The sequence below is a fragment of the Dromiciops gliroides genome, chromosome 1 (assembly GCF_019393635.1).
Source record: "Dromiciops gliroides isolate mDroGli1 chromosome 1, mDroGli1.pri, whole genome shotgun sequence".
Lineage (NCBI taxonomy): Eukaryota > Metazoa > Chordata > Mammalia > Microbiotheria > Microbiotheriidae > Dromiciops > Dromiciops gliroides.
This window is the reverse complement of record NC_057861.1, coordinates 515,475,329-515,547,417: the sequence shown is the minus strand read 5'-3', so window position 1 is coordinate 515,547,417 and position 72,089 is coordinate 515,475,329. Positions and strand designations below refer to the sequence as shown.

Here is a 72,089-nt window from a genome sequence, read left to right as displayed (position 1 = left end):
GGGATAGTTTTCAACATTTGTTTTTATAGGATTTTTAGTTCCAAATTTTTCTCTCACCCTCCCTTTTCTCCCTCCTCCCTGAGATAGAAAGCAATCTGATATAGGCTATATATGTACAAACACATTAAACATATTTCTGCATTAGTCATATTGTGAAAGAAGAATCAGAGCACAAGGAAAAAACCTCCAAAAAAATAAGGAAAAGAAAAAGTATGTGCCCAAAAGTATGTGATGTTTAAAATCTAATGTGGGCCCTAACCTGCCCCCCAGTTTTGGGGGTGGGGAGAAACTGTCTAAAATTTACTGATAAATTCAGCAAGAGTTTAGGCTTTTACGTATTTATTAAAGTGTATTAGAAGTTAGTGAAGTTAGAGAAGTTGAAAAAGCCACCTTTATTTAGCTATCCGCACTTCTATAGAGAACACATGGATTAGATCTTTCTACTCTGTTCTGCCCCTGCCACCACATGCTGGTTCCTGAACAAAAAGAGCAAAATCCAGTGAGCCTCAGCTTCCTAGTTCCTGTCTCCCTCCCCAAAAGGGGAGGTCCTTCAAGCTGATTGGTTGAGGGTGGTCTCCTGTTGATGTCATAGTCCACAGCCTCTGAGAACAACACCCCACTCAGGGCCAGTCAGGTGTGGTCTCGATTTAATCATTCTTAAGTAGATTCTCAGTCAGTTTCTCAGTCTCATCCAATTCAATCAATTCCAAATCAATTTGGTATCTGCCAAATCCCATTATTTTATCCCAAGTAGAAACAGTATGGTTCAATCTGCATTCATAATCCACAGTTCTTTTTTTCTGGATGCTGAGAGCATTTTCTATCATGAGTTCTTTGAAATTGTTTTGGATCATTGTACTGCTGAAAAGAGCCAAGTCTATCACAGTTATTTATCACAAAATGTTGCTTTTACTGTGTACAGTGTTCTCCTGGTTCTACTCCTCTCAGTCAGCATCAGTTCATGTAAGTCCTTCCAGGTTTCTCTGACCTCCTCTTGCTCATCATTTCTTAGAGTACAATAATATTCCTTTACATTCATATACCACAACTTGTTTAGCCATTCCCCAATTGATGGGCATTCCCTTGTTTTCCAATTCTTTGCCACCACAAAGAGAGCTGCTATACACATTTTTGTACATGTGTGTCCTTTCCCCTCTTCTAGGATGTCTTTGGGATATAGACCTAGCAGTGGTACCACTGAGTCAAAGGGTATGAACAGTCCCATAGCCCTTTGGGCATAGTTCCAAATTGCTCTCCAGAAAGGTTGGATCAGTTCACAGATCTACCAACAATGCATTAGTATTCCAATTTTCCCAGAGCTTCTCCAACATTCATTATTTCCCTTTTTTGTCATATTAGCCAATCTGATAGGTATGAGGTGGTACCTCAGAGTTGTTTAAATTTTCATTTTTCTAATCAATAGTAATTTAGAGCATTTTTTCATATGGCAATAGATAGCTTTGATTTCTTTATCTGAAAACTGCCTGTTCATATCCTTTGACCATTTCTCAATTTGGGAGTGATTTACATTTTTATTAATTTGATTTACTTCCCTATATATGTTAGAAATCAGGCCTTTATCAGAAATACTGGCTGTAAAAATTGTTTCCCAGTTTTCTGCCTCCCTTATAATTTTGGCTGCATTGTTTCTGTTTGTATAAAACTTTTAAATTTAATGTAATCAAAGTCATCTGTCTTGCATTTCATAATATTCTCTATCTTTTGTTTGGATATAAATTGTTTTCCTCTCCATAGATCTGAGAGTTAAACGACTCCTTCTTCTCCTAATTTATCTATGGTATCATGCTTTATGTCTAAATCTTGTACCCATTTTGACCCTATTTTGGTATACAGTATAAGATGTTGGCCTATGCCTAGTTTCTGTCATACTATCTTCCAGTTTTCCCATCAGTTTTTGTCAAATACTGAGTTACTCTCCCAGAAGCTGGAGTCTTTGGGTTTATCAAACAGTAGAATACTATAGCCATTTACTACTCTGTCTCCTGTTCCTAATCTATTCTATCAATCCACCACTCTATTTCTTTCATTTTTTTTTTAGGCAATTGGGGTTAAGTGACTTGCCCAGGGTCACACAGCTAGTAATTGTTAAGTGTCTGAGGCCGGATTTGAACTCAGGTCCTCCTGAATCCAGGGCCAGTGCTCTATCCACTGTGCCACCTAGCTGCCCCTCACCACTCTATTTCTTAGCCAGTACCAAATAATTTTTTTGATGACTGCTGCTTTATAGCATAGCTTCAAATTTGGTACAGCTAGCCCACCTTCCAGTTAATTTTTTTCATTAGTTCCCTTGATTTTCTTGACTTTTTGTTCTTGTAGATGAATTTTGTTATTATTTTTTCTAGCTCTATAAAATTTTTTTAGGTAAACTGATTGGTATGACACTGAATAAGTAAATTAATTTAGGTAGAATTGTCATTTTCTATTATATTAGCTTGGCCTATCCATGAGCAATTGATATTTTTCCAATTATAAATATCTAATTTTATTTGTGTGAAAAGTGTTTTGTAATTATGTTCATAGAGTTCCTGGGTTTGTCTTGGCAGGTAGATGCCCAAGTATTTTGTATTATCTACCATTACTTTAAATGGAATTTCTCTTTCTATCTCTTGCTGTTGGACTTTGTTGGTCATGTATAGAAATGTTGATGATTTATGTGGATTTATTTTATATCCTGCAACCTTGCTAAAGTTGTTGATTGTTTCAAGTAGTTTTTTAGTTGATTCTTTAGGATTCTCTAAGTATACCATCATATCATCTGCAAAGAGTGAAAGTTTTGTTTCCTTCTTGTCTATTCTGATACCTTTAATTCCTTTTTCTTTTCTTATTGCTAAAGCTAACATTTCTAGTACAATATTAAATAATAGAGGTGATAATGGACATCCCTGTTTCACCCCTGATCTTATTGGGAATGCCTCTAACTTATCCCCATTATATATAATATTTGCTGATGGTTTTAGGTAGATACTGTGTATTTTATTTTTAAACTAGTTTTTTTTCTCACTTTTATTTTAACTCTTCTAGGAATTCTTGGTAGGCATGTGTCCTACCTGCATTTTTTCTTTTAAGGCTTTGATTGAAGATGTTTACAAATTGTTGTCTTCTTTTGATTTTGTGCTTTGAGCTTACTTGTCACCACAGAAACATTTTATGGTTGACTTCTTTTCTCATTTGCTCATTTTCCAATCCTATTTCTTCACTTTGGACTTTACGTTAGAGTTGGGCTTTGCTTAGTTATCTCCACAGGTTGAGTGGCTATCCTGAGTTCCAACAGTTCAATCTGGGGGCCTATAGTTTTTTGGTGTTTCTAAAATGATGTGATATGAGGTGAATTCTTGTCACTGCCTTCCTGCACTGTGCTCTGGTCCTTACCCAACTAGGACCCTTACTCTCTCATTACTGTGACTGTTCCTCTCCACCCTGGAATTTTGATCCCCCAGTGGGTAATAGACTATGAAGCTGTCATATGGCACTAGATCCTGTGCCCAGTGCTAGTTGCTTTATCATCCTCATGCTTTGGGCATGCCTGGTGCTCCTGTTGCTACCATAGATACCACCTCCAAGGCCCACAGTCAGTACTGTTTTCACTGCAACCTTGCCTGTTGTACTCCTAACCAGCCCCTATCTCAGTGTCTGCAGACTTCTCTAGGCTGTGCTGGATTGAATAATGACTCACTCTGACTTTTCATTGGCTTTTCTGCTCAGAATTCAATTTGGTGTTTTCTGTGGTCATTTTGTAAGAGAAGTTTTGGGGGAAGGTTCTAGTTGTGCCCTTTACTCTGTCATCTTAACTCCACATCATTGGACTTACCTGACCTTTAAGGAAATTTACCCAGCCTAAGTGACCTGGCCTTAGGCCACCAAGGAATCACATTAATGGCCTTGGCTTTAGTTCCTTGAAGCCATTAAGTCTTAAGGATGGATATACAGCTTTTTAAAGAAGACATAGCCTAGACTATGTGGCAGACTTAGTCGCTACCATGCTTAGTGACAGATTTTTGTGTGTGATGTTCATTGTATTTCAGTTTACATTTTTTGTAAAAGTCAATTAGATTTCTGCTTCCATTCAGTCAGCCAGTTAATCAGTCAAGTAGTATTATTCCTGCTGTCAAGGACTTCCCATACTAACTGAGAATATATAATTTAAATACATACAGATGTATACAGAAATAATGTCAATTAATCTCAGAAGATAGGTACTAGTAGATAGAGTAGAGGTAGGGACCAAGAAAGGTCTTTTGCAGAAAATAGGATTTGAGCTGAATCATTAAGGATCCTGAGGTAGAGGTGAAGAGAGAAGATTTCATGCATGGGAAACAGCTTGTGAAAAAGACAAGGAATAAGGAAATGAAGTGTTCTGTGTGAGCAGTAGTAAATACACAGGTATAACTAGATTGTAGATTGAATGGGGGGGGGGAGTAAAGTATAGGAAGACTGGAAACATAGGGAGCAGACAGATTATGAAGAGCTTTAAATGGCACATATATAATTTTATTTTAGATCCTGGAGGTAACAGGGAGCCACTGGAGTCCATTGATTGGGATGGGAAAGAGGTAACATAATCAGAGCTATGTTTTGTACTTTGGAAAGTAGTAAAAGATATATTGGAATGGTGAGAGACTTGAGTCAAGGAAACCATTTCAAGGGCTATTTCAATAGCACTGGTGAATGGTGATGAAAGCCTGAATAGTATAGGGTCTATGAGTTAAGAGAAGGGACATATACAAGATTTGTTGTAAATGTAGAAACAACAAGATTTGGTAACAGATTGAATATGTAAAGTAAGAGTGAGGAATTGAGAATGACACTGAGTTTGGGAAACTGGGTCACTGAACAGGTGATGGTGCCCTATAGAGTAATGGGGAAGTTGAAAGGAAAGGAAAGTTTAGGGGTAAAGATGAATTAGTTTTGACATCTTGAATTTCAGATGCTTAGAAGACATCCAGATGTTTGAAGTACAGTTGGTGATGAATGAATGTAATTCAAGAGAGTGATTAGCTTTGGATATATAAGTCTGGAAATCATCTGCAAAGAGATAATAATTGATCCCATGGTATCTGATATCATCAATGAAGATAGTATATTTTATTTTTGTCTTTTTTTTGGCAGGGCAATGAGGGTTAAGTGACTTGCCCAGGGTCACACAGCTAGTAAGTGTCAAGTGTCTGAGGCTGGATTTGAACTCAGGTCCTCCTGAATCCAGGGCCGGTGCTTTATCCACTGTGCCACCTAGCTGCCTCCCAATGAAGATAGTATAGAAGGAAAAGAGAAGTGGGTCTAGGACAGAGCCCCATGAGAGACACCAATGATTAATAGACATTATATGGATGAAGATCATGCAAAGAAAACTGAGAAGGAATAGTCAGGTAGGAAAAAAGCAGAAGGGAGAAATACCACAAAAACCTAGAAAGTGAGCATCCAGGAGGATAAGGTTATCAGCATTGTCACGGCTACCAAGAGGTCAAGAAAAATGAAGAATGTGAAAAGGCCATTAGATTTTACAACTATAAGGTAACTAGGAAGAGAGGTTTCATTTGAATGAGATCAGAACCCAGATTGCAAGTTTAGAAGCAAATAGATAACTTTCTCAAGTTCAGCTAAGAAAGGGAGAAGAAATAAGGGACAACAGCTAAGAGAAATCAAAAGAGGCTATTTTTAATTTTATTTTGGTTTATTTTTAAAGATGAGAGAGACATGGCTGTTTTGTAGGCACGGGGATAGTTAGGAATGAGGACACATAGCCACAACCACTAGAAAAACAGAATAGGTTACTTAAGGAAAAATAATAATGAAGTTGTCCCTGTGAGTACAATGCTGTCAAAATAACAGAATCTCAGGGGCAGCTAGGTGGCGCAGTGGATAGAGCACCAGCCCTGGATTCAGGAGTACCTGAGCTCAAATTCAGCCTCAGACACAACACTTACTAGCTGTGTGACCCTGGGCAAGTCACTTAACCCCAATTGCCTCACAAAAAAAAAAAAAGTTAAAAAATAACAGAATCTCTCAAGATAAGAAAATTCTAGTACCTCAAAGATAAAAATTCTTTGAATAGTTAATCCCTAGATTTGAGGGAATATAAAATATGGATTCTAACGTTAGCAAGAGAATGGATTATTCACTCAAAGAAGGCAGCATAAAAGACTAAACATCTACAAAAATAGATAACATTTGGACTGTTTTCCAAGCTGTGAAAAAGATGAAAACGAAAAGTTGTTTAGTCATACAAGAGATACTTTTGTCAAGGAAAAATAAAACCATAAATTAAAGACAACAGAAAGATATCTTCTCAGGGACAGCATGATACAAATTATTGCCAACTGGAAAGATAAATCTTATAAAAATCATTGATTTAATATTTTTTAAAAATAGAGAGAGATATGTGCCTCAGACCTGACTCCTCCACCCTGTGTTAGTGACAATATGACTAATTTATTCAAGATCATAATGGTCCCTAATATCATCCTTGGTGGGTTATTTTTCTTTGAATTCTACACACATAAACTAGCTTTCAAGTGCTTTATTTGATTGCCTTACCTAAGGCCATGCCTCCACTCAAACAAAGTAGTTGATTTAGTTAATTAATTTCAAGTCAGTCTTAAAAGTGCTTAGAATTTTGTATATATAGCACCCCCTTGGGGACACATGATGCAGTGGCCTTTCCTATCAGTTAAGAGAATTAGTTTAATTGGCTCCTGATTCAAAACTCTGGGGATATACGAAGTGAAAAATCCTAGCCTGTTGGGCCTTTCCTTTCTCGCCACACAATGTGACCTGAGTTCTAGAAGATTTGTAGGGGGTTGAGGTGACATGTCTTTCTCTACACAGGTCTTCCCATAAACACATGACTTCCTACACAAATCTGTGTCTGGAAGGTGGCCACCTCCTGTTTGTGTTTTCCTTCTATTGGTATAGGGTCTTGTGAGACCTCAAAAGGAGCTGACATATTCCTCTTCCTAGGCACCCAAGCCTCAGAGTGATTAGCTTTGGATATATAGGTCTGGAAATCATCTGCAAAGAGATGATAATTGATCCCATGGTATCTGATATCATCAATGAAGATAGTGTATTTTATTTTTGTCTTTTTTGGGGGCAGGGCAATGAGGGTTAAGTGACTTGCCCAGGGTCACACAGCTAGTAAGTGTCCACTACTGGAGGAGTTGTGGTAGAAATATCAATGCAGCTCCAGGCTGGCTGAGCAGCACAAAGTGGCCCACAGAGAAAGAAACCATCAGAAAGAAACATGAACCACTTGGCTTTTATTAAACTATACTTAGTGGAGATAAAATATAAAATACTGATTGAGTAATCTTGTTGCAAATGTCCCCAACAGAGTTTGTATGCTAGCTTCTCAACTGATTGTCATCATTCTATGATTTGTTATTGTTTAATGTTCCCTCTGTGTGAAATTAAAATTTTTTGTTCCAAACCTCATTCATGTTTGTACTCTGGCTACCTTCTTAAATCCCCTCTCTCTGCAGGACTCCGTAGGGTAGAGTCAAAGACAGATCTTTTCTTAAAAGATTCTGAGGTAGGGGTAGAATTGAAGTATTGGGAGTCTAGTTCCTTATTGACAAGGGAGGCAGCCTCAGAGCAAGGAACCCAGTGCAAACCACAAGAGGAGGGCTGGCAGGTTGTTAGGCCCTGTGGCTTCAACCTAGTGGTGTTTTGCCAACTATTGTGTGAGATATATGAAATTATGCTATTTGTGCCCAACCTGTGGTAGAGCTTTCTGAGCTCATATTTGTCTGATCAGTCACAGACACACACTGTACATTGGCATGGACATTGTGATATCATTTTGGTCCTCTTCAAGCATGAAGGACAACCAAACCAAACCAAATTGTTGATTCTCTAGGTCCCAGGGAGGATAGGGTCCAAGCTAGTAATTAAAAATAATCACTTTGATCTATCAGAAGACCTGATTCTGGAGGAAAAGTTGCATGGTTCAAGTTATGATCAGAGAAATTAAAACAAAGGCTGTGCTGTTTCAGAAGAGAATTCAGCAAATCCCAAAGTTGAGGTAGAAGAAGGGAACAAAGTTAATAGCAGTGTTTATTTATTTTATTTTATTTATTTTTTTGGTGGGGCAATGAGGGTTAAGTGACTTGCCCAGGGTCACACAGCTAGTGTCAAGTGTCTGAGGCTTAGATTTGAACTCAGGTCCTCCTGACTCCAGGGCCAGTGCTTTATCCACTGTGCCACCTAACTGCCCCCTAATAGCAGGGTTTTAAAGATAGAGTCAATATGGAATATGTCCATACAAATGTACCACAAATTCAAGCAGTAGATATTGGTGAGATGTTTCACTTCCTCATATGATAGTGCTGACAGCCTAGCCCCCTCCTTCATCTAATGCAACAGAGTTAACATTGTTAGCCTATCATGTTAGCCAATTACCCCTTTGATGCCCCATTGTTTTGACCACTGCCCTGACTTTGCCACTTGAATTTTCCATTTTTCAGCCAGTTGCATAGGTGCCTAAATATAGACAATTTCCACTGATGCCATTCTTTTTTTTTTTTTAGTGAGGCAATTTTTTAGTGAGGCAATTGCCCCTGTTTTTTTTTTTTTAAATGAGCAGGTTGAGAGTATCCTGTAGTGATTGAAAGATTAATGTAAAAATTGGGAGGGGCAGCTAGGTGGCACAGTGGTTAGAGCACTGGCCCTGGAGTTGGTAGGACCTGAGTTCAAATCCAGCCTCAGACACTTGATACTTACTTGCTGTGTGATCCTGGGCAAGTCACTTAATTTTGATTGCCTCAAACATTCAGGGCTATCTCTAGTTATCCTGATGTATATCTTGCCACTGGACACAGATGACTCTGAAGGAGAGAGTGAGGCTGGGGACTTTGCAGTTTTCCCTCACTTAAATTCACTTTATTACAAGTCATGACATCATCTCCTGATTCATGGTCTCTTTGAGAATGAAGGACAAACAACAACAATGTAAAAATGAGATCAAAGTCCATGCCTTAGCACAAAAAACTAGCCAAAGTTTGTAAAAACACACAGAGACAGAAGTTTTGATGCACTGAAACCAAATAACATTTGGGCTCTTTCTAATAGGTACTGAAGAAGATACCAATTACCTTAATTAAGATTGACTACCATTGCTGTCACTTCCTGGAAGGCTAGGTAGATTAGATTTCTCCCTTCCCCCATGGTTTTCCAGTACCCTTAAGGGAGTTGGGGATGTCTAGGCTCTCAGCAAATGGCTCTAGTGCTTTTTGATGATGTTCCTCAAAATGTACAAGGGATCCCTTGCACCCCAGTTCTAGCCACTAACAGTTGGATTCCATTTTTCAAAGAAAGATTTACTTCAAAAGGTATAACCACAAATATAAAAACTTGCCCTTAAACACATTGTAGGCATAATCTTCCTCCCCTCTTGTACCACCTTAGTTTTGGAGGAGGTAAAAGGGATTAGATTTATAGTTTAACTCATTTCATATAGAGCACAGTCCCAGGTCCAAGTCCCCAATCCCCTCCAGGCTCTAGTCCTGGACAACCTGGATCATTCAGGTTTCCCTGCCAGACTGGCTGGCTGTACCATCCCACCTGAATTTCTGGCTTCAAGATCACCAGTGGGTCCAGTTACCATAGGTACCTAAAACTCAAGACAAATAACACAGAACAGAAACAAGCAGTGCCCAGCCAATTTAAAGTAAAAGAGGGCAGAGGGGAAGGAAATCCTTATGCTCTCACCAGATCATTTCATGCTCACTTACTAGCTGTGTGACCCTGGGCAAATCACTTAACCCCAATTGCCTTAAACAACCAGGGTCATCTCCAGTCATCCTGATGTATATCTTGCCACTGGACCCAGATGACTCTGGAGGAGAAAGAGAGAGGTTGGTAACCTTGAACAGCCCTCCTCACTTAAATCCAATTCAGTTCAACTCATGACATCCCCTGATGTCATGTTTCTCTTCAAGAATGAAGGATAAACAACAAGAATGACTCGTGCTCCCTATGATTTGGGTGAACTATGATCTTCACCCTCTTGATGCCTCAGGAAGGAGTGTAGGAAAGATTGTGTGCCAGAAGGAACCACAGAAAGAGGGTGACTATCTGAGTCTCACTAGTTTTAAAGATGCATCATCTTGCTGTTATGCATCTAATCAAAAGAGACTATACCAACCCACAAGATAGGAGATAAAGGGCACTTCCATCATCCAAGCAAACTCCCTCAGGGGTGCCTCCTTGTTAAATGAAATGCACATGTTCCAAAGGCTCTATTACACTTATAATCACTTCCTCTGATAATTACAAAATAAACAAGTGATAGAAGAGATTCCCCTTTCCTCTTTCCCCTCCTAACTCCAAGTGAAGGTTGTTTATTTGGTAGTTAAGCCTGTATTTAGGCTTTCTATAGATAACATCTAAATTTTAGCATTTTCTAGGAAGGTTTGACTATAAAAGAGAGTGATAGCTATCTTGTCTTTCTTTTTTTTTTTTTTCGGGGCAGTGAGGGTTAAGTGACTTGCCCAGGGTCACACAGCTAGTTAGTGTCAAGTGTCTGAGGCCACATTTGAACTCAGGTTCTCCTGAATCCAGGGCTGGTGCTTTATCCACTGCACTACCTAGCTGCTCGAGAGATAGCTATTTTACCCTACTTTGGGGGGAGGAGGAACTAATAATTGTAAAGTCATCAGATGTTAATACAAATATATGTTTATATATACTTTTTTTTTGTGAGGCCACTGGGGTTAAGTGACTTGCCCACGGTCGCACAGCTAGTAAGTGTCAAGTGTCTGAGGCCAGATTTGAACTCAGGTCCTCCTGACTCCAGGGCCAGTGCTCTATCTACTGTGCCACCTAGTTGCCCCCTATATATACTTTTTTATCTTAAACAATGGAAGATTTTTTTATTTGTGGAAGTTGGAAGTTCCTTAGCTACTATGAGAAAATAATAGGTGTTTTTTTTTTTTTTGTAAGGGGTCCCCACTTGAGGGAGTCTTGCCTGATCTCTTTAAGGTCAGCCTAGAGTCGGTAAAGTTGGAGCTCAGACTCTGAATAGGGACAATAGAGATTAAAAAACCACACCTATCTAAAAGCTTTGTCCTCAGAGGGTCTGAGAAAGACAGACCCTGAGCAGCAGGGCACTGCTCATTTTGATATGGACTACCCTCAAGTCATGCCAATCAATGAACTTGAATGTTACTGGACAATTAGCTTCAGTCAAGGTGCAGTGACTCACCTCTACCTGAGAGAGGATAAAAATCCTTGGGGGGAGGGGGGGCTCTCTCTCCCTTCCCTCTCTCTCTCTTGGCCTGGGATGCTGGAGAGGGCAGCCACACATCCCCCCTGGGTCTCCTCTCTATCTATCCTAGCTAATGTAGGGTTTCTAAACTTTCAGAGCCATATGTTCTCTTTTTACTAACATTTAACATGCTTTAATAAATGCTTAATGCCAAAGACTGGTGTTATAGCCTCTAATTTATAAGTAGCAATATATTTGAAACTCCAGCTAAGTTCCCTATAACTTAGGACAGAGATTGGCACCCCCAATATATTTCAAACAACACACTACATTCAGTCAACTGCTGTAATAAATCTCCTCCTCCTCCTCCTCCTCCTCCTCTTCTTCTTCTTCTTCTTCTTCTTCTTCTTCTTCTTCTTCTTCTTCTTCTTCTTCTTCTTCTTCTTCTTCTTCTTCTTCTTCTTCTTCTTCTTCTTCTTCAAATATCTAGCCTTGTCCACCAGTCAGATAAGAAAATGTCAGTTTTTGTGCGTGAAAAATATTTCATGGAAGTTAATGATCTTTGAGTAACTGGCTTTGTGTTAGAGAACTGGATAAACACTTCATTGGCTCCTTCCCTATAGGATATTCCTGAGTTGTTAGTACACTAGAATCACTTTTAGGAATTAAAAAGAGGTTAGCATAGATGAGATCTTTATCTCTAGTGTCCTTCCTGCGGTTGGTGTTGTGAGGATGCACTTGAGCACTGAGGTTGTTCACAAAGGGAGAAACAAATAATGAACCCTTTCCTCTATGCTTTAGCTTTGTAGAGCCTGAACAAGACTTTGAATAAGAATTGGAGTTGTACACATACTGCTTTTACCTTCTCTTCAAAAGAAAACAACTATAAAGACTTAACAACTGTGATCAATGCAAAGATCAGTTATGACTCCAGATGAATGATGGTAAAACACATTTCCCACTTCTCAGCAGAAAGGTCATGGGCTTTAGCCTAAATATTTAGACTAAATATTTTCAGACAGCACCAATTATGCATTGTTTTGCTGAACTGTGCTTATTGTTCTATGTACATAGTACTTACTGTATTATGCTTATGTACAAGTGAGAGTTTATATTTATTTGGGGGTGGGAGAGAATTACAGGAGGAATGATAATGATAGCAAAAATAAAGGAAAGAAAAGAATATAGGTGAAATTTTTTTAAATGTACATTTAAATAAAAGCAGGAGGAAGTTCTAAAGGGGACAAAGACAAGCAGAGCAATGTTGGAACTACCACATTATATTGAATATATATCATTAACTATACTTTCATAGATTAATATACAATCATCTTTTTGTTCTTATTCCTATATGGAAATGTTCGTATTTGTTCATAAAAATAAAAAGAACATTTTAAAATAAAAAAGCTTTTTGTAAACAATAAAAAATTATTACAATAATAAAATTAAAGTATCTTGCTTCTGAGTCAGGAATATGAGAGAATATTCTTTCAAAGCACTGGTGAGCCCATGAGACTGCAGAGAATGACAATTTATAGAGAGAACAAAATAAAGTCCAAATGATCATACCGAACTGAGACAATGTCTTGCCAACTGAGTCCATGAGCTAACTTGAAGAGAATAGTTAAGGAATCATAGTTTTTCCACTTTTATAAGTCACAGGGGATACAGAACTGTTATTGTAGCTGACAGAATCATGCATTCCACAGTCCACTGACCCTATAGAATGGTGAAAACACAATGCTTTCCATCTGCCAAATCTTGTTGCTATCTCTGAGTCTTTATTGGGAATGACTCCAAGCAGTGCTATAGCCAAGAGACTGTTCTTTGAAGTCAAAGAATGCAAACTTCTTTCAGAGAAGATTGAGTGCTGGCTGCCGCATTTATTTTTTGTCATTTTAAAATACAATTTGCTAATGATTAACTCTAAGCACTATTATGTGTGTTTAGTTTAGTTTTTTTTTATCATAAGATATTCTATTCTTTTAAGGCCCTTTTAATATGGAGCAGTTTTGTGATGAAAAGGGCAGAAAAATATTTTTTATAAAATTATTTTGTCAAATAATTTTAGATAATTCTTTTATAGATGAACGTTTTGAAAACTAATGGGAACAAACAACCTTTGTTTTTAGTTAACACTGATAATATGTGTATGAAGAAATGAAGCTTTCAGATGGGATATGAGCAGTTTTAGACAGAAAATGAAATGTGGGGTAAATACACCATCTCAAATCCCTTTTTGAACAATATAATTATGTCTCATTTGTCTGGAAAGAGTTCAATGTTATAAAGAGAAAGGTCTTTTATTTATTTAAAAATGGAAAAAATATGAGCTCTATTACCCTAAGCTCCATTCTAACTAGACAATAGCATACAAGTGATTAAATAATCAATTATTCAATCAAACTGCCCTTTGGTCTATATAGCCCAGAGATAGGAGGTTTAGAGTGTTTCAGTTTTCTGACTTGAAGAGAATTTATACTAAGTGATGGTAAATTGAAAGTTTGTAAATGCTATGTTGGAGTAAGGAAGAGAAGAGGATTTGCTCAGTGAAAGATGAAATAAGGACTAATAATAGTCAAGTAGTGAACAGAGGAGCAGTTTACTGTTCTGCTGATATTCCTGAAATATACAAATAACATTAAAGCCTGCAATTCTGAGTTGTGTTACCCTAAGCCCATGAATTTTCTTCCCTCATGTGCTTTTCTAATAGGTTTCTTTACCTGTGTGGCCACTTTTTACCATAAACAATGGGTGTGTATATGATCCAGGTATATTAATAAATACAAATACACACATATGGATCTTATCTCCTTCCATGAATAATATATATGTTATAATTTATTTTATGCTTTGGTTTTTTTTATCTGTGAGGTTATTGTTTCTTTTAAGTAACTAGCAATGTTTAAAATCTAAAATTATATTACAGTGATTGGCTGGTTGTATAAATGCCATACATTGTATAGGTTTATTCTATTGTGTATGGTTGTATAGAGTTAAAAACACACACACACCACACTGCATGGAGGCTTTAAGAGTTAGAGGGGTAAGTAGGGGAAATGTACTTCCCTTCAACAGGGTTACCTCTCAGATCCTGACAGTTTAAATCTAACTGTGTGATGATGGTCTACCTCTGGTCACCCAGATCTGCTACTATGAGAGTAAGTTGTAGTGAGTGAGTCAATCCAGATCATTAGTGGGTGTTGACACACCTCGTACAAGGAAAGATATATTGTGTCATCATACCATCACCCTGATTACGTTGTGGGAACTATGTGTGTATGTTTGTAATCTGTACCAATGGACAACGCCACTTCTGCTGTTACATTAGTCTTTCCCTTTGGGGAATGTTATTTTACAAATATTAGCTAATTCCATTTTTTTTTAGTTTGAATAGAATTTTATTTTCCAAAATATATGTAAAAACAAATTTTAACATCAATTTAAAAAAAAATTGTTCCAACTTCTCTTCCTCCTCCATTCCCACCCACTAGAACTCAAGCATTTCAAAATAAGTTATACATGAGTAGTCATGGAAAACATTCCCACATTAGCTAGGTTGTGAGAGAAAACAGTCAAAAAACTCCCAAAACTTCAGACTAAGGAATTGTCAAAGAGAAAAAAAAAATTTTTTTTAAATGTGTTTCCAGTGACAGCTAGGTGGCACAGTGGACAGAGCACTGGCCCTGCAACCAGGAGCACCCGAGCCCAAATCCGGCCCCAGACACCCAACACCCACCAGCCGCATGACCCTGGGCAAGCCACTGAACCCCAAATGCCTAACCAAAAAAGAAAAAAAAAGAAAAGAAAAAAAATGTGTTTCCATCTATTTTCAGATACTATCACTTCTTTCTCTGTAGATGGGTTGCCATTTTCATAAGTCCTTCAGGGTTATATTGGACCATTGCCTTGCTGAAAATAACCACATGCTTCCCAGCAGATCATCTTACACTATTGCTGTTATTTTGTATACAGTGCATTTCACTCTGCTTCAGTTCATGTAGGTCTTTCCAGGTTTTTCTAATAGTATCCTGTTCATCTTAACCTAAATAAAGTACCTTAAACTTGACAAAGAATTTTCTTCATATTAGCCCAGCAAAGTCATCATAACTATTTCCCTCCATACTATTCCCTTCCCATGATATTTACTCTATTTTCTATCTATCTATTCCTCCTCAAAAGTGTTTTACTTCTGACTGTCCCCTCCCCCTACTCTGCACTCCCTTTTTTTTCACCCTTCCTTCCTTATCCTCTTCCCCTCATACTTTCCTTTAGGGTTAAATAGATTACTCCTCCCAACTGGGTGTGAATGTTATTCCCTCCATGAGCCAGCTCTGATGAGTTTAAGGTCTTTGAGCTAATTCTATGTTCCAAATTTTCTTCCTCCCTCTCTCTTCAACCCTCTTTATGAAATCAAGCAATTCAGTATGTCATACTTGTGCCATTACGCAGAACATCTTTACCTTCCTTGAAAGTATTTTGCTTTTTACTGCTCTCTCCCCAAATCTGTCCTTCCCTCCTTCCCCTCTCCCCCCCCCTTATCTCCCTCCCCTCCCTTAGGGCTAAAATATATTACTATACCCACTTAAGTATGTATGCTAGTCCTTCTTTGAGTCAATTCTGGTGATATTAAGGTTCACTCACTCCCCAATTCCTTCCCCCTCTTCCCCTCCCCTCCATAAGCTTTTTTCTTGTTTCCTTTATGTGAACAACCTCTTCCCAGACCATCTCTCCCCTTCCCCCTCCCCCAGTCTATTTCTCCTACACCTCAACCCTATTTTAAGGATGTCATTATGGGTTAGTTAGGTGGCACAGTGGACAATGCACCAGCCCTGGACCCAGGAGATCCCAAGCCCAGATCTGGCCCCAGACATAAGACACCCCACACAGAACAAAACATAACATCCCTTCGTATTCAGTTCAGACCTGTGTCCTTTATTAAATCCTTACTGATATAGTTCTTATGAGTTTGAAGTATTATCTTCCCATGTGGGAATATAAAGTTTGGTCTTTTAATATCTCTCATGAAGTCTTTTTCCTGTTTATCTTTTTATGCTTCTCCAGGGTCTTGTATTTGAAAGTCAAATTTTCTATTCAGTTCAGGTCTTTTCATAGCAAATGCCTGAAAGTCTTCTTTCTCCTTGAAGTTCCATGTTTGCCTCTGAAAGATGATGCTTAGTTTTGCTGGGTATGTAATTTTTGGCTGTAGTCCCAGTTCCTTTGCCCTCTGGAATATCATATTCCATGCCCTCCGGTCCTTTAATATAGAAGCTGCTAGATCTTGCTTTATCCTTATTGGAGCTCCATAGTATTTAAATTCCTTTTTTCTAGCTGCTTGCAATATTTTCTCCTTGACCTGGGAGTTCTGGAATTTGGCTATAATATTCCTGGAGGTTTTCCTTTTGGGATCTCTTTCAGGAGGTGATCGGTGGATTCTTTCAATTTCTATTTTAGCTTCTGCTTCTAGAATATCCGGGCAATTTTCCCTCACAATCTCTTGGAGGATGGTGTCTAAGCTCTTGTTTTGGTCATGGTTTTCAGGTAGTCCAATGATTTTCAAATTATCTCTCCTAGATTTATTTTCTAGGTCAGCTGTTTTTCCAAGGAGATATTTCACATTGCCCTCTATTTTTTCATTCAATTGGATTTGCTGTACTGTGTCTTGGTTTCTCATAAGATCACTAGCTTCCATTTGTTCAATCCTAATTCTTAGGCAATTATTTTCAGCAGACAGTTTTTTAATCTCCTTTTCCATTTGGCTTTTCAAACTGTTGACTTTTTTCTCATGACTCTCCTGCATCTCTCTCATTTCTCTTTGCATTCCTTCCTCTCTTTCTCTACATCTTCATTCTATCTCTCCTACTTTCTCTTCAAAGTCCCTTTTGAGAGCTTCCATGGCCGGAGACCAGTTCATATTTTTCTTGGAAGCTTTGGATGTTGGAGCTTTGACCCTATTATTATCTTCTTCTTCTGAGGATGTATTGTGGTCTACCTTTCCCCCAAAGAAGTTTTTGATGGTCTTCTGCTTTCTCTGCCTACTCATCCTGGCTTACTGTTTCTTGGCTTTTTACTCCTTAAAGTGTAGCGCTGCTTCCAGGACACACTGTTCGTGCTACAGTGGGGCCCAGGGGGTGATTAGGCTTCTTCTCAGCTTGCCTGGCTTGTGAGTAATCACAGCTGCTTTCTCTTTGACCCGGAAACAGAAGTCTGATTGAACTCTGATTCTCTATGGTCGGAAGCTTGGTGTGCTTTTACCCCTCCTCACTGGGCCACTACCACTCGATTCAGCCCACTAGTTCAGACCCAGGGAGCTTTGCCCCAACTCCAGTAGATACTGCCTCCACTTCACCCCGGCCTACCACCGAACCCCCTCACCAGTCCGTGACTGGAGCCTCAGAAGCTGCTGGTGCTGAAGACTCTTACATGCGCTGGAAGCAGTGTCCTTGCCTGGGTCCAGACTGTGCGCTGAGCTGTTCGGCCTGATCAGTAGGTGATCAGAATTGCGCTCTTTTGCGGAGAAATAGTCTCACTCTGTTCTTATGTGCATTAGGCTGTTCTGGGTTTTGATTTTTACCGCATTATTTGGGCGTGAATGGATGGGTTTATCTGGAGCTTGTGGGAGTCACAGCCTCTCCTCCACCATCTTGGCCTAATTCCATTTTTAAATTTAAAGTATATTATAAATCAGTTCTTAACCATTCCAAATAAGCAATTACATGCTTCCATTGATTTAAAAATGTGGTTTTTTGTAGGTGTGTTCTTACAAAAATAAATGTCTGGTGTTACTTTTTTGAAGGATGAATTGCTTCATGACCAAATTGTTCAACAATTTCTTCATCATTTCACTTGCTACAGAAAAGAAACCATAGATTTAGGGGTTGATGAGAAAAAGTGACTTACATTTCCTGATTTGCAGGGAATCAGGTTGGCTAGAGTCTTTTTACAGTGATTTTTCTCTATAGCAAAGAGCTCATTTCTGCCAGAAATACAAAGAACAGAGTCATGAAAACAAATCTCTTAAACTAAAGCAAGAGCAGGGTTTTTCCAGACTCTTCATTGTGGTGCTGTTTCTCTCACTGATATGGTTCATCAGTTTAAAAAGGAAAAATAGCTGGGATACAGAGTGATTCTGATAGCTCTAGCAATATAAGGAAAAACAGGTTTTCTGTATATGAACCTTGTGGCTTATATACTTTAGTAGAGATTTGGAGAGTATTTACTTTGCTTAGTCTACCATGCTGATTCCTCCCAAGGTTTTGTTATTCTGTAACCTTAGTAATAAATCTTTTCTTCTCCATATCTTTTCTTATAAACATTTCTATGTTGAAGGTAGACTTGGAAAGAAATCCTTGCTCACGTATCTATGACACTAACGCTTGGGAACCAGCCAAATGTTTTACTTTTCTACTTCATATGAATATGAAAATATAGTGAGTGTGGGTATTCCTGGTATACAGGTATTCAATTAACAGTTTCTAAAAATCTACTATCTCACTTGAGCCCCCTCTTCTCCCACATTTAATATATTTTACATCAGTGAAAATTCACCACTACCTCTAGAGATGTGGGTTCTTAGGTTATAGGAGAATTCTGTCCATAGGATTAGGATTAATCAAATAATCAGAGTAAATAACTTGGAGAAAGGCAGACTGGGCACGCAAAATTTTTTTTTTTGAAAATCTTACTAATGCCATTAAAAAAATTACAGCCAATTCTTAATATACTACCATCCCTCCTTATCCTCATCTTAATCTAGTATATCATAACTCCTCCACATCTTTATGGGATTCATGAATTTCTGTTACCAAAAATGCTTATTTTTCTTGTAGCCAAGTTTCTTATAATGGACCTCTCCAAACTTCATTATATTGGTTTTTAGATGATAGACCCACCTTGTTATGGGTTAGGATGCCCAATTTTCAAATGCTGAAAGGATTATCAGTCTTTTCTTTCCATTCTCCAATATCTCTAAACAGATGGTTATATGCCCAATATTATCTTTGCAATGCTAAAAAGTGAAAGATGAGCTCAACACATGGCGCATTTATATTCAAATGAGGTTTATTGTGGCTATGGCATAATTGGATGGATCTTGCATGAATATTGAATTAATCATTGTTTTCAAGACTTTTTCAGTTTTTTATTAAGTGTATTCTTCTAGGTCTATATAATTTTTGGTCTCACATCAGTTCTTGATGCATTAAGATAAGCCATAGGATGATCTTTGGAAACAATTTGAGACTGGGTTGCCCTCTCATACATTAAAACAAAAAGTCTTGCTTCTGATACCATAAGTAAAGTCTAATTCAGTCTATGCTTTGGAAAGTTTGGGGGTACTTATTCAACATGCAGGTAATCAAAGTTGTGTCTGGTCTTTTTCAATGATCATTTTTTGAAATACTTGACCCTTGACACACAGGACATCCTACACATTTAGGCTTCTCATGATTAGGATAAGGGAGGGACTATTAGAGAAGTGGATAGAGCAGCAGCTAGGTGGTGCAGTGGATAAAGCACTGGCCCTGGATTCAGGAGGACCTGATTTTAAATCTGGCCTCAGACATTTGACATTTACTAGTTGTGTGACCCTGGGCAAATCACTTAACCTTCATTGCCCTGCAAAAAAAAAAAGTAGGAGAGAGAAGTAGATAGAATAAGGAACAGGAGAGTGAGGGGAGAAGATAAGGTAATAAGGATAGAGTAAAAAGAGAGGGTGAGAAGGACAATAGTGAGTAAAAATAAGATGGAGGAAATTCACAAATAGTAATTATAACTTTGAATGTGAATGGGATGAACTCATCCACAAAACAGAAATGGCAAAATGGATCAAAAATCAGAATCCAACAATATGTTATTTACAAGAAACACTTTTGAGAATGAGCCATACATTGTTAAAATGGAGGGTTGGAGTAGACTTTATTATGCTTCAGCTGTTGCAAAAAAAAAAAAAAAGGCAGGTGTAGGCTTCTCAGAGAATGTTACTGACAGGAAAAACAACAACACAAAAATCATCAGTAATAAGTTATTATAATATATAATTATTTTAATATATAATATATGAATATTTTAATATAATGTATAAGTAGTATAAGTATTGCAGTTTATGACATTAAGTCAATATGCATCAAATAAAAAAAACTCATAACAAGAAAGCAAAGAAGTTACAACACACTATACAGTACAATACACCAAGAATTTCTTCTGTGAAGAACTGGATCTACTAAATAAATGGAACTAATCCCTAGGGTGGGATTAGTTCCATTTATTTAGTAGTCATTAGAGAAAACTATTGAAAAGATTATCATGGAGAGATGCATGAAAAATACAATGCAAAATTTCCATATAATTTCTGATCCCTCGTATCACTCACTCTATTGTTGGTATGCCTGCCTTCCTCTCACTCCCAGTACTATAACCCACTTACTGATTTCCAGTCAATGTGCCATCATGGTACTTTGGTGAATTATTCCCAGTATGTTCAAGTATCTTGAGGTTCTTGATCCTTCAGCTTGCCAGTTTCTTGCCAGGAAAATAGACAATGATCAATGCGTGCATAAAGGATAATAGGATCACTTTTATAAGTAGGGACAGACTTTCAAAGACACCATATAATTCAATATCCCATATTTTATAGATAAAATTTAGATCAGTGATTCAAATACAGGTCTTCTGGTTCCAAATCCAACACTTTTTCTACCACATCACACTGCAACCTAAGTTAAAATAAAAACTCATGAATTTCCAGTTAAATGTGTAAGGAAGATGCTTAGGGACTGGAAAGTTAGAGAAGAGACTGACAACTAAGTTGGATGACTGCATGGTGGGGTGTAGGGGATGCGGGGATGGGGGGCAGGGTGAGGGATATAGTTAAGTGAAGAAATCTTTTCCTTTCTTAAGTCCTTTGTGTTGACATGTATATCATAGACTAATACAAGTTGGCAATGAATGAATAAAGAGGAAAGGGAAAGGAATAGGCATGTATTAAGTATCAGGTGCTATGCTCTGTGCTTTAAAAATATTATATTGTTCCTCATATGGTGATTTGAATGAATGAATGGAAAAAACATTTATTAAACACTTATTATGTGTCAAATAACTATGTTGAGTGCTGGGAATATAAACACAGATCTCAGTCCTGGACCTCAAGGAGCTTACATTCCAATAGGAGGAGACAACATATGTAGGGGAATGGAGGATGGGAGAGGTATTTTGGTTTGGAAAGAGGATGATGAGTGGAACCATAAGAGAGAATTGTCTGTGCACTATACTAATAAAAACCACCAGACATACACACACAAAACATAAGTCCAAATAAGAGAAAATTTTTTTTTAGTTTTTAAAAAAATCATATGATAAAATTATGTGAGAATTCAAAATGTTAATAATGCAATGACAAAATGAAAAAAACCAAGAGGAATAATATGATAAGAAAAAATTATTGCAGCATGTCAATATCCAATTGAGCCAAGAACAAAGTGGTCTCTTAGTGGATGAGGGCAAAAGAAAATGCCTTAGCCTTCTCTGGGCCCCTTGATTCTATTTTGTTATACAAGCCAAGAGGCAAACTTTTATTGAGTTTTTGCCTAAACCTGTATGGGGGGAAGGGGGATTGGGAGAGAGGTTGTTGATTTCCATTTGATTCTAAGTCTCTATTTTCTGTGGGGAGAGTTCTACATATTCTATGACCTTTATAAGGACCGGCTTTTCCTGTGAAGACAAAAATATTTTCCCCCTTTTCCTTTTTTGTCTTTGGATTGGGAAATGCCTTTAAAAGCATCAAGACAGACAGTAATATATGAAAATTTTGTAAAATGATGTCTGCTTGTTAAAATTGTATAACACTGAATTTGGGAGTGAATGTAATAACTCCAACTGGCCAACCAGTACACAGGTTGGAATGACATGCTTGCTTTCTTTCTTCTCTGTGCTACGTTGGATACCAAGTTCTCTTATTGTGTTCTAACTGAATTATCATGTACCTGTATTCTAGGGATTCAAAATTTTATTGATTTTATTTGTTCTCATACCCATAACAGGTATGGATATCAATATATAAATATTCAATCATGTGGAGATTATCTCAAAGAAACTGGTCTAACCTATAAAGGAAACACACCTGACAACTGTCCAATTATAAGTATGGAACAAAAGAAAAAAAAAACCTGCCAATTTTTCTACAGTGGATCCTTGTAAATTCATAGGACTTCCAAATATATCTTAGATAAAACCCTCACAGTGCAGTAACGCCTCTGGAATACTTTCCCCAACTTGCACTTTCACTGGCAGATTGGGTTCTTAGAAGACAGCAACTGTCTCAGGTTCTAGGGGGTAACCTTAAGGGTATGCATGATCAACCTCTAAATATAATTAGCTCTTAGAAAAATCATTTACCAAAATGGTGTGGTAGGATCAATAACCTAAAAAGTTTTTCCTTTAAAAAGTATTGAAGGGGGTAGCAGTGAAGGGGTGACACAGTGGATAAAGCACCAGCCCTGGATTCAGGAGGACCTGAGTTCAAATCCAGCCTCAGACACTTGACACTTACTAGCTGTGTGACCCTAGGCAAGTCACTTAACCCTAATTGCCCTGCAAAAAACAAAACAAAACAAAAACAAACAAACAAAAAGTATTGAAAGCATCCTTGAGACTTAATTAGCACAGGGGGACAAAAACCCAGATAGCTGATATAGTTTCCTGGTGGCTTAGGTACAAAAAAACAGAACACCAGGAGTAAGTGAAAACTTCCTCAGGTTTCTGACTGGAAGACCATCATGAGTAAGACAGAGACAGGGAAGCTATGCCCAAGTGAACCATTGTTTTATCTTTGCTGAATATCCTGCTTATCCTGTGGCTAAGCAAACCCCTTTTGTTAATTGTCAGATGTTCTATGAGAATCTCATTCCATTCTAATTGGTCTGAGTCATGCCTGGTCTAATATTTGGCCACTGTTGTGGGATGATTACGTTGGAATAGCATTGCTGAAGTGAGGGAAGGGCAAAGTAAAGGAAAATAAGACTTTAAGGATCTCTGGGTTTCTGGTGGCTGTGGTGATGTTTCCAGCAGTGTTGACTACTTACTAGGAGGCATAACCCATTACTTTTTGGGGGATTAGGAAGCAAAGTCTGAGTGCTCTGTAAGTAGATACAAATAATGAATTTGCTGTGTCTTTAAGGTCTGTGCCCTGAATATGATAAATGCTATAAACTATAATTATTTGAATTTCTATTATTTTGGTATTTGTAGGTGACAGTGATCTTGAGGCCTGCACCTTGTGGTAGGACTGGGCTATTTCTTAAAAACTGAAATTTGAGGATTTTTCTTAAAACTGCTCAATGAATTGTTTGAGACATTTTATATGGCATTTGGGTAGCTAGTTTTTTTTTTTTTTTACTCTTCAGCGCAAGGAATTAAAGGAGACACTTGAAAGGAAAATGCTTGATCCTCTCCAGGAAATCAGAACTTTGCTGAACTAGAGATATGGACAAATATACCCAATGCACCCCAGCCAATTTGCAGAGGACAAGAGTAGGACTGCATCTGTTTATTAAGTTTAAATGGAGGGATAGATTATGCTCTTGCTCAAGAACTGTGAAATATATCTCTCCTTTCTATTTAGGACATCTAGGGAAGAATGAGCAAAAGGACCTTGAATAGTGGACCCCAGCACAAGCTCTTTGAGTACCCTACTCAACCTTGGCAGAAATTATGACTATTTGTAGATGGCAATTATAGCCCATGAACTGACCTAGAAATGTCTCTGGCATCTTCCTCTTTTTTTTTTCCTGTGTCTCTTTTTCTAAGCATTGGTAAACAAGCTGAACATTCCTAGCTTTGTCTGAAATGGGAAATTTGACCTTATTTCCTGTTTCTCTTGTATATAGCTAGCTATATATATATATTTGTTTGCATTATGTCCTCCTCCCCAATAGATTTTAAGGTCCTTGAGGGCAGGGACTGTCTTTTACCTCATTTGGTATCCCCAATACTTAGTGCATTATCTAACACATTTGTTGTTTAGTTATTTCAGTTATGTCTGACTCTTCATGACCCCATTTGGGGTTTTCTTGGCAAAGATACTGGAGTGGTTTACCATTTCCTTCTCCAGCTCATTTTACAAGTGAGGAACTGAGGCAAGCAGGGTTAAGTGACTTTCCCAGGGTCACATAGCTAGTAAGTGTCTGAGGCCAGATTTGAACTCACAGAGATGAGTCTTCCTGACTCCAGGCCCAGCACTCAATCCATTGCACCACCTATCTATCCCTGGCACATAGTAAGCACTTAATGTTTATTGACCAATTGATTGATTGATTGATTATAAGTTTGAAATTTCAAGAGCTCTTGAGTTCTTTAGTGGGAGTTTATTGGCAGCATGAGGAATTTCTTAAATTTGAGAGTATAAACATGGACAGGAAAAGTTATACACATTCTAGATATCCAGAAACATTTGGGATTGAGCTACCCTATGTATCCATTTCATGCTTTATAAACATGGTGGTCCAGTCAGAGCAGTGACACTCTGGTCTGTCACATTGCCCAGCTACCATTGATTCGGGTAGAAGACAGAACTCAAAACTTCCAGAAGTGCCTGGACACAAGAGGCTAGGGGTAGTTCTTGTTGAAGTACTTAGACCAGTAGAGGGTGACACAACTTGGGTTACAGTGGCAATAGTCAGTAGCATGGGCCTCAGCAGAGTGGGCACTGGCATGGGCAATTACCAAGTTTGATCTAGAATAACCCTTCGCTTACTATAATTTGGAATTGATGGAGACCTATATTTCTACCAATATAGCATCCAAATGGTCATTAGACCACTCATTCCCAGAGAAGGCTTGGAGGATCCCTCCAATACAGCTGTTAGGAAGAGGCTTGCTTTCTAGTTTTAGAGAGGAAATGAAATTGTCTCCCTTGCATGGAACAAGGAATGTGGTATCTCATTACAGGCCTCTAAAAGAACAACAATTTCATATTCCATCAGGTTCTAACTTTTGGACTGAGAACCGAGTGGATCAGTAGTATGGGAGATTCTTGGTACTGATTGTAGCACTGGGGCAGGTTGCATACCTAACTACAAATGACCTTGACCTGAGAGCTTTGGTCTCATATTCCACTATTGCCCGTGCTTGTCCAGGGAACTGAAAGATGGAACATTTGCATGTCTAATAAACTGTATGACTTTTTACCCTTTGAGTATCTGTATTTCTTCTTAGTACTTTATTCATGCTCTACTTACATGAAGATATGATATTACCCACCATGACCATTTAGATACAAGACTTGGTCCTTCCAAAAAAGGGAGGTAAAACTTGGGAAATTTTTGACATTCATTCTCTTCCATATTTGCTCACTCCTTCATGAAGCTGTTACATTGCTAGTTGTTGTTTTTCTGTTTTGTTTTCTTTCACTGTTTTTCTGTTTTAGTTTATCTTTTCTTTCTCCCGTGCTGACAGGCCAAGCTTCTCACATCCCTAAAGGTGATGTTGGCTCATTTTCCCTTAAAAACTATTGACTTACTCAGCACCAGAGGACTAAGACCCAGACAACTGACACAACTTTGTGGTGTCTCAGGGATAAAAAAAAAGTCAATATGCACAGGAAGTCAGCAGTTCCTCCCTCTGGCTTCTGATCAGAGGACCATCATGGGTCACAGAGACAGAGAAGTTTGAGCAAAATGAATCAATGCTGTATTCTTGCTGAATGTCCTCTTCCTGCTATGAATATGCTTTTTCTATTATGGGCAAGTAGGCTTCAGTGTTAACTGTCTAATGTTCTATTGTTCAGTCCTTTCAATTCTATCCAACTCTTCATGACCCAGTTTTTTTGTTTTTTCTTGGCAAAGATGCTGGAATGGCTTGCCATTTCCTTCTCCAGCTCATTTTATAGATGAGGAACTGAGGCTAACAAGGTAAAGTGACTTGCCCACTTGCCCAGGGTCACACAGCTAGTAAGTGTCCAAGGCCAGATTTGAACTCAAGAGGATGAGTCTTCCTGACTTCAGGCCCAGCACTCTATTCATTCTGCCATCTGGCTGCCCCATCTAATGTTTTATTAATCTTGATTCATTCCAGTCTTGAATCAGAACTATTTTTAGTAAATACTGTCTTACTACAAATTATATAATAAAAACAGTAGCTATAAAATCTTTCCCACATAAACATGAAGCAGAGCCTCCCATAAAGAAACAGTTTCTAGAGGATAAGTGGGCTTAACCTTAGAGTACAATGGTAGTGTGCCTCGTGTAGAAAACACTTATGTTAAGGCAGCTCACAACTCTTAAATCACAGGCCTAGAAGTCCTTACTCTCTTTATGTGGTTATTTCTGCAGCTCAACTCTTGGTTGCTGGAACTAGCTCTTTCTCTCTCTCTAGCCCAGAGCCAGCTCTCTTCTATGCTGCCAGGAATCATGTTTGTAGAAACTGATTCCAACTTTGGGTGATCATCATTCAGTATCTGTGTTTCTCTGGCAGAGATGTCTCTGCTACCTGCTGGATGCAACTATATGCCTCAAACATTTTCCAAATGACAAACTATAGAACTTTTGGGAGGGATGTCACTTACTGGTTGAGTTGATCTGCTTTAAAGTGACATAGATGACAGGGGAGAGAAGAAAAATACTTTCCTACTTTCCTCCCCTTCCCTCCATAACCCCTTCCCTATCTGCCCTCTTGAATAGGTAATGAAGTCTCTTCCACAACTGCCTAAACTCATGAATTCTCTGCAGCCCTTAGCTTTTTAAAGTCTTGCAAAGGCATGCCCAATTTTTGAAAAGGCCTGTTTTAAATTTCATCAGAGTTAGGAAGTAATACTTCATAAAAGAATCTTGGATGTGGTCCCAAATTTACAATTAGTTTAATACCTTCTGACCACATTTAAAAGCTTATCATCTGTGACTAAATCCTGTACCTAAATTAAGTGTTGTGTGTTGTGTGTGTGTGTATATATGTATGTATATGTTACATATATATCATACCCCTCTACTTTATATAACAACTAATATTTACATAGCAATTTACTTGAAATTGTCTTATTTGATCTTCCCAAGAATCTGTGAGCAGGTGTTATTAGTTCCATTTTACAGATGAGAAAAGCAGGCTTTAGAAAAATTAAGTGATTTGCCAGAACAATAAGTGGTAGAGGAAGGATTCAAATTCAAGTCTTCCTCAAGCCCAAACTAGTCATTTCTTTACTATACCATACTGTTTCTTGAAAACAAGAGATATACATAGAGGATTCTAACTCACAGATTCCCAGACTTTCTTGAGTCACAGTGTCCTTAGGGTCTCAAATTTTTTTTCATAGCCAAGGAATAACTAACAATTCCATTTATTAAATACTTAGATATAAACAATTTAACCAGCATTTATGTTCTGACAACATAGTAGACATTTGAAAAAATACATACAAATTGAAAGAAAAATGATATTTTTATTTCAGTCTGACATAATCGTTAATACTTATGTATAGGATGTGTGCACTTGTTGGGTTCTTCTCAGACCTTGAAATCAGGTTGGACACTGCCATCCTCATTTTCTAACTCACATTGATTTCTGCATAGTATTTGTTTTTGATCCCCAAAACAACTAAAAATCAACTTGGCAAAGATAAGAAGTCACAAACAAAAGAGTAAGTAAACAAAAACATATCTCAAATATTTGAGAATTTCATCAAAAGGAGTGTATTGAGATCTAATGGTGAAAATGGGAGACACTTTGAGATAGTAGTTCTCATAGGAACTGAAAGAATGACACATGTCAAGTAGTCAAAAATGTAAAATATCTCTCAGAGTTTGCTGTGGAACTAAAGTACACAGGTAGGGAACCATGATTCTAACCCTTCCAAATAAAAAATAACAAGTATTTAAAACAATCACAATTAAACTAAGACGATATAAAAACTCTGTGTTTTTATCATTGTGTTGCTTAAGTCTCTAAAGGTTCCAAAAGGAGTTGCAAAGAAAAAGAGAGGAGGAAAAGAAAAAAAAATAAAACCAATGTCCCCAAACAATAGGAATTATGGTAAGAGAGCAGCACAATCCAAAGTAAAACTCCTATCTTTTATGAAAGGGAAATCCAACTTCAAGTATATTTCTTTAGCTCTCCTCACTTTTGTTGCTAAACAACCTTGAGAAACTCATCTATAATTGGTGCCTCTGTTTAGTTTCCTCTTGCTCTCTTCTTCACTCTGCAATCTCTCTCAATATCATTATTCAATTGAAACTACTCTCTCCAAAGTTAGCAATGATCTCTTAATTGCCATATCTAATATCCTTTTCAAGGCTCTTTTGTGGACACTTTTCTTTCCTATAGTTTGCTTAGTGACCTCATCAGTTACCATGGATGTAATTATTATCTCTATGCAGATGATTCTCCAATCATCTCATCCAGTCCTGACTTCTATACTGATATCCATTCTTGCATCTCCATCAAACTAGATATCACATAGATTTCAACTCTGGGCAACTCTAAAACTCAAATCATTATCTTCCCTCCTCAACCCTTGCCCCCTTCCTAACTTTCCTGTTGATGGCATCACCATCTTCCTAGTCATCCTGGCTCACAACCTAGGTGTCAGCCTGTACTCCCCATTCTCATTCCCACATCCAATTCATTGACAAGTCCTTTTGAATCTACTTTCACATCTCTTGTATATGCACATTTCTCCTCTAATGCAGTCACATCACTGCAACAGGCCCTTCTCTTCTCACACCTAGGCTATTAGAGTAGGATAACGTGTTTTGTTGTTAGTCCTCTGGAATCCTGGTTGGTCATTACCCTAATAAGAGATCCTAAATTGTTTCCCTTTACCATATTGTTACCATTGTAGAAATTACTCTCTTACTTTTGTTTAATTTACTCTGCATGAGTTCCTATATATATTTCCCAGGTTTCTCTGAAACCATCACCTTCATCATTTCTTATAGCACAATAGCATTTCATCACATTTACATACCACCATTTCCCTATATGGGCACCCTCTTATATTTCCATTTTTTATCACCTCAAAAAGAGTTGCAAATATTTTTCTACATCTTTAGAGCTTGTTTTGCTTAGGACTATCTATCCTCCCTCGAATTATTCCTTCTCCCCCTTCCTTCCTTCATTGAATGAAATATCTTTCTATACCTAACTCTGTATGTGTGGGTGAATTCTTCCCTCCTTTGACCAGTTCAGATAACAGTGAAGTTCAAGTCTCTCCCACCCCCTACTCCTTGTTTGTATAGATGTCGACACTTGAATACCCTGATTATGTGAAATAATTTCCCCTACCTCTTTTTTCCCCTTCCTTCCTAGGGTATTCCGCTTTTTCCGTTCTTCTCTTAAGATCATCAAGATATAATAGAACCACTTATAGGCCTTATGTAATTAGACTCCCTTTGTGACCTCTGATTATGATAGGTTTACAAGGGACACGTGTATCATTTTCCCACTTCAGAACATAAGTAGTTTATTCTTGTTTATGGGACTTATAGGGAGCATAGTGGATAGAATGACAGGCCTGGAGTCAGGAAGACATCTTCCTGAGGTCGAATCTGACCTCAGGCACTTAATAGCTGTATGACCTGGGCAAGTCACTTAATCCCTGTTTGCCTCAATTTCCTCATCTGTAAAATGAACTGGACAAGGAAACGACAGACCATGTTAGTATCTTTGTCAAAGAAACCCCAAATGGAGTCATGAAAAGTCAGATGTGACTGAAACAATTGAACAACATAAACTACATCCTTGTTTAGTCTCTTATCATTGCTCATTCATGTTTACCTTGATGTGTTTCTCTTATCATTTCTGTTTAAACTTCAAGGTTTCTATGCAGGATGCATTTTTTGTATTTAAAAATGTAAAACCCCGCCAAAATGTAAAAACCATTCTTAGCTTATAGGCCATAGAAAAACAGATAGTGGGCCAGATTTGGCCCTTGGGTTGTGTTTTGTTGTTGTTATTGTTGTTGTTGTTGTTGTTTTGGGGGGGAGGGATCCTTGCTCTATTTCAATAAAGATCCATTTTCCCCCATATGACAATATTCCTTTTTGTTGGGTAAATTATTCTTGGCTATAAACCTATGTCCTTTGCCTTCTGGAAAATCACATTCCAACTTCTCCTTTTCCTCACATTGGTGGCTGCTAACTTGTGTGTATTCCTGATCATGACTCCTCAATACTTGAATTCTTCATTTCTGGCTACATGCAATATTTATTCTTTACACCAGAAATTCTAGATTTTGGCTATAATGTTCCTGGAACTTTCATTTTTGCATAGAAGTTTAGAAGTTCAAATATAGGAGGTGAGAGAAACACAAAAAAGTATAAATGATTGAGCAATCATAAGAGACTAAACAAGGATAAATTGCTTATATTCTAAGATGGGAGATGATGCATGTGTCTCCTCTGAACCCTATCATCATCAAAGGTTAAACTCCATTGAACTTGAGTTCAACCTACCCCATGTGATCACACTTGACTATTCTAAACCTAATTGACCTCCCTCTCCCCTCAAGTATTACAGCAGCAATTATTGTCCTACCTCAAAGATTCTTCCAGTTAATATTTTACTTTGATAATTAAATGTAGTAGATAGAAAGCTGGTCTCTAAGTCAGGAATTTGTTGTTCAGTCATTTCAGTCATGTCTAACTCTTTGTGACCCCATTTGGGGTTTTCTTGGCAAAAATACTGGAATGGTTTGCCATTTCTTTGTCCAGCTCATTTTACAGATGAGGAAACTGAGGAAGACAGAGTTAAGTGAATTTCCTAGGGTCACAAAGCTAGTAAATCTCTGAAACCAGATTTGAACTCAGCTCTTCCTGACTCCAGGGCTAACGCTCTATCCAGTTGCCCTGAAATACCTGGATGCCAAGTCCTGTCTCTGATGTTTACATTATGACATACTGTGTTAATTACAACTTCTCATTGCCCCAGGTCACTTGCTAAAACTAATTTGCAGAATATTTGTTTGCAGTATATTTTGGTAGAGGGAATTTCCTCATAAGACTTTCCCTATACCATTGAAATTATATTAGTGTCTATTCCAAACAATTTTTATCTTATATTTTCCTTTTTTAAAATAAATTTTATTGATGTCTTTTGTATTTTTAACAACTTTAGACTTTTCTCAGTATCCTTTTCTCCTTTTCCTCTGAGAGAGCCACTCCATATACAAATAATATTTTTAAAGAGGAAAATTTTAAAGGAAAAATTTAAATTTAAAGGAATTTAAAGGAAAATTTTTTTTACAATTGAAGAGGAAAAAAGGTAAAAATACATAAAAATGTTTAATACATCATAAAAATCTGAAAATATGTGCAATATGGGCAACTAGGTGGCACATTGGATAAAGCACTGGCCCTGGATTCAGGAGGACCTGAGTTCAAATCTGGCCTCAGACACAACACTTACTAGCTGTGTGACCCTTTTCAAGTCACTTGACCTCAATTGCCTCACCCCCTCCCAAATGTGCAATACACAATTCTTGTAGACTTCAAAGAGGTGGGGTATCTTCTTAATCTTCATTAGGGGCATTTGCTTGTTCTTTGTAATTTTGCAACATTCACTTTTAACTTTGTGTATGCTTGTTCATTTTGTTTATATTGTTTTAGTCATTATGTATATTGTTTTCTTGGCTCTGTTTACTTCACTGCATCATTTAATATCATTGTTTCCATGCTTCTTTGCATTCATCATCTTCATCATTTCTTATAGCATAGTAATATTCCATTAAATTAATGTAACACAATTGATTAGTCATTTCCCAATCAAGGACTATCTACTTTGTTTCTCATTATGTTTTATGACAAAAAGTACTGCAATAAGCATTTTAGTATATATGGAGACTTTCTTCTAACCAATGGCCTCTTTGGAGTATATGTCTAATAGTGGAATCTTTGGGTCAATGGCTATGGACATGTTTTTGTGATTTTATTTCAAAATTCCAAATTGTTTAAATGGTTATACTAATTCACATCTCCACTAACAATGTACAAGTGTTCCTATCTTCCTATAGTCTCTCCAACATTGACTATTTAGGTTTTTTGTTACTTTTGCCAGTTTGCAGAGTATGAGGTAAAACTTCAGGGATATTTTGATTTTCATTTCTCTTACTATGAGGTTTTTGTTGTTGTTGTTGTTTTTAGTGAGGCAATTGGGGGTAAGTGACTTGCCCAGGGTCACACAGCTAGTAAGTGTCAAGTGTCTGAGGCCATATTTGATCTCAGGTCCTCCTGACTCCAGGGCTGGTGCTCTCTCCACTGCACCACCTACCTGCCCCTACTATTAGTTATTTATAGCATTCTTTCATATATATGTGTGTATATATATAAATGTATATGTGTGTATACATATATACATATACATAAATTCACTAGAAACCTGTTCAATTCTGTATTTTTTCCTTTGTTTCTCTTTCTGTTAGATTTATTCAAAACAGAGAGAGGAAAATAAGATTCTCTTGCCACTATTGCATTACTATCTTTTTATAATTTAGATAATTTTTCCTTTATGAATTTCAATGCTAATGCATTTAGCATATATTCCTTATTGAAATTGTTTTATTATCTGTGTTTCCTTTCACATAATGTTGTTTTCTTATCTCTTTTATGTTTTGGATATTTTTACTTCATCTAATAGAATTCCTGCTCTTTTTATCCACCTGATACATAGTAAATTTTATTCAGGCCTTTCATTTTTCCTCTCCTTCCTTTCAAGTTGTTTTATTGTTTTTAAACTTTCTTTTTCTTTTCCTTTTTTCTTAAAAAATTTCCCCCTTATTTTCTTTATTATTTCTCCTCCCTTTTTATCTAGTTTAGACTTATATATATATATATATATATTTTATTCACAGCTTTTATATTTATTTCTTCTTTTTTCTATATATTTCTCATGGAATTAAAACTTCTGAAGGTTTTTTTGAGTGCCTTCTTCTAAACAGTTCCTATGTATTACCTCAAAAATCTTTCCCTTAACCTCCCTTTTTTCTGTTGTACCACACTTTATAGAAATACCAATTCCTGCAAGTGATAGAGAGGATAGAGATATTGCTCCAAGGCATTCTTCCCATGCCCATTGTGTGATTCTTTACTATTCTTTGTTCTACCTGTGATCACTTTCTTCCCATTTGCCATGAATCTCCTCTCTGCATTCATGCCCTCCCCCTCTTCTGGGTGCCAATTGCCCCCAGAAGCTCAGATTCTCCTGCTACTGAGGCCTCTCTAAGTACAAATTTTGTCCCTTTTAAAGCCCTCATCTACCTTTATTAAATATCTTTTTTCCTTCATGGGTATATTCTTCAGTAGGAGTCTTTCTCACTACCGAAATCAGATTTCCCCTTTTCTTTTCCCCCTGTGTCAATTTCTTCCTTTGCCTCTTCATGCTTTCCCCTACAGGCCCTCTACTTCGTGAAAGGCTAAACAACCTATTTTCCCTTCACTATTTACCACTGACTTGATTAGAGTACATCACATATTCTGCCTCTATCTTCTTACTCCCCTCTCTCCTTTAATATGTCCTCCCCTTCTGCAGTTTAGTGCCACAAAAATATTGATTCACTTGTAGGCAAGATGTTGTGAGGTCTAGTCCATGATATTTGAGGCCTATTCTTCCTCCAACACTTCTTTCTATTTAATTTCCATTTCCTCCCTTGTCTCCTCTGGACTTTTAGAGAAGAAATCTCTTAATGCTCTCTTTGTTGTGTTGTCATTGTTTTCTTGTTAACTCTCATTGGTGTCTTTCTCTTTTTAATTCTTTTATCTTTTTTTCTTCCCCTGGGATAATTTCTTTTGTTACTGGAACCTTCCTTGATTGCCGGATGTGCTTGTCTTAGAGGTGGAATTCTTTTAGGGACCCAGGAGAGTCCTCACTCACCAATCTAGGTTCTTGAAGCATGAAGCAGGACAGCTATGTGGTGCAGTAGATGAAACACCAGCCCTAGATTCAGGAGGACCTGAGTTCAAATTTGACCTCAGACACTTGACATTTACTAGCTCTGTGACCTTGGGCAAGTTATTTACCCTCATTGACCTGGAAAAAAAAAAGGAGTGAAGTAACTAGTTATTCCAGTCAGCCACGGTAGATTTCAAGAAGGAAGGCAATCTTTCCCGAGAATGACATGAATTTCTTTATACATTATACAAAATTTTAGAGCAGTATTGATAAACTAAACATTATTCAAAGTAACATTGTGTGAGGCAAAGAAAAGAAAGATGGTTATTTATAAAACACGTGGTTATAAAAAATAGTACTATATTTGTTGGAGAAAAATGTATATTCTTGGCTACAAGAGATAGATAAGGGACTTATCCTCTGAATATAGTTGGTCTCACTAAATCAAAGAAATCTGCCTGTTGGGCCAGACAGGGAGGAGAACTTTCTCAGGGCTTTGGAATCCTCCACCTTCAGCAGCAAAGTCTTTTGGTACCGATAAGAGGCAAGATTGAAACACTGAAGGTCACTAACTCCTGCAGCTGGTGTTAAGTTCACTTAGGGTCCTTACAGCAAATTCCTGATGCTGAGCAAGATGGAGTCAGGAGGCCTTGAAACAGAGCTGTTTAAGGCAGGGTGTGTGTGTGTGTGGGGGGGGGATAGTTTGTGTTACACAAACACATCATGGAAATTCATGGTATAATACCAAAGGGTTTTAGTAATGGATATAAAGGCAAGGGCAGTGAGAGACTACTCACTGGAAGCTGCCAATCTCAAGAAATTTGCTGGTCAGTCTCTGGGATTCATCTTGGGGGTGGGAGAATAATTTTGTACACTTTTCCCACACCTTTCTTGAATTTCTGTTGTCTAGGATCTTTGCAAAGCAAATAATTTGTTCAGGTCCTGTTTTCTCATGGAAATTCTTTAAATGCCTCTTTTTTTGGGGGGGGCATTCATCTTTTTTTCATTAATGCTGAGGACAGGTTTTCAGGGTATGTCACCTTAGATTGCATGTATATTGAGCTCTACTATGTGTCTTGTAGCATAGGATTTGGGGGAGGGGGCATTTTTTTGTTTTGTTTTCCTCTGGAGTTGATCTATGAATAATTCTGATTTGTACTTTGCTTTCTGTGTTCAGAAGTTCTGGGCAGTGTGTATGTGTGTGTGTTTGTGTGTGTGATGCTGTTCAAGTTTTTTGACTTATTACATTCTTCTGGGAGACCTTTAATCCTTAAGTTGTCACTGTGTAACATATCTTCAAGATTGGTTGTTGTTTAGGTAACTTGCACTGAATTGGATTTAAGTGAGGGAGGGCTGTGCCAGGTCACCAACCTCATTCCCTCCTCCAGAACTATCTGGGTCTAGTGGCAAGATATATACCAGGATGACTGGAGATGGCCCCAGTAGTTTAAGGCAATTTGAGTTAAATGACTTGCCCAGGGTCAAACAGCTAGTAACTGTCTGAGGTGAGATTTGAACTCAGGTCCTCTTGACTTCAGTGCCAGTGCTCAATCCACTGCACCACCTAGATGCTCCTTCAAAAACAATATGTTTTGCAATTCCAAATAACTAATGATGGAAAATGTTCTTCAGATCCAGAAAAAAGAACTGTGGATTCTGAATGCAGTTTGAACTATGCTGTTTCTACTTTTTAGTTGTTTTTTTCTTTTTTGGAGTTTTTCCCTGTGTTCTGATTCTTCTTTCACAGCATGACTAATGCAGAAATATGTTTAATGTGATTGTACATATATAACCTATATCAGATTTCTTTCTGTCTTGGAGAGAGGGGAGGAAAGGGAGGAAAGAAGGAAGGGAAAAATTTGGAACTAAAAATCTTGTGAAAACAAATGTTGAAAACTATCTTTACATGTAACTAGAAAATAATAAAATACTTTTATGATAAAAAATATTTAAAAAACCACAAAAAACCCAGTATGTTCTGTTTGTATATATAGCATGTTTTCTTTTAACATTATTGCTTTTTGCTTTTGTTCTTCCAGATTTTCCTTCACTTCTGTATACTTGCATTCCCAATCTGTTATCCTCTTTTAAGTTTCCTTAATGAAATTTGCCGTCTTGGATTAAGGTTTTTCTATTCTGCTGTGTATGACATAAATTTTGCTTCCACAATTCTTACTTGTCTATTAAACCTCTCAGGAACATCTTGTTATGGTTCCCTGTTGTGTTGGGAATAAAATGAACTATTGATTAGTTTTCCTTTGTCTCATAATATTTATTTATATGTATCAGGACTTCTTTAGATAATCTAGAGGCAGATTATCCCTTCTGTTTATATATGCTATTATATTCATACTCTGACTATAAGTTTTATCTGCTTATGATCAAGTATTTTAATTGATTTTTCTTTCTCTTGAGATCTTTGGTAATTTTACGGTTTTTTCCCCCTCTTATATTCCACTGTTGCTCACTTTCTAACTCTTTGATGGCAATTTCCCTGAGAGTTGGGCTTCAAAGTTGTCTCAGCCTCCTCCTACACTGGACAATTCACTTTTTTTTTTTTTTAGTGAGGCAATTGGGGTTAAGTGACTTGCCCAGGGTCACACAGCTATTTAAGTGTTAAGTGTCTGAGGCCGGATTTGAACTCAGGTACTCCTGACTCCAGGGCCAGTGCTCTATCCACTGCGCCACCTAGCTGCCCCAACAATTCACTTTTTACTAACCTCAGTCACTGCCCAAGAGGATTTTGGGGAGGATGGAATTGGTGCCAGTTGGGTGCCAGTCACTTTGCTTCAGGCCTACTAGACCCACACATATTCTGGTTGTCTTCCCCCAGTTCCCTCTATTCCTCAATTCTCTAGGTGAATACACAGCCAAACTGCGATTTCAGCCAGAATAAGCTTTTGTCTTTTGTTAGGGAAGAGGGTGGCGATCAGTTCTCTTACAAATATGTAGATCAACTTGTATATCTCCGACAGACTATGATGGCTGATGGTACAGAGAATATTTAGGGGTTAGGGATTAGCCTTCTTTGTTCTTGGTTCATTGGACTGTTACTTCATTAAGGGTATTGATATCTTAGACCATGAAAAGTGCTGAAATTGCTTTAACTTGTGTCATTTTGGCAAGTATTAAGAGGTTCTGAGGACCAGAGAAAATATCTAGTCCTCTACCTCAATGGTCATGTGACCCAGAAATTCCCTAAATTTCCTGTCCTGTATTTTTCAAAATTGTTTCAAGAACATCAGTTTTTCTCCAATAATATTATTGAAGGCAGAGACTCCATATCCTCTCTAATACTTTACATATAATAGGTACTCAATAAATAATAACCATTCATTGATTTTTGTGATTCATCTCACAGAAATTAGAAAAACAATTTTAATAATGAGCTAGATCAATAAGATACTTATAACTTAAAAACTAAAAAAGTCTCATATTAGGGGCAGCTAGGTGGCACAGTGGATAAAGCACCAGCCCTGGATTCAGGAGGACCTGAGTTCAAATCCAGCCTCAGACACTTGACACTTACTAGCTGTATGACCCTGGGTAGTTCACTTAATCCTCATTGCCCTGCCAAAAAAAAAAAAGTCTCATATACCTCACAGTGAACTTCTTTTTTTCACAAAAAATATATCTTTCTTAAAAGTTAATGGAGTCTATATTCAGAATGTACCTCATTATTGATATTTGTACCAAACCCTCATTTATCTGAATTGGTGTCTTTAGAAGCATAATACTACAAAGATTTCCTCCCACTGGCAGTGTTAGAGCTTCTGAAATATAGCAAATCCCCTATAATTTTCAAAGGGAAGCAAAGAGAATAAGATTAGAATCACACACACACAAAGACCCCAGCATACATAATGTTTAACTTAAATTAAAGATTGGGTTTAATCCTTCCTGATTACTATAATTTTAAGCAGACTATTTGATGTTTTCCTTTTATTAAGAGATCCTTATGTTAACAAACTGTTTTGTCATGATTTATCTTTCATATCTATAATTTTCCTCTCATGGTTCCATTACTGTCATAATAAAAACGATTTTGAAATCATGGTGAGGTGAATTTTTAGACTATGTTCTAAGCATTTACAGAACAAAAGTGTAAAAGGTAAAGAAATAATTAAATTTTCAACAAGCCAATTAGGAATACTGAGACTTTCCTAGAGCAATATTATTTCTAAATCTTGGCACTGTATTATCTGGTAAATGAATACATATTGTTGTGGTGATAAGCAACATGTCAAGTTTCGTTATCTTCTAAAGTACTCATCATTAGATCAAATGCAAATGAATCTGTGTAAATTATATTTGGGTACCATTGTCATCATTTCACTCTAGGATTTAGACACTCTATCAAAAGACCAGCAAACACATTGTTTTAATTACTCTGACTAAAAGAGCCAACAATTTTTTTAACTAAAAAAGGATTTTCTGAAAATTTTTCAAATGAAAAGCAAAAGTTTTCCAAGTTAAAAATAGTTTATATGTATAGACATAGCTTAAAGAAATCACTGGTGTCATCTTAAAATATAAAATTGATCCAAATTGTTTTTATGTAATAACCTTTTCCACATTGGTTATAACATAAAAACAATTTGGATCAATTTTATATTTTAACCTTCCAAGGATACAAATTGCAACCTACTTATGCTTGTCCATTATTTACAATCTTGTTTATATGTTCCCATGAATTTACTGAGAGATATTATCTTGTAGCAGATAAAGACTTTACCTTAAAGCCAAGAAGATCTGGGTTCAAATCCTGCCTCTGACACATATTGAATGTGTCATTCTAGAAAACTTATTTAACTTTTCAGTACTTTAGGTCAGGGGTATCAAACATTCAGAGTTGGCCCATAACACTTCTGAGTACTGCCTGAAATGTAATTGGGAAATATTTGATGAAATAAATAAAATGCAATTGTTGCTGTTCAGTCATGTCCTACTCTTCATGACCCGATTTGGGATTTTCTTAGCAAAGATACTGGAGTGCTTTGTTATTTCCTTGTTCAGCTCATTTTACAGATGAGTAAACTGACACAAACAGAGTTAAGTAACTTTCCCAGGGTGACACAGCTAGTAAGTATCTGAGGTCAGATTTGAACTCAGGTCTTCCTGACTCCAGACCTGGTGCTCTTTCTACTACACCACCTAGCTGCCTCCCCCCACTAATGCAATAGAATATAGATAATGTTGTGGTGATAAGCAACATGTCAAGCGTAGTTATCTTCTAAAGGATCTTTAAATACAGTTTAGTAACATCTTCCCTCCCCTCTCCTACTCCCCATTTCTATTTGAATGTGATGTCACTGATAGAAGGAATTCTGACCTTCTTTGCAGTGTATAATCTTATAGAATTGCCTAGGGCTCTCAGGGTCACATAGACAAGAGTTTTCCAGACCAGCTCTCTACACACTTTGCTGTGATTGCCTCTTTTCCTCCTACAGAAATTTGAATACTGTTACAATATCTTTAAGTGAGAAGAACAAAACTCACTAGAATCTTGGGTAGTGACAATTTTTACCTTGAGAAATTTAGCTCTAATAAGTTAGAGATCTGCCTGAATACTGAGAGTATTGAAGAGGACCAAGTCAAACTCATTTCTGGGGAGTCTTAGAAAGTTAACTGTCTTTAGCTTCCACTTGCCCAATTCTACTTTTTAAAGGGACTATTTTCTTCAGTGAGCTTTTGTACCTACTTTTCATATGGCCAATTATACTTTTTTGTTGTTGTTGAGGCAATTGGGGTTAAGTGACTTACTTGCCTAGGTCATACAACTAGTAAGTGGCTGAAGCCAGATTTGAACTCAGGTCCTCCTGACTCCAGGGCCAGTGCTTTATCCACTGCACCACCTAGCTGCCCCTGCTAATTCTACTTTTTGTGAATTTTAAATGTCTTTTTCCATTTGGCATATGCTGTTTTAAAAAATGTTATTTTCTTCCATATTTTTGATACCTCCTTTACCAAGCTGTTGACTATTTTTTCCATGGCTTTCTTGTATCACTTGCATTTCTTTTCCCAATTTTTCCTTTACCTCTCTTATTTGGTTTAAAAAAATTTTTTTGAACTCTTCCATGGCCTAAGACTAATTCACATTTTTGTTTTAAGTTTTGTATGTAGCAGTTTTGACTTTGTTGTCTTCTGAGTTTGTGTTTTGGTCTTTTCTGTCCCCATAATAACTTTCTATGGTTAGGATCTTTCTGTTAGTTTATTCATTTTTTCAGCCTATTTCTTAACTTTTAACTTGATTTTAAAGTTGGTTTCTGCTCTCAGGGGGCACTATGCCAAGCTTTAGGGTTTTTTTGTGAAGCTATTTTCAGAGATAGTTTTGGGAGTCTGTAAGCTTTCACTTCTTCCCAGGTAGTATGATTTAAGGAAAGAAGTGTTTGCTAATCTCTTGGCTTATGCTCTGATTTGTGAGAGACTACAAGTACTCTTTTCTGCAACAGTGTTTCCACACCCCTGCAGGCACAAGTTCTGGTGTGCTTGTGCTCCTCCTCCCCCTAAAACTGCAACCCTAATCTGAGTATGGGCAATGCAACAAGGTCCTGTACCCAGTGCCAACAAAGGGATACTTGTAATCTCTTTTTGACTGTTTTTCTGACCCCCTTACTATCTGTAGGCTGAGGGCTCTGGAAGCAGTCTCTGTTGCTGCTGAGTTGGTTGCCCCTAGGGCTTGTTCCTGGTTTGCTGGGATGCCATCTGTGCTGGCATAGCCTGCGCTCCATTCTCGCCCCGGTGTGATAAACCTCTCCTGCCACCCTTCTAAGCTGTATTTGGCTGGAAAATTGCTTCACCCCCATACTTTTGTGGGTTCTGTCACTCCAGAATTTGTTTTTAGGCATCACTTAATGTTTTTATATGAGAATTTAGGTGAGCTCAGATGAGTCTCTGTTTTTTCTCTGTCATCTTGGCTCTACCTGCCCTCTCCCCCCTGCCTCACCATTAACCATCTTGCTGAATGAATTTGAGAGATGTAATGATTGGAATGATGCCATCTGCTGGAGACTTACTGTAGAAAAGCTCCGTCATGAGGTGAAGGTCTTTGAGGGCAAGACCATGTGTCTTTCCTTTGGCGTCAGGAAGTGATATTTGCTTGTAGGAGGAAGAAGGGGGGAGCCTGTCGCTCTGACTGGTCTCTTTCCTGAGGACACTGGTGGAGAAGGGAGCTAGAAATGCATTCTCCCTTTAATAGATAGATGAATGTAGGCCTTTCTCTCTCTCTTTACCAAATTCTTATTCTCCTTAATAAATGCTTACAAGCCCAACTCTTGCTAAAGCTTATAATTTATTGGCGACCACTCATTAGATATTTTAGACAGACTAGCTAGAATTTTACCTTTAACAGAGAGAATAAGAAAGTTGACCATCCAGGGCAGCTAGGTGACACAGTGGATAGAGTACCGGCCCTGGAGTCAGGAGGACTGAGTTCAAATCAGACCTCAGACACTTGATACTTACTAGCTGTGTGGCCTTGGGCAAGTCACTTATCCCCAATTGTCTCTCTCACATACACACACACACACACACACACACACACACACAAAAGAAAGTTGATCATCATCTTCAAGAGAATCTGGAGATACATTTTGAGAGGACTGATTTTAATTTATTCTGTGGAGAAGATACTCTATAGAAAAAAAGCTCTCCTGAATAAAGACTTAAATGCTATAACGAAAGAACTGAATTGTTGGAGTTTAGTGTCTATGTTTTAGAGGTAGCAGCTGCAGCCTATGGTTAGACATGACCCTGATTGTGACCTCTCTCTCTCTGTCTCTCTCTGTCTCTCTCTCTCTCTTATAAAAATATGCATATACATATGTATAAATTTATTAATAAATTATATATATAATAATATTAATGTTCTCTTAGTCTGTTAGATCAGACAGATAGGAGAGAGAGCTTACTAGAAAAGAAGCTACTCTGATTTATATGAAATGGAGTAGGGGCTTGAAAATAATTAATAGTTGTTTATGGATCTGTAGAGGTTTATAAGGTAATATAAGAACATATTCCTGGATTGCCTTTGAATCCAATATAAGAGAATTAATAAGGAAACAAGTATGTTGAGTTGTATGGGTCATTTGTTTGTTCTTAAGAGCATTTGAGAGGTGTTGCAACTCACACTGACCCTAATCACTAAGGGATTGTTATAGGTTGGTTAGCGAAAACTGTTTTAAATGTCTAGTGTAGAGGACTTCCGGGGTGAAGCCAAGATGGTGGAGGAAAGGCAGTGAGCTCTCAAACTCATGACACAATCCCTCCAAAAACATCCAAATAAAGAGATAGGACAATTCCTAGAGCAGCAAAATCCATAGAAGAATGTGCTGAAATCATCTTTCAACCAAGGACAGCTTAGAAGGTCAGAAGGAGGGAGCTGCTGTGTTGAGACAGGAGTGGAGCCCAACCCCACAGTCACCCTGACACAGATCCAGTCCCAGGAAGGCCCCACCAGAGAAAGAGACCCCCAGAGCCTCTGAATCACCTGCAGTGCCAGTGTCATCTGGAACTAAACTCACAGTCTTGTGAGAGGGCTGAGCCCTTGGCAGGGGGGAGGTTACAGGGGTCTATGCTGGTGCTAAGGCAGAACTTGAATTTTACACCCCTGCTGGGAACCAGGGGGTAGGCTCGAGTAGCAGTGGCCCAGGTGGGGGAGGTACACAGGCTCATCAGAGCTAACAACCACAACACACAAAGTTGGTTGATTAGCAAGTTGGTCTGGGGTCATCTAAGGACCAGGGAACAGGCCAGGCGAGTAAAGAACCTGCTCTTCCATAGGAAAAAAAAAATGTGCAATGTAGCACTAAACTTTTCTACACTTTCATTCAACAGTTTCTGGTTAGTGATATAGAAATAAGCTATTAATTTGTTTTAAACTTTTTTTTTAGCATGAACTTAATTACTTTTAACAAACATAAATATTTCAATATACAAATAACAGAAAAAGAGGATTGTCTGAACTTCAGTTATGTGTAGTTTGCTTTTTAAAAATAATGTATATAACATATAGCCTGATAAGAAATCTCCCCTGCTTTTGTATGTTTGTATATCATTGATATATGTATATTGATATAATGATATATGGTATTGCTACATATTGATATATGTATCATTGATGATTTTTTCATTCTTTTCCTAATTTTTTTGTATTAATATCATTACTCGTGATTTCCTTCCAACATCTGCCCCCAGGATATGATTGGCTGGTGCTTCTCATTGCCCTTTCCCTCTTCTGCTGCTCGAAGAGCTGGCCCACCACCATGAATGACATTGTAACCATCAGAACCAGGAAGTTCATGACAAACAGACTTCTTCAGCATAAACAGATGGTTATAGATGTCCTTCATCATGGAAAGGCCACAGTGTCCAAGACTAAAATTTGAGAAAGACTGGCCAAGATGTACAAGACAAGCCCAGATGTCATTTTTTTCTTCGGATTCAGAATCCATTTTGGTGGTGGCAAAACAACAGGCTTTGACATGATTTGTGATTCCCTTGACTATGCAAAGAAAAATGAACCAAAGCACAGACTTGCAAGGCATGGCCTATATGAGAAGAAAAAGACATCAAGAAAGCACCTAAAGGAAGGCCAGAATAGAATGAAGAAAGTCAGGGGTACTGCAAAGGCAAATGTTGGCGCTGGCAAAAGGTGAGCTGGAAATTTCATGACAGAAGGAATTGTGATAAAATAATGGGATTTGGCAGACACCCAGGGGCCCCACCTGAAGATTGATTTGGAATTGATTGAATTGGGTGAGACTGAGAAACTGACTGAGAAACTACTAAAGATTGATAAAATCAAGACCATGCCTGGCCGACCCTGAGTGGTGTATTGTTCTCAGAGGCTGTGGACTAGACATCAACAGGAGACCACCCTCAACCAATCAGCTTGAAGGACCTCCCCTTTTGGGGAGGGAGACAGGAAGTAGGAAGGTGAGGGTGGCTCACTGGATTGGCCTCTTTTTTGTTTGGAACTTCGGCTTGGTGGCAGAGAGAGAGAAAAAGAGGGTCCTTCTTTTGATCTGGGACCTTGGTGTGGTGGCAGAATGTCATGTGGGCTGCTAGGGCTATCCTGCATAGATCTAAGCTAGGGTTTTCCATTCTATAAGAGATCTCTTCTCATCCTCTCTCTCTTCACTAACTTCTAATATACTTTAATAAATACTTAAAAGCCTAAACTTTTACTGAATTTATCAGTAACCTTAGCCAGTTTCTCCCAAAAAACTCGGGGAGGGGAGGTAAGGACCACATTAGATTTTAAACATCACAGAATAAAAGGCACTATGGAGGATGTTTATCCATGAAGATATGGATTTTTCATCAGAACACAAATAAATTATGTAAAAACTTAAAAACAAAAAACAAACAAAAAAATCTGCCCCCAAACAGAAGACTTCTTTTCTAACAAATAAGTATAGTCAAGCAAAACAAATTCATCTATTGGCCAGGCCTGAGCATGTGTGTCCCATTTGCCATTCTACATTACATCTTAGTCAAAAAGAAAGAATCATGCTTCATCATTGGTCTTCTGAAATCATGAGTGGTCATTGTATTGATCAGAATTCTTAAACCCTTTTGAGGTTGTTTTCCTTAACATTACTGTAGTCATTGTAAAAATTGTTCTAGTTTTTCTTACTTCATTCTGCATCAGTTCATTTAAGAGTATTAGCTATGTTGCCATAAAAATGAAAAAAAACAGATGCTGAAGCAGCTATGATTCCAGAGTCCACCAGTTGGTGACAGCTTTGGAACTGGTACACCTGGGACTATTTGGTAAGAATTTCTAGGAAAGAGGAGGTGGAGAAAATTAGTTTGAGTGTGAAATCAAGTTCAGAGTTTGTGCTTCTCCATCTTAGGACCATGTGAGCAAAGGTTGAGCAGGAGCCAAATGTCCAAATACTTACTTCTCTACATTTCTCCCCTGAGATTCAAACAGGCTGCTTGTGAGTAGCTGGTTAAACAGAAACAGGACCTTAAAAAAACCATGGAGACAATGATCTTGATGGTTGGTACACTCATCCAAGTGCCCCTTAGAGACAATTCCTTTCTCCCTTGCCTCTGATCCAGGGAAGGAAACAAAGGTCATTAATTGCCCAACTCCTCTAAGTTTTACCCCTAGCTCCATCAAGGAGATGAAGTTAAAAGTATAAGATGTTTATTTCTGCTCCTGTAGATAGCACCACCATCACTGGCTACTTATACCCAAAGTAATGTCTACTTTTACTTTGCTTACTGTCCTTTCATTACTATCATTTTATTCTCCTTTATTTTGAAGGAAAATCTGATGGTCACTAACTTTTTTTGATGATCAATGCTAGCAAAGGTAGAATTTTTTGTGGATCTAATTGTAACAGGGGTATGAGGAGTGTAACATGCCGTGTTAGCTTAAAGTCCCAGGGAGATAGAAAAGATAGAGTGATTCCATCCAGAAGTCACCAACACATTGGAGGAACATAGAGAGTATTCCTAAAACTCTGGTGACAAAGGCAAGCCAAGGATCTAAAAGAAGTGATTCTTTACCATGTATATCTTACCTATGACTCCCTTTGGAGTCTATACTGGTATTTATCTTTCTTTTTTTTTTTTTGTGGGGCAATCAGGGTTAACTAACTTGCTCAGGGTCACACAGCTTGTAAGTGTCAAGTGTCAAGTGTCTGAGGTCGCATTTGAAATCAGGTCCTCCTAAATCCAGGGCCGGAGCTTTATCCACTGCACCACCTAGCTGCCTCTATACTGATATTTATATGTGTTTTCTAGCTACCACAACCACCATCCCTGTTCCCAGTAATAATTTACCTGGCCCCAACAAAATACTTATATATCTAAGTGGGGCTGTAGATGAGATTTTCCCTAAACTTTATGTGCCTCTGTGGGTTCAGCCTTCATTTGACTCCTATTAATCTGAAACATATGGGAATTTCATTTTCTTGCATTTATCATCTGTGAGAAAGCCTCAACAATTACTCATCTCCTTATATTTCTCTGAAATTAATATCTGCATAATTCCTTATGGCATATTTAATTCATATACTATTAATTTGTTTTGTAAATATTTTCTTGATTTACATTCTTTTCTATCCCAACCCTTTCCTCCAATTGAGAACATGAGAAAAACAAACCCATTACAAACAAATTAATCAAAAGAAATGACTATGTTGGCCACATCCAAAAACATTGTTTTCCTTATTCTGCATTGAGTCCTTTACTTCTCTATCAGGAGGAGGATAGTATGTTTCATCATTAGCTCTCTGAAATTTTGGTTGGTCATTACTCTGGTAAAAGTTAATAACAGTATTCCATCATACACACATCCATTTAAGCATGTTTATAGGCTCTTTCTCAGATTCCCATTCTTTGCCACCTCAAAAAGTTAAAAATATTTTTGTATATCCTTAGTTTGTTTTGTTTAGGACTTATCATTCCCTGAGTCTATCCTCCTTCTAATTCCCCTTCCCCCTTTCTTCCCTTTCCATTCTATTTTTCTGAGTAAAATGTGTATATGTATGTATATTCTTCCTTCTAGTTCAGCTTAGAGAGAGGTTCAAATATCAGCCATTCCCTCCCACCTCCTCCTCCTTGTTTGTATAGATATGTACGTGTACACTCTGATAATGTAAGATAATTTCCCCTAATCTTTCTTTTCCTTCTCCTCCTCTCTCCTAGTGCCTTCCCCTTCCAGCCTCTCTATTCTTTTCTTAAGATATTCCAAACATGATAGAACCAACAACTTCTAGATCTTATATAATTATATTCCCTTGATAAATCTTGATGATGATTACAAGGTTCAGAGAAGACACATGTATCATCTCCCCATGTATGAATATAAGCAATTTATCTCTGTTTAGCCCTTTATTATCATTCATTTATGTTTACCTTTTAATGATTCTCCTCACTCTTGTGTTTGAACTTCAGTTTCTTTGCAGCTCTGGTCTTTTCATCAGGAATGCTTGGAAGTCTTCTATTTCATCTAAGATCTGTTTTCCCCTTGCAGTATTATACTCAGTTTTGCTGGTTAAGTTATTCTTGGCAGAAAGGCCATATTCTTTTTTTTTTTTTTTTTTTTTGCAGGGCAATTGGGGTTAAGTGACTTGCCCAGGGTCACACAGCTAGTAAGTGTTAAGTGTCTGAGGCTGGGTTTGAACTCAGGTACTCCTGAATCCAGGGCCGTTGCTCTATCCACTGCGCCACCTAGCTGCCCCAAGGCCATATTCTTTACCTTTTAGAATATTGAATTTCAAGTTCTCCATTGTTTTAGTGTTATGAATCATGTGTGATCCCAAACTGGCTTTTTGGTACTTGAATTCTTGCTTTCTGGCTGCCTCTATTATTTTTTTGACCTGCAAAGTCTGGATTTTGGCTATGACTTTCTTGAGAGTTTTAATTTTGGGGGTTTCTTTCAGGTGATTACCAGTGAATTTTTTTATATTTCCACTTTGACATCTGGTTCTAAGAGATGTAGGCAGTTTTCTTTCAAACTTCTTGAAATAGGATATCTAGGCTCTTCTTTTCTTTTGGTCATGGTGTTCATTGAACCTAGTGATCTATAATATTTTTCTCCTTAATCTATTTTCCAGGTTAGTTATTTTTGCTATGTGATACTTTATATTTTATTCCATTTTCCTGCCTTTTGACTTTGTTTTTTAACATATCTGGTTCCCTCATGACAGTGTATTTGGTTTATTCCCATTTTCAGAGAGTTTGGTCTTAAACAAAGTTTTGTTATTTTGCCAGGCTATAATTCCCTTCCAATTCTTTCCTCCATACTCCCATTTCTTTTCCAATTATTTCTTTAAAGGAATCTTATTCCATTTATAAAAACATTTTAATTAAAAAAAATTCTTGCTTCATCTCCTCTAGGAATTCTAGTTTGTTTTGTGACAAGCTCAGTACTTTTACTGTGGCATTGTGTATAGGTGTGTTAAAGTCATTCTCTCTTTCTGTATTTGTATATTGAGTATCCTTGCCCATTATAGTGTGGTTCTTATTTTTTTGTTTATCCTTTCTTCCAACCTACCTCCTGATTTTTGACTTGATGCCAAGGCTAGGCTCTGCCACACTTCTGGGGAGAAGGCATGCACTGGTCCAATTTTTGCTTTCTTGGGATAATGAGTGTCATGTTATTCTAAGATGGCAGGGACAGGCCAGGGACTTGCAGACTTTCAGTGCTTTCAAAAGGGTCTTATACAAAATCTGATTGTTGCTTCCATGGTTTGAGCTCTGGAAGTTCATTATCTGGATTTGGGTCTGTGCAAGAGTAAACTGCTGCTAGACTCCACTTTCAATCAGCCACCTCTAATCAATAAGAAAGCTTTATTGGTTCAAAGTTCAGAGGAATTGTAGGTTGCCCTTTTTCTGGGTTTCCTACATTGGTTATTCTTCCACAGGCTATGCCTTACACCTGAAATATGAGTCACACCACTGCTACTGCAGCTGCCGGCTTCTGAACTTCCTTCTTTCTCTGTATCCTATTCAGTTCCCCTTTTCACTCTGCCCTGGATCTGCAACTCAGAACTGGGTAGTAGGTGACAAAGCTTCCAGATTGTACCCAACCCCACTGCAGTGCCCTCATGTGAGTCTGGGAATGCCCCAAATAGATTTGAGATATTTTTTTTGTGTTGGTGCACAACCTCTCCCTGGGTACTGAAGTGTTCCTCACAGCATGATCCTACCTCAACCGTAAATTCAGTGTCTGAAGATCTTTCTGTCTCCCTATATCTACCTGGGTCACACAAAGAACTCACTGTGACTATTTCTGGATTTTTCTATCAGAATTTGGTCTGGTGAATTTTATAGATAAGTTTGGAGGACCTGTGGGTGGGAGCTCAGCTGCATTGCTTCCTTTTACTCCTGCATCTCCCTTGCTCTCTGAACTGCTATTTTGTTTATCCCTTCCCCATGTTATCTTCAATGTTATGTAGGCAAATTGTCTATTTTATCTTTTATGATAATCTGTAACCCTTGTCGTGTCAAGAACTTTTCCCCATCCATATTTGTGGAAGAAATCTTTTCCTTCTCTATATTATTTAAAAAAACAAACAAACAAACATGAATTAATGTTTTGTCAAAAGCTTTTTCTGCATCTATTGATATGTGATTTTGTTGTTCTTATAATTAATATGGTAGTTTTCCTAATATTAAACCTACCCTAAATTTCTGGTATAAATCCAATGCCGCCCTAAGATATAATCTTGTGATATCTTGATGTAATCTCATTGCTAATATTTCACTTACAATTTTTGCATCTGTATTCATTAAGGATATTAATCTATAGTTTTCTTTGTTTTAATTCTTTAATTCAGTATCATGGAAATATTTGCATCAAGAAAGGAATTTGATAGGGCCCCATCGTTTCCTATTTTTTTCAGCTAATGTACAATTGGAATTGTCTTTGAAATGTTTAATAGAATTCACTTTTAAGTCAATCTGGTCCTGGGTTATTTTCCTATGAGCACTCATTTATGACTTGTTCAATTTCTTTTTCTGAGATTTGGAAGACTGATCTTTTTTGTTCTATTAACCTGGACACTTTATATTTTAAAAGATATTCATCCATTTTATTTGGCTTATCAGTTTCCTTGTCATATAACTGGGCAAAATATTTTCTAATAATTTCCTTTATTTCTTCTTCATTTGGTGTGAATTTCCTCCCCCCCCCCATTTTTGATACTAGTAATTTGGTTTTCCTCTTTTAAAAAACATAAAGTTAGGATTTGTTTATTTTTTATTTCTCCCCAAAATAGTTTCTAGTTTTATTTATTAATTTAATGGGTTTTTTCTTTCCATTAAAAAAAATCTCTTTGATTGTTAGAATTTCTACTTTGGTGTTTAATTGGCATTTTTAATTTGTTAATTTTCTATGGGTTTTTAAAGTTCTATACTCAAGATTCATTCATGTGTTCTTTTTTATTGATCAAAGCATTTAGAGATATAAATTTTCCCTAAGGACTTTCTTGTTAATTTTTTATTAGATTTATCTAGGTTTGAAAGGTATATACTGAAGTCTCTCATTGTTATAGTTTTACTGTGTATCCCTGTAACTCCTTCAATGTTTCCTTGAAATATTTAGATGCTACCCCATTTAGTAGATATATTTTAGTATTAATATTAATCCATGGTCTTTGGTAACTTTCAGCAACTATAATTTTCCTGTTTATCTCTTTTAATTGTCTAATTTTATGGTCACTCTCTCTAAGATCATGATTGCTACTCCTATCTTTTACTTTAGCTGAAGCATAATAGAATTTGCTTGTGAGTCTTTTGCATTTGAAGTGAACTTCCCATAAACATAATCTTAGAATCTACTTTCAGGCTCAGCTATCTATGGATGAGTTCATTCCATCCACATTCTTGTAATCATTTAATGTGTATTTCCCTCCATCCAATCCTCTAGTATTTTCTTTCTCAGTTTCCAAGTCTCTCTTTATAAAGAAGAGAGTGGTAAATGAGGTGTTGTTGTTTGTCCTTTGAAGAGGACCTTGATATCTGGAAGGTATTGTCATTACTTGCAAATGAATTGGATTTAAGTGAGGTAGGGCTGGGCAAAGTCATTGGCCTCACTCTTTCCTCTGGAGCCATCTGGGTCCAGTGGGAGCAGCTGGTTGGCTCAGTGGATAAAGCACTGGCCCTGGATTCAGGAAGACCTGAGTTCAAATCCAGACTCAGACACTTGACTCTTAGCTAGCTATGTGACCCTTGGCAAGTCACTTAACCCTCATTGCCCCACCCCAAAAATAAATATAATAAAAATTTAAAAAGATATAGAAATAGAGATTATCTATCTATCTATCTATCTATCTATCTATCTATCTATCTATCTATCTATCTATCTATCTATCTATCTATCTATCTGATGTGAGATAGAATTAGGGTCAAATTGATCATAAGTCCTCCTAAAAGAATTACAAGACTCAGTGACTCAGTTTCTCAAGTTTTATTACAATGTTGTGAGTAAGCACAGGGAGAGAACCAGAAAAGTGGAAAGGTATCTCTTGAATAGGGAAAGGAAAGACAGTTATATTTATAGTATGTATAAATTGATTATCAGTCTCATTATAATAATCTCCGCCTTAGGGAAGTACAGGGGAGGGCTTATCCTAATTTGGAGTTCCTGGGGTCCTAAGCCAGTCCCCGAGGAAGGTACCTTTTTCAGTGGAGGTGTGTTTTGGGGGTTTACATGTCATAAGGTGAATCTGGGGACAAATTTGGCCTTTTTTGTATGTGTCTCTTTCTGATTCCCATGGCTAGTTTCAAAATATCCTCCTTTTTCATTTATTTCTATACTAAGCTTCTATAGCCTGTCAATTCCTTTATTGTTATAGTCTTAGGCCTTCATGGCCTAGCTCCCTCTGTTCCATTATGGGCACTGATTTCTGTGGGTAAGAGAACGTAGCATCCTGACTTGTAAGTTATCTATTAATTGGGGTCTAACTCCCTTTTGGAGCTAATATCTAAATTAAAGCTTGGGTCTTAGGTTTTTCTATTAACCCCTTTTTTGCCTCCTACATCATTCTATATTCTACATCATTTGTAACTAGTGTTGCAAATGCAAGGACCAAAACACAAAACACAAATAATTTACAAACAGACCAAGGGGCAACAGGGACCCTAATACAGAATAAATCTAAGAGTTCCATAAAAAAAACTAGATGAAGCAAGCAGTTGTGAACAGTTTCAGCCATCCAGGTAACCTCTGTATGGCAGCTCAACCTTCAGGACGTGTTCTGAACCATATAGACTCTGCCTCAGTCCAGGACTACATTTGCCAGAGAGTTTGAGCACTCTTCCAATTCTTGTAACCCTAATGCAGTAGAAACAGAAATTTATTCTATTACCGATGTTAAATTTGTAAGCATAGCTTCATGTTCAAGTTACCCAAGAAAAGGAATAGTGAGGGCAGCAGTTTTCCAGACCCATCAAAGAAAATTATCCCAGGTTCCTCTTCTGACTCTAGTATAAGAAGAGGCAGTAGCAGTCTTACTCTATAATCCAAATAGCCAAAGGTAACCTATGGGCTTAAGCAGTTGGTATTTAACACTAAAGATTTATAATCTCCTCCTTGTTATAGGAAGGGGAAATACCTTTGGGGCACAATAGGGTGCAAGGGGACCAGGGCTAGGGTTGACCAGTGAATGGACCTGGTAACTAATCTAGCAGCAAGGTCTGCTCTGTGATTCCCTTGCACTATGGAGTTGGTAGCTTGATGCCCTTGGCAGTACATAACAGAGATCTGACTGGGCAGATTTATGATAAAACCTAAAATGCATAACTGTGTTCCCTAGTTACTATCCTCCCTCTCATCAGAATGGGGAGGAATTTTACTTTCTTCTAAACCAAAAAAATACCCAGTTAATTTAACCTTATCATAATACCATATAAACATTAGCAAGCAGATGACAAACCTGAATATTAATATACCTTGTTGTTTGACATATCAAGTGACCACACATTTAAACTGAAAACAGTAAGATCATACATACTTACATTGTGGTCATTTCTTCTACTGACTACTTGCTCTGATTATAGAAATCTGCTATAAAAGAAAGAGCAGGGACATGATTATAAGGCCAGGATAAAACATCCTTAGCTCTGTTTGATTTCAATTAAAAGTTACAAGTGACCACCAGTCATATAGTAATAGCCAAATTCAGGGATAGCTAGGTGGAGACACTTTTCCTGTTCAGTAGGACCACAATGAGCCAAAAGGAGCCTACCTCAGATTGAGTATGAAATCGTCCTCTTGGCTTTTTCCCAGATATCTCCACCTGTAAGCAGCACATTCCCTCTTGTGGCATTGATTTGTGGCATTCTCTCCAGTACTTGGATTATTGGCTTAACCATCCAAACAATTATACCTGAATTCAAAACTCAAAACAATATAAATTACTGTCCCCAAATATTTTATCTAAATTAGCAAACCTCTACTCTCATGAAATTGCAACGAGCAAAAAAAGATTTACCAGCACACACACACACACACACACACACACACACACACACACGTTGCTTTCCTTCATTCTCAGGTTTAAACTTTATCGTGGTGTAAAGATCAATCATTAGAAATTACTTCTATATAATAAGCAACCTTATAAATCCTCAGCAAAACCATTCCTTGTAACAAGCTCTTTTCTGGCAAGTTTACAAATTTTAAAAAAGTCTAGAAGGTCTTTTTCTGTGTAATGATTTACCAGCTTCCAATGCTTTCCTCTGTCTTAGAGGAAACAACTACTATGCCTGTTTTTGTTAAGACCATCAATTGCTTTTCCAATTTTAACACAAATACACTAATTGAAAAGTAACTTTAAAACTTCAACAGTACTCTTTGGTTTCTTCCAGAATTCACAAACCTTGAAATGGCAAGTGAGCACTTAAAGTGGCAGTGTACCTTAAATATACTCCTTTTGTTCCCTCCAAGATTCCAAATTCTTTGAACCATCAGTACAAAATGGCACAATTTTCTTTCTATTTTCTTTTACCACTTATTTAAAATACTCTGGACAGTTTCTTAAGATTTTATAAACATTCTCTCACTCACCACTCTAGCACTGTGCAGCCAGCCAGCCAGCACCTGGGCGGAGGGGGGGGGGGGAAGTGGCAGTGCAACCACAAGTCATGATTGACTTATTTCTTTGAAGCTTACACATTACAAATAGTTACTGATTTTTAACCATTCCACTACAAAAGATTTCAAACTAGCAGCATTTTCAAATCAGCTTTTATAATGTTCATCTAAGGCTATGAATGCCTAGCAAAGAGGTTACATTCCAATTCCAAATTCAAACTCTTAAGTAGACACACACCTGTAAAGATATTCAGAAGTAAAAGACTTCTCTTCCCCCACCTTCAGAGCCTGGCCATTGCTCTGAAAGACTACAGGGGTACAACAAAAAATTCCCCACAGATTGTACAACACAATTCCAACATTTGACAGACATAAATGCACAAGACAACAAGTAGCTGCCTAAGATAAGCAAACAAACAGTCATAAGATATTACTTCTTCCTGACCAGCCCACTCTGGTCAGGGTTAATCAGGAGGTCTGTTACCTTAAATCTTTCCCTTGCAAATAAGCCATTTGTTTCTTTTTACCCAAGTCCAATTTTTTTCCCATTTTCCAAATTTGTAAGGATACACCCAGGGTCATGAAGAATGCTTTCTTTCCCTGTCCCTTTAAGGTGGGTTGGGCTAAGACTGCATCTGAGAAAAATCCTACCTCAGACCTTGGAGGCCCTCCCAACATGACTGAGGTTTCTGAGGCTACAGAGGAGAAAAACACAATGCATACTCCATCCTGGGGAACTCAAGAGCTGAATGAAGGGGTTGCTGTGGCCAGACAGCATTGCAATAAAACACCACCCGTTTTCTTTTTCAGGTCAGTGCTATCAGACTTGTCTTAATTTATCAAAACGCACTTCAAACTACCCTAACTTCTTGACCCATCTGTAATGTCCTGGAGGTTACCAACACCGCACCTGCATCCACATGGGTGTCCACTAATTAACCGCAAAGAACCCAATCTAGGGAGTCCCCCAGACTCCTGGGTCTTGCCAACAGGGCAATTCCCTTTTTCCCTTCTCAGAAAAAAGGCAAAATCCCTCAGTGTAAATCACTTGATCCTGGATCAACAATAAATACCCCCATTCCATTTGGAGAACCGGCCTCCCAAATGAGCTAAAACCCGAGTACAGGAGTTAAAAGCAAATCCCAAACTTACCTTAGCAAAGTCTCACCCCACTGCTTTCAAAAAAAGAAAAAGAGTTTGAGTCTGGGACTAAAATTTCCTCACACATTGGGTGCCAAATGATGTGGGATGGAATTAGGGGTCAAAGTGATCGTGAGTTGTCCCAAAAGAATTACAAGACTCAGTGACTCAGTTTCCCAAGTTTTATTGCAATACTGTGAGTGATGTAGGAGGCAAAAAAATCCCCTAAGACCCAAGCTTTAATTTAGATATTAGCTCCAAAAGGGAGTTAGACCCCAATTAATAGATAACTTACAAGTCAGGATGTTAGGCTCTCTTACCCACAGAAATCAGTGCCCATAATGGAACAGAGGGAGCTAGGCCATGAAAGCCTAAGACTATAACAGTAAAGGAATTGACAGGCTATAGAAGCTTAGTATAGAAATAAATGAAAAAGGAAGATATTTTGAAACTAGCCATGGGAATCAGAAAGAGACACATGCAAAAAAGGCCAAATTTGTCCCCAGATTCACCTTATGACATGTAAACCCCCAAAACACATCTCCACTGAAAAAGGTACCTTCCTCGGTGGTTGGCTTAGGACCCCAGGAACTCCAAATTAGGATAAGCCCTCCCCTGTACCTCCCTAAGGTGGAGATTATTATAATGAGACTGATAATCAGTTTATCCATACTATAAATATAACTGTCTTTCCTTTCCTATTGCAGAGATACTTTTCCACTATTCTGGTTCTCTCCCTGTGGTCACCCACAGTATTGCAATAAAACTTGAGAAACTGAGTCACTGAGTCTTGTAATTCTTTGGAGATGACTCACAATCAATTTGACCCCAAATTCTATCCCACATAAGATGAACTAAGATCTGAGTTCTTATCAATAGTAACCAGAGGGTTATCAACAAACAATATCAACAGAAGCTTAGGAAAGCAGTAACCAAGAACCATTAATCATTAATAGCTATTAATCATTCTGGATGACAGGAAACATAAACATACCTAGAAACCAGACCTTAAAACAAAAGATATCCTCAAAAGAGAGACCCTTGGGGTCTGACAAGTCTAAACATGTTTTAGGAACATGTGCAGAACGACAAAATGTGTCCTTAAGTTCACTATAAAAACACACCCCTAGTGAAAAAGGTACACACCTCGGGGAATGTCCTAAGATCCCAAGAATTCCAAAATAGGATATGAACCTCCCACAAGGAGGAGACTAAGATAATGATGAAATAACCTAAGTTTTTGACTATAAATATAACCGTTTCCATTTCCCTAACCAAGATACCCTTCTCCTTGGTGTTCTCCCTGTGGCCATGCAGTCTTTTAATAAAACTTAATAAACTTTAATAAAACTTAAAATGGAGTCACTGAGTCATGTAATTCTTTGGGACCCCTCACAATCCATTCTTACATCAAAAGCACTATATAAATGTTAATGCTTATTATTATTATTTCATCAGGAGTGATTGAAATTCTTCTATGACATTAAAGAACCATTTTTTCTTGACTATAGGATTGTACTAAATTTTGCTAAGTAAATTATTCTTGGTTGTAAGCCTGTATCTTTTGCCTTCTGTAATATCATGTTCTAAGATTTCTACTTCATGGAAGTGGTGGCTGCTAAATCTTGTGTGATCCTGACTTTGGTTCCTTTGTACTTGAAATTTTGCTTTCTGGCTGCTCACAGTACTTTTCTCTTATCTCAAAGCTCTAGGTTTTGGTTATAATTGGGGGTTTCTTTCATCTGCTCAATGGATTTTTTTTCTTTACTTTGCCCTCTGATTCTGAGATCCAGGCAATTTTCTTTTATGATTTCTTAAAATATAATGTTTAGGCTATTTGGTGGGAGAAGGTCTTGACTCTCAAGTCATTCAATGATTCTTTTTTTTTGCGCAGGGCAATGGGGGTTAAGTGACCTGCCCAGGGTCATACAGCTAGTAAGTGTCAAGTGTCTGAGGCCGGATTTGAACTCAGGTACTCCTGAATCCAGGGCCGGTGCTTTATCCACTGCGCCACCTAGCCGCCCCCGTTTCAATGATTCTTAATGTATCTCTTATTGGTTAGTTGCTGTAACGATAGTAATGACGCCACCTGCTGGAGAGCTACTGTAGGAAAGCTCTGCCATGAGGAGAAGGCGTCTGAGGGCAAGCCATGTGGTTTTTCTTCAGTGTCAGGAAGTGACATTTGCTTGTTGGAGGAAGAAGGGGGCGAGGCTTGTTCTCTCGCTCTCTTTCATCAGGACTCATGGAGAGTGGAACAGAACTGTAGCTCCCTGAGATAGATAGATGAATCTAGGCCTTTCTCTCTATCTTCACCAAATTCTTATTCTCCTTAATAAATGCTTAAAAGTCTAAACTCCTGCTAAAGCTTATAATTTATTGTCGACCACTCATTAGATATTTTAGACAGTATAGCTAGAATTTTACCCCCTTAAATTGCTTTGATATTTTATACTTTCCACTCTTATTTTCAGTCTTGTCATTTTCTTTTAACATTTCATCTCATGGAATCATTAACTTCTATTTTGTCCTTTGTAATTTTCAAGGAGTATGCTGATTGGATAATGTTTTGTACCTCTTGTGCCAAGCTTCTTATTCTTTTTTCCAATTCCAGATTTTCATTTCTTTTCCATTTCTCCCCCTTCACTATAATTTATTTTCCAATTATTTCCCAAACTCTCATTTATAAAATCATTTAAGCTCTTAAAAACAAAAACAAAAACAAAAAACCCACCTTCTAGCTTCATCTCTTCTAAAACTTTAAGTTGAACTTCTGAGTAAGCTATGGGGTATATTTTTTTTTTTTAGTGAGGCAATTGGGGTTAAGTGACTTGCTCAGAGTCACACAGGTAGTAAGTGTTAAGTGTCTGAGGCCAGATTTGAACTCAGGTACTCCTGACTCCAGAGCTGGTGCTCTATCCACTGCGCCACCTAGCTGCCTCGCTATGGGGTATTTTTTGAGGCTTTGCTTGTAATGTTTTGGAGTCATTCTATTCTACTGGGTTTTTGTCTTGAGTACACTTTTCATTATAATAGCTCTTTATGATGAAATCTTTTATTTGCTTGCTCTCATATCCTTGCTTCCTGACTTCAGACTTGATGTTAGGACGCAATTCTGAATACTTCTGGAAGGAATATCTGTACCATGCTTTATTTTGTTTCCCAATCAGAACTTGGCCTACTCTGTTTTATAGATCTTTGTGGGGTAATTGTGTGGTATAGCTGAATTGCACTATTCCTTTTTACTCCTATTTTTGTGCTTCATCAAGAATGTTGCCCTAAAGAACGTAAAAATTTCACAAACAAGTGTAGAAAAGCAGAAAAATTAAAGGTACTCCTTTCAGAACACAATACAATTAAAATTACATTCAATGTAAAGGGCTTTATAAGCATAGATTAAAAATTAATTGGGGGGCAGCTAGGTGGCACAGTGGATAAAGCACCAGCCCTGGATTCAGGAGGACCTGAGTTCAAATTCAGCCTGACACTTGACACTTACTAGCTGTGTGACCCTGGGCAAGTCACTTAACCCTCATTGCCCCACCAGAGAGAGAGAGAGAGAATGGAATCACTTATCTGTCAGATTTATGAGTAGAGGAAAAACTAATTGGTAACAAATCTAATACAAAAGAATTATTGGGTCAAGGAACAAATCATAGAAACAATCACTAATTTCATTAAATATAATGACAACAGTGAGACAACATATCAAAATTTATAGGATGCATCCATACTTAGGGGAAATTTTATATTTCTAAATGTTTACATCAGTAAAAGAGAAAGAACAGAGCAATGAATCGGTCATGTAACTAAAAAAAAACCTAGAAAAATAACAAATAAAAAAATCTCCAATTAAACACTAAATTAGAAAACCTAAAAATCAAAGGAGAGATCAATAAAACCGAAAGTAAAAAACCCATTGAACTAATAAATTAAACTAAGAGGTGGTTTTATGAAACAAAAAAAGATATTCCATTGGCTAATTTGATTTTAAAAAGAAAGAAGAAAAACAAACCACCAATATCAAAAATGGAAATTGTAAATGGACAACCAATGAAGATAAAAGTAAAGCCAATATCAGGAACTATTTTGCCCAACTTTATGTCAATAAAATTGACAACTTGAATGAAATGGATGAATATTTATAAAAATATAAATTCCTAAATTAATAGAAGAGGAAAAAGAATACTTAAATAATCTTATCTTTAAAAGGCTTAAATAATCCTCTCTTAAAAAAAAAAGAAATTGAAGAAGACATAAATGAGGAGGAAAAAAGGGAAAAAACCAACAGATCAAATGGATTTACAAGTGAATTCTACCAAACATTTAAAGAACAATTAGTCCTAATACTATGTAAATTATTTGGAAAAAATAGGTAAAAGTAATCCTACCAAATTCTTTTTATGACACAAATATAGTTTTGATACATAAACCATGGAAAGCAAAACTGAAAAAGAAAACTAGAGACCAATTTCCTTAATGAATATTAATGTAAATTTTTAAAATGAAAAACTAGCAAGGAGATTGCAATGATATTATCATAAATATCATGTGCTATGAACAGATTGGATTTATTCCAGGAATGTAACATTAGGAAAACTAAAAGCATAACTGATCATACCAATAATAAAAATATTTTCCCAAGGTTTGTACTTTATGTGGAATGTTAGCATGAGATATTTTTAAGTCATGCTACCTGAAGCTTCTGTAGGATGGAAGTCATCTGTTCACATTTTGCCCGTGGTCCATACTTTCACAATATAGCTCTGCCTGCATGCTAATTTGTCTTCATAAGTGTATTGCCCATTTCTTTGATTTCCAAACTCTTTTTATATTATTTATTGTATGATTGTCATACTCATGCTCGTAAAGCAATATTGATGTAGCTAAAATAATCGTGTGATTTCATGACTGTGACCCTAATAAGAGCATGTGGGGGTGTTGCCTTGGTCCCATCTGGAGGCTGTTACTTAAATATTTATGTATTTAATATCTATCTCTAGTATACTATTCCTGCATGCAACTCTATGCCTGTTTCCAATTCTTTTACATTTTTATAAATTACAAGTGTAGTTTTTTTTTTTCCTGTAAAGAGATTAACAACAAGGAAGAGATTTTGTTTTTCATTCATTCATGGTTTTTATAAGGTCATATAATCTGGGAAAGGGAGGGCATGTGACCAGTGCCTGACTCCATTTAGTAGTAAAGACCAGATGCTGTCAATTAAGTGATCATTTCCATTTGTTGTATTCATTATTTATGACCCTTTGGTGTACCTGCTGAGTTCTCTCTGACTCTGATTTTCAGACTTCTCCATTTAATTCTACCCCTTTTGTGGGTTATATCACTCTTTCTATTGGTCTAGAGTTTGAGTTGTTTTTTTTTTCTTCTCTTTTTTGTATGGGTATTATTCAATCAGATCTTGGATCAGCCCTGATCCAGAAGAAAATTCCACATCATTGTTTCATTAACAGTGTGCTCCAATGATTTACATGCAAGTAAACAAATTTAAAGCAGAATATTAGAAATGAATGAGGAAAATAACATTGATGCACTAAAAGAAATCATTTCCCAATTGCTCATGGACTTCTTTAGATGTGACCTCAATGCTCTTATCTGAAGGTTGGGAAAGAAAAAAAAAATAAGAAACTCAATTTTCACCCTAGATGTTTTCTTAGAGGAAATCCACCACTCAGAAAAATCTATCAATGTGTTAGTGTCCAGTCTTTTGGGGATGACTTAGGAACCCAGAATATCTCTTCTGGTCGTTTCCCAGACAACTACAATAAACTGTAGCTACAGCTAACTCACTCAAACTCAGGTGCTTTTCAGATGTATGTGTTTAATTATCTCTTTCACATCAGCAGCAGTGAGGGAGATGGAAGTTTTCTTTGAAAATGCATAAATAACTTGCGTATTGAAATCCTGCCCCTGGTAACAGGAAGAGTAGATAAAGCTTTGTGAGTGGACATGGTATGCAGCACAGGGTCATAAGACTGGAAAGGTACATACCTCGTGGGACCATTGTTTGGAAATTGCTTATTAAGGCATAAAGTACAATAGAAACTGTAATTAATATTATTAGTAATATGTGTATTAATGTAACTCTTATGTTAGAGATTCCCTTCAGCTCTTATAGGCCAAGTTATAGTTGCTATTTTTTTATGAAAAAAGAAATCACATGTATTTTAAAATTAAAAAAACAAAACAAAACACCCAGCCTTGCCCATCCCCATCATAGGATCATAGTTTACGGGAACTGAAAAAGCTCCTCAAGATCAGCTAGTTTGACTTCCCTTTAAATGTCTGGTTTGTTGCTCCTGTCCACATAACTTGTTATATTTGTCTTTAATACCACTTCAATAAAGTCGCTGAATCTTATAGGCATCTAGTTTGCATCATTTAGAGATTAGAGAAGTTTCTTTATAGGTCAGCAGAAAGAAACAGAATATGTGTGTATATATACATATGCATGCATGTATGTATACACACCTGTCTATAAACAACTCCTTTTTCAAGTCATCTATATAAATTTAGCCACTCATAGAAAACAGTGGAGAGGAGTCCTACTATGATTCTTCTGTGGGACTTCTTTTTGTTTGTTTTTTAAATAAAAGAATTTTATTATTTTCCAGTTACATGTAGAGATAGTTTTCAGCATTTGTTTATATAAGATCTCCAATTTCAAATTTTTCTCACTCCCTCCCCTCCCTCCACCCCTCCCCTAGACAGCAGGCAATCTGATATAGGTTATATATATATATATATATATATATATATATATATATATATATATATATATATATATACATACACATGTATGTACATGTATGTATATGTATATATGTACACACATATATATACATGTACATAACAACATTAAACATATTTCTGCATCAGTCATGCTATAAGAGAAGAATCAGAGCAATAAGGAAAAACCTCAAAATAGAAAAACAACAGCACCAAAACCAAAAGAAATAGTATGGTTCAATCAGCATCCATATTCCACAGTTCTTTTATTTTTTTTCTGGATTTGGAGAGCCTTTTCCATCATGAGTCCCCTAGAACTTTCTTGTACCATTGTATTGGTGAGAAAAATCCAGTCTATCACAGTTGATAATGCTGATGATACTGTATATAATCTTCTGCTCATCTCACTCTTCATTAGTTCATGCAAGTCCTTCCAGATTTCTCTGAATTCCTCCTGCTCATTGTTTTTAACAGCACAATAGAATTCCATTACATTCGTATACCACAACTTGTTCAGCCATTCACCAACTTATGGGCAACCCCTCAATTTCCAATTCCTTGCCACCACAAAAAGAGCAGCTATAAATATTTTTGAACATATGGGTCCTTTTCCCTTTTCTATGATCTCCTTGGGAAAAAGACTTCTGTGGGACTTCTTAATAGTGGAACTTGTGGTCTCTTCTCTGGTGGGAATATGATTTCCATGCCACTTTACCTCGTTTTCTTCAGCTACTTGTAATAAAGTGTCTGCTGCTCAGTCTGATGTGGATAATTTGCTTCTTCTCCACAACCAGTGCCACAGCTGGGATGTTCCAAGAATGATGACTCTGCAAGACTTTCCTCTAGCTGTCAGAAGCCATCCCTAGAGTCCATTGGCATTCATACCATTCTTATGGTGATGGTCAGGATTCTTTCTCTAATCCTGTCACATATTTTCTTCCTCTCTCTAGATTAAGAGACAAGGCAGGAAAAGGCAACAAGAACTGAGTTACCTTCCTGAGGTATCTGAAGGTTAGTGGGCTGATAGTGTTTGGGGGAACTTGAGACCTGGATTGGGGGGCTGGCTCACCCAAAGAACTGGAGATTCATCATTAATTTTTTTTTTTTGGCGAGGCAATTGGAGTTAAGTGACTTGCCCAGGGTCACACAATTAGTAAGTGTCAAATGTCTGAGGCCAGATTTGAACTCAGGTCCTCCTGACTCCAGGGCTCTATCCACTGTGCCACCTAGCTGCCCCTCATCATGAATTTTGTAAAATAAAAAGATTTATTAGGAGAGAGGAAAGTATGGCCCGGGTACAGATCACCATGGTGACTGTCCTACTGGAGTAAGAGAAGACCTGGTCTTGTGTATCTTTACAAAACAAAGAAAGAGAAGGGAGTAACAAAGCAAGGGGAAATGCAAAAAACTGGAGATAGATAACTAAGAGGGGATATTAGTAGCAGCATCCATCCATTTCCTGCATATCCTCTTGTAGACCTTAGTATTGCTTATCAGCATACTGGGGTCATGTCCTGCTACACCTCATAGTCAGAGAGAGAGTTGTCTTCCCCTTGACCTGGGGAGTTTGAATCTTTTGGATTTCTTGGGGTCCCACTACAATAGGAGAGAATTGGCATAGAAAACTAAGTATTTTTCCTTCTCTATGCTCCTCTCCTCTCCTCCTTTTAGGTCACTGGGAAAAGAAACTCACAGTCCCCACAACATCATTGTCATTAGTAGAAGTATCCTAAATGGTCTCATTTACTACCAGAATATTGTTTAAACCATATAGAGTAGTAGCCAATTAAGAGCCCTAAAACTTTAAACTTAGAAAGGGTTCGTTCTCTAGAAGGATTAATTATTATATCGGTGTAAATAAAATAATAGTAGAGCTACATGGAAAATCATTTAAATATCCTTTTATATACATGTATGTTTTGTTTCTGTAAAAACACAAGAATAATGCTGGGCCCAGGAGGACTAGCATACTTGCCCTTCCCCTCCCCCTCTCCCTCTCCCTCTTCCTCTCCATCTCCTTCTCCCCCTTTTTTCCCTCCCTTTCTCCTTCCCTCTCTCCTGCTCCCTCTCCTTCTTCCTCTCCTACTTCCTCTCCTGGGTCCCTGGCTCTGGACCGTGGACCTGGTTTTTATCAGGGGGAGTCTTGTTGCTAAAGAGAGGAATTAGACTCTTTCTTTTCCTATAACTGTGATCTTTTGCACCTCAACTGTGATCCTTGGAAGCAAAAAAAATCACTTAAAGTTTTGGTTTGACTAATGTCCCAAATCCCTCCAAAGGAAGATGTGGAAAAGGTACTGGAGAGTTCAAGAAAAGCTTCACTTAGAAGATGGAACCTGAGCCAAGTCTTGAAAGCATTCTGATTTTAATTCTTGAAGAGTGTAAGAGGCAGAGGTAGATATAGGTTGTATTCTAGGCATAGAGAATTGACCTTGCAAAGGCACAGGGACAAGAAATGAAATGTGTTTGGGAAAGAACTAGTAGGGTCATTTTGACTGGAATGCGGCATTCATGACGGAAAGTGATAAGAAGTCTGTCTGGAAAGGTACATGTGAACCATGAAATGTAAGGTTTTACATGCTAGGTTAAGGAATTTTAATTTTATGCTAGAGGCAATAGGGAGTCACGGAAGATTTTTGCATAGGAGAAGTATGTGGCCTGCTCTGAGCTTTGTGAATATTAATTTGGGAGCTATGTGGAGGATTGATTAGAAAGGGGAAAGGCTAGAAGCAGAGAAGGCAGGAGCAGCTAGGTGGAGCAATGGATAAAATACTGGCCCTGGATTTAGGAGGACCTAAATTCAAATCCAGTCTCAGACACTTGACATTTACTAGCTGTGTGACCCTGGGCAAGTCACTTAACCCTCATTGCCCCCCCCTCAAAAAAAAGCAAAGAAGGCAAATAGGAAGCTTATTATAATAGTCCAGATGAAAAAAAATAGAAATAAAGACTTCTCATTTATATAGTACTTTAGAACCTTAAAATACTTTATATTGTCTCATTTTTGTAAATGTGATTATCTCATATTTACATATGAGGAAACTGAGACAGAGGTTAGGTGACTTTCCCAGGGTCACACAGCTAATAAGTGTTGCCTGGGGTGATGGTGATGTGGGTTGGATTTAATTGATCAGATTGATCATGAGTCATCCCAAAAGAATTACAAGACTCAGTGACTTAGTTTCCCAAGTTTTATTGCAATACTGTGAGTAAGCACAGGGAGAGAACCAGAAAAGTGGAAAGGTATCTCTCAAATAGGGAAAGGAAAGACAGTTATATTTATAGCATGGGAGGTACAGGGGAGGGCTTATCCTAATTTGGAGTTCCTGGGGTCCTAAGCTAACCCCTGAGGTGGGTACCTTTTTTCATGGAGGTGTGTATTTGGGGTTTACATGTCATAAGGTGAATCTGGGGACAAATCTGAGCTTTTCTGCACATGTTCATAAAAAGCATACCTCAACTTGCCAAGGTCAGAGTGTCTTGGTGTTTTTGATCTGTTTTTTATTCCTAGGCCTAATTTTGGGTATTCATTTGGGTCTCTGTGATCTATCTCTTTGCATTTTTGTTGTAGTTAGGGTGTCTATGACCTGTTTCTTTATGTTTTTGTTGTGGGTGGTGACTAATGTGGAGTAATTAATAGAAGCCAGACCTCAAGGTACCAGTTAAGAAGAATCTAGGTCCTGTATTTGATGAGGGCCCAAGATCTTAGGTTATCCATTAACTGGGGTCTGAATCCCTCTTAGAGTTCAGATCTAAATCAGAGTTTTTTCTGTTAACCCCTTTTAGGTACTATTGGTAGGTTATCTGTTAACCCTTTTTGCCTCTTCCATCAATGGCATGACTTGCAGTGAATTGGATTTAAGTGAGGGAGGGCTATGCAAAGTCACTCTCTCCTCCAGAGCCATCTGGGTCCAGTGGCAAGATATATGTTAGGATGCCTGGAGATGACCCCAGATGTTTAAGGAATTTGGGGTTAAGTGCTTTGTCTAGGGTCACATAGGTAGTAAGTGTCTGAGGTCAGATTTGAACTCAGGTCCTCTCAACTTCAAGGCCAGTGCTCTACTGACTGCATCACCATGCTAAGTAGATGGGAGATGGATGATGTTCAACCAAAGGAGAGTGAAATGTAATCAGATAGGTAGGAAGACAACCAAGAGTGATCAGTAACATAAAATCCAGGAGAGAACATCAAAATGTGTAATGTTGGGCAAGTCGCTAAACTTTTCTGAGCCTTAGTTTCTTCCTCAGTAAATGCTGATAATAACAACCTCAAAAAGTTGTGAGCAAAGTGCTTTATAAGTCTGAAGTATTGTGCAAATGTGTGTGATTATTAATAGAAATCATTTTTCAAGGTTCCAGAGCCTTCTGTTCTTTTGAGATTTGGTGTTTAGGAAGTTAGGTTTGGTTTTTTTTCAGTGAATATATAATGAATTTTTAATTTAAGACATGAATGGAATGCCATTTTATTTTGCAGACTTTACACTAAAGGAAACTTTGCTTCCAACCGTTGACTTGTTCTCATTATGATGAGAGGTGTAAGAACACAGAAATACAGCTGGTCTTCTTTGATTTGAAAGTTGGGTTGTATGAGAACAAGTTCCCTTCACTGTATTTATTTCCACTAATTAAATAACAATTATATGTGTCCAGTGATGCCTTTCCATTTGAAATCATCATGACAACTTGCTGGGTGACGTAACTTTCAGGCCAAGACCTAGAATGCATGTACTGTCTGTAATTTGTTTTGCATTTTTTATTTTACTTGAACAAGTCCTTGAAAGTCATAGCTATTTATGAACAGATGACAAACTTGAAGAAAAACAGGAAATATGGAATAATAGTTGAATGTTACTCTCTTACGCAGGGAATTGAAGTATAGGTTAGATGAATGCCTTCAAGACAAACAGAAATATACAGCATATTCTGATTCCAAAATTGGGGGATGAACTGGGGATGTGCCAGTGCCTAGAAAGGGCAATTTCATTTCCCTTTCTCTAAGGGAGAAGAAGTAACAAATATCTAGAGAACAGGGGTGAGCAGAAAGGGAGAAAAAGAGCTTCCTAGAATGTAAGCTGCATGACTGGGAGTAGGGGTATAGAGAGTGAGGGGAGAGAGGACAACAGACTGACATTTTGGGTAGGTACTTGGTGCCACTGCTACTGTTGCTACTTGGGACAGCCACCAATATTTGCTTTACCTGACACATCTTCTGGGCGGCTATGTAAGAAAACCTTGTGGGATGGAGCAGAGAAGATCTTCATCTATACTAGTTCCTGGGTAGTGACCTGAGGTCTGGCCAGTTGGTCTGGGGCATGAAGAACACAGGATTAAACAAAAGCTCTATTCTTTTAGGTCAGCACCAATGAAGGACTTTTGCTGATGTATACAGCTGTTTGTGGAATATATCAGCATCCATTGGAGACATATGCTAAACAACCAGGTTGGAGCTATCACAAGAACAATAGAGGTTAGGAAGTGGGTCCAATGTTAACCTGGATGTTTGGGTGGTGCTGCCATGCTGTGTTGGGCACAGGATTCTGTATATTGCATTCCTAATCAGATATTCTCTCTTTTAATTCTTTAGTGAGACCTGCCACCATGCATTCAAATTTTCCTATATTGCTAATTATTTTTGCTAATAAATTCTGCTTTCACAATTCTTTCCCTTTTAAATCATTCAGGAAAATCCTGATTTAGTTCTATGTTCTCTTAGAAGAACCGTTGTTACAAAACTCTGGGTTAGCTTGTGCAGCCCTGACAGAGTGTGGTAGGGAAGGAGTGATCAATGATCACATGAAAAGTTAGAGATCATTCATTGGGTCTTTGCATCATCAGTATTATTAGTGTCCTAGACAATGGAGATAGCTTTATTTATTTATTTGCACATAATTCCTGTATTAGAGAAGTTTTAGGATCACAGAAAATGCTTATGCTCCCATCAACAAAATGTCCTTTTACTCTTTCTATGATATCTTTGAAGTATAGACTTAGTCGTAGCATTGCTAGACCAAAGAGTACCAACATTTTAGTGTCTTTGAGGCATGGTTCTAAATTGCTTCCCAGAATGGCTTGGACCAATTTGCAGTTCCACTAAAAGAGAAGTAATAGGCTCCCTCCAACATTTGTCATTTTTCTCTTTTGTCATTTTTGCCAATCTGATGGGTGTGAAGTGAAGCATGATTGTTGCTTTAATTTGCATTTCTCTAATTATTAGTGATTTGGAGCATTTAAAAAAATGATTGATTTTAGCTTGAATTTCTTCTTTTGAAACCTTCCTGTTCATAGCCTTTGGTCATTTATCAATTTGATCATTTGCTTTTAGTCTTATAAATTTTAATTCATTACTTATATATCCTGGAAGCCAAACTAAGTCAGAAAAATAGACGTTTTCGTGGGCCAGTCTGGGATTGAGCAATATACATGTGTTCCATATCAATATTGATTCCCATTCTTCTAAGAGCTGGAAGGTGCCAGATTTTGCTTTAGTTTCTTATTTGTTTGTTTGGGTTGGAGTTGGTGTAAAGGATAGGTAAATTGATCCTCTCAGATTTTTTTGTCTAATAAAAACCAATTCCTTCCATTTTGAGGAAGGAATAATCTCTGTATAGCCACCAGGCCACTTAACTGGGTGGTCTCCAATACATCCAAAGATTAACCTCCTTCTGGCATATGTGGCCCTGGCAATGTGCAAGGACAGTTTCTCCATGTCCTTTGGAAGTGCCAAGGATCATTGTATTGCTCAGAGTTACTAATTCTTTCAAAGTTAATTATCATTACAATATGTTGTTACAATATTACTGTTACATTGTACATTGTTCTCCTAGTTCTGCTCACTTCACTTTGCATCAACTTATATGCCTTTCCAGGTTTTTATGGAAATATGCCATTATCCAGAGGGATAAAATTGCAACTGCTTAGACTGGTCTTCTACAATATGACTTCTGGTGGTAGGTGAAGGCAATTTAAATAGGGAAGGGAGGGGATGGAATGACTGGGTAAAATTTTTCTATTGGCCAAGTGGATATTTGAATATTACAAGCACATCAGTAATAGACTGTATATGGTGTATTGATCATATTGAAGACACAGTTTATTTACCAAATACAGTAAATTTCATTAGATGTGACAAACATCTTTGGTAAGTATATATTTCTCTGTTTCATTTTTCATGTGATACTAATAATAGTATGTTGAACAAGGATGTCCATTATTCCATATATCAATGAATATTTTATGATCTTTATATATAGAAGTCATCACGTGAGAGTAGAGGTTTTATGGAAGCATTTTCTTTTACCCAACCAAATATCTTTTTGTGCACATCAATGAGAGGCATCATGATATAGTAGATAGAGTGCTGTCCCTAGTCAGGAAGCCCTAGATTCAAATGTCACCTTAGATACTAGCTGTATGACCCCATGCAAATCATCTAATCTCTTTTGACCTAAACTTATCTGTTAAATGAGAGGGCAGTACTAGACATCTGTCATCCTATAAAGTAACACATGAAGGCATCTTTTTTTAATGTATTTTTTAAAATTTTGTTAAACATCTTCAAATTACATTTAAAATTTTAAATTTTCAATTCCAAATGCTCTTCTTCCCTCCAACCCCTCCCACACTCAATGAGATGGTAAGAAATATCATACTGATTATACATATGAAGTCAGGCAAAACATTTCCACATTATTGGAGTGTTGGAAAAAATAAATAAAAATAAAGAAAGCAAAAAAAAAATGCTTCAGTCTACAGTCAGAGTCCATCAGATATCTATCTGGAGGTGGATAGTTATTTTCATCATGAATCCCTTGGAACTGTCATGCTATTGCTCAGAGTTGCTAAGTCTTTCACAGTTAGTTGTCATTACAATACTGCTCTTACAATGTACATTGTTCTCCTAGTTCTGCTCACTTAACTTTGTATCAATGCTTCTGAAAACATCTCCTTCATCATTTCTTATAGCACAGTAGCATTCCATCACAATCACATAAATTGTTCAGTCATTCACCAAATTAAGACTTCCCTTCAATTTCCACTTCTTTGACACCACAAAAAGAGCTGCTATAAATATTTTTGTATATATGGGTCCTTTTTCTTTGATCTCTTTGAGGTACAAACCTAATAGTGGTCTTGTAGAGTCAAAGAGTATGGGCATATAATTCTAAATTTTTCACCAGAATGATTGGAACAGTTTATAACTCCATTTTAGTATGCTTATTTTTCCACATCACCTCCAGAACTTGTCATTTTCCTCTTCTGTCTATCATTTTATCCCATATGATAGGTATGAAGCAGTACCTTAGAGTTGCTTTAATTTGCCTTTCTCTAATTATTAGTGTTCTAGAGCATTTTTTTCACATAACTATTGAAAGCCTTTTATTCTTATGATAGCTTTTTATTCTTCTGAAAACTACCTGTCTATATCCTTTGACAATTTGTCAGTTGGAGAAAGGCTTTCATTCATATATATATATATTTTTAATTAATTTGACTCAATTCCCTATATATTTGAGAAATGAAGCCTTTAGCAAAGAAATTTTCTAAATTTTTTCCTCAGTTTGCCACTTTCCTTCTAATTTTGACTACATTGGTTTTGTTTGTGCAAACCCTTTTAAATTTAATTTAATGTGATGAAAATTATACATTTTACCTTCCATGCTCTTTTCTCTCTCTTTTTTGGTCATGAACTCTTCCCTTATTCATAGATCTGAGAGGTTTTTTTTTCCATGCTCCCCTAATTTGTTTATATCACCCTTTATGTTTAAATTATGTCCCCATTTTGAGCTTATTTTGGTATTGTAAAAAAATTAATAATTTGCTAGCTAAGCTAATATGAAAAAATTATATATAATTTTGGACTTATGAAAAATTATGAGTTTATGAAAAATGATAAGTTTAGAGAAATTATAATTGGGCCATAAGTCCTGCCGCGGTCGCCATTCAAATGTAAAAATATTTTAACTGACTCGGCCTGATTTGGGGGGACTAATCTATGGATGACTAATTTGGGGACTTTTGACTAACTGGCTATCTGACTGCTATTAATTTAATGTGGGCCGTTTATAAAGTTCACCACACTGCTCCCAAATTGATAAACTAAAGGTTAAGAAGGCTCTTAACTAAATAATCAAAGCAGAATTTATTTATGAGATACTATTTAAAATTAAGAATACAAGGAAATAAAATGTACAACCTGACTGCTTTCCTGTGGTCTCTTTCCACTGTGTCTCTTTCCCACCTGCTGCGCTTTGAACCTTTTTTTTTTTTTATAATTTTTTTTTTTTTTTTTTGCAGGCAACGGGGGTAAAGTGACTTGCCCACGGTCACACAGCTAGTAAGTGTCAAGTGTCTGAGGCCGGACTTGAACTCAGGTACTCCTGAATCCAGGGCCGGTGCTTAACCACTGCGCCATCTAGCTGCCCCACTTTGAACCTTTTTAATACAATAAGGGCCTGAACTTTCTCTTGCCTCAGGGCACTCACTTGCTCAGCTACTTTCACTAACTCCGCCTGTACCCTTTCACCTTGTAAAATCCCCCTGCTTCTAACTTTCCTCTCCTTACAGCCACTGCTGAACTCCTGTGTTTCTCTCACACCGACCTCCTGTCTGTCTGTTCTGTCAGTCTGCCCTTCAGCCTCTCTTTTCCCTGCTTCTAGTCCTTCTCGTCTTCTCCTGCATCCTTGTAGACCTGTCTCTAGTCTCCAATATTTGTCGTCTCCTCAGCTGCCTCTTGACCTCTTCTTGTCCATCTGAACCTCTTCTCAGCCTCTCTTGTCCGCCCCTTCTCCAATCGAACCCCCGTCTCTCCTTTCTAATCTTGTCAGCTGCCCTCTTGACCTCTTTTCAGCCCCCTGTCTCCTTGTTCGAACTGAACTCCCTTGCTCTCTAACTCCCTGGTCTATATATATCTTTTCTTCTCTCCACTCAAATCTTGTGGCTTCCTGTGCCCATACACCAAGCTAATCCGCCAGCCAGAGCTGCGGCTGGTGGGGGGGGGGGTGCGCTCCAGCTTCACCTGCCTCAGCACAGGCTACGCCAGAGTCCAGCATCTCTCAGATACCTCCACTCAGGTCAGTGGGAGCTGGGGGCTTTTCCCCCCATCTGTCTGACCTGGCGTCTTGTACAGCCCATGGGGCTTTTTGGCTCAGGTGAAGCTAAGGAGGAGGGGGAGAGACCCTGAAGGCCTAAGGCTTTCTAATCTCAGCCTAAAGGTAGGGTCCCCAAATCAAAATAAATTTCCACAGTATACAATGTGAGATATTATCCTATGCTTAGTTTCTGTCAGATTATTTTCCAGTTTTCCCAGTAGTTTTTCTCAAATGTCGAGGTTTTGCTCTAATACCTGGGATCTTTGGGTTTATCAAAAACAAGGTTATTGTGCTCATTTACTTCTTTATATTGTATGCCTAAACCATTAATCAACCACTCTGTTTCTTATCCAGTACCAACTTGTTTTATTACCATTTTTTAAAAAATAGTTTGAGTTCTGATACTGCTAGGCCCCCTTCATTCACATTTTTTGGTCAATGCGTTTGGGATTCTTAACCTTTTGTTCCTTCA

General features: G+C 37.5%; 1 pseudogene; it reads left to right on the top strand.

The window, feature by feature from the left end:
• The first annotated feature begins 43,347 nt into the window (after window positions 1-43,347).
• On the top strand, window positions 43,348-43,740 carry LOC122744006 (annotated as a pseudogene).
• Window positions 43,741-72,089: the final 28,349 nt, after the last annotated feature.